Here is a 70,786-nt window from a genome sequence, read left to right on the forward strand (position 1 = left end):
TCATAACCCAACTTAGATCTGACAAGATATTTTCCACTTTGTATCTTAACAAGGCCCGTAGGGTTTTGTTTTTGGGGTATCCATACACCCTAAAATGCGTCTTACCAATTAAGGCGAATCACCCATTATAAACCCAGCATATCTCTCGTGCTTTGCCGATATGTGATTCGCCTAAGGTGTTACAAACATTCCCTTAAGAACTTAGCGTCCTTGCTGAGGTTTACCATACCATCGCTCAAGAAGACATGCAGAGCCGCTCTGATACCATTTGTCATGACCCAACCTAGACTTGGCAAGATATTGTCTGCTTTGGGCCTAACAAAGCTCGCGTGGTTTTGTTTATAGGGTACCCATACACCCTAAATGTATCTTACCAATTAAGATGGATCACCCCTTATAAACCCAACATCTCTCTCATGGTTTATCAATATGGGATTCACTTAGGATGTTACACAATCAACCTCCTGGCTATATGAAATTAGGCAATGAACATAAAGTGTATAAATTGAAAAAGGTTCTATATGAACTAAAACAAGTACCCCGAGCTTGGTATAGTCATATAGATGTTTATTTCTTGAAGAAAGGTTTTTGAAAATGCCCATATAAGTTACACAAAACAGATAATAGAGGAAAAATGCTTATGGTATACTTATATGTAGATGATTTAATTTATACGGGAAATGATAGAGCCATGTTTGAAAAATTTAATAAATCCATGATGTTTGAATTTGACATGTTTGATCTTGGTATGTTGCACTATTTTCTGGGTATAGAAGTTAAATAATCTACTGCTGGAATCTTTGTTTCACAAAAGAAATATGTACAAGAGATTCTAGGTAGGTTTCGAATGAAGAATTGCAATGTTATTACTACACTAATTGAGTTTGGTTTAAAGCCTTATAAGGATCTTGAAGGAAGAAAGAGGACAATACCTTTTACAAGCAAATTGTGGGAAGCTTAATGTACTTGACTACAACAAGACCTAATATAATGTATGTTGTAAGTCTAACGAGTAGGTATATAGAGAATCAAATAGAGATACATCTTTTAGTTACCAAGCGAATCTTTCGTTACTTGGAAAGTACTGCTGATTTTGGGCTCTTCTACAAAAGGAATGAAAAATCAAATTTGTATGGCTTCACTGATAGTGATTATACTGGAGTTTTGGATGATAGAAGAAGCACATCTAGATATTTGTTTAGGATGGCTTCAGCAATTGTTTCATGATCATCAAAGAAGCAACCAATTGTCATGTTACCAACCATTAAAGCTAAACTTGTTGCTGCAATAGCCTGTGCTTGTCAAGCTATTTGGCTAAAAAAAATTCTTGAAGAGCTACATTTTAAGCAAGAGGAAGCCATTGTAATTTATTGTGACAACAATTCAGCAATAAAGCTCTCCAAAAACACGCATATAGATGTTGAGCATCATTTCTTAAGGGATCTTACAAATAATCAAGAAATTGATTTTTTTTTCTACTATAAGAGTGAAGACCAGGTTGCCGATGTCTCTAATAAGCCCCTCAAGTTGGCTAGTTTTTTAAAGTTAAGAAAGTTACTTGGAGTTTGCAAAATGGAGGATTCAACTTGAAGGAGGGTGCTGCATTTTATTTTTAAACTAAATGTTTATAACATCAGTTTAAAGGGGGGGATTGTTGGAAATTTCATATTTATGTCAATAAAGTACTTATGTTGACTTAGTCTTTAAAGAGTTTGTTAGCAATGTTATTGTTTATCTGGTCTTTAAGATATAGTTACAGTAGTGAAGAGTAGCTGCAATATCTGCAAGATAATGTCTCATCAATTCCTACTATTTTACTTAATTTGTTACTATACTACTTATATAATGGCACTAGTATGAATAAAGTATGTATTATTTTTCAACTAATTGTCTAAGCTTGAGTGTTCATTTTATAACCACTAAAAGTCAACATAAAAAATAGAGCAAGCAAAAAAAAAAAATCAGAGGAAAACAAAAAGAAAGAAAAAAGAAAGAAAGTTCTTGGAATAAAAAAGGATGCTTTTTAACAGAAAAAGAAAGAAGAATCAAAAGGGAGACCTCTTCAAAGAAAGAAATAGAGAGATAGTAAAAGGGTTCAAAGGAAATTTTGTAGATGTTATTGTATCACACGAACCCATATTATTTGGATTATTTATCACAATTTATTTTACTAGTGATTATCTTATAACCCTTATTTTATTTTGTAATTATCTTATGGTATTTTAGTATGTATAAACTTCGATTTTTATAAAGAATTATGATTCTTTTACAATTTATACTAAAAAAGTAATGTTTAGTTTTAATTTAAGACTTTTATACTTAGTATTTTTCTAAATACTAATAAATATTACTTTCTAAAAATATAATTTAATTAATCACAAAAAAATTAATACAATACAATGTAACACCAAATATAGGGTGCGTTTGGGATTGAAGTTGAACAACTGTAGTTTTAAAATACAACACTAAAATGTTTGGTAAACACTAACTGCTATAACTTGAAAGTTATGTTGATTTGATTTTTCAGTTATATAATAAAAAAATTATTATATGATTAATAATTTTGTCAAAATTATTATTAAAAATTTATATTTACTACATATTATTAACTTTTGTTTAATAGTTATAGCTCTTTTTCCACAGCAGCTGTAGCTTAAAAGCTATAGTACCTCAATTCCAAACATGACCATAGTATAACTAAAAATTAGGACAGTACAGTGTAGCACCAAATGTTGTACAATATTATTACAATCTAGTGCTAATGCAATATAGTTTAGTACAATACACCTGCATTAAAATAATACAATATAATATAATATAATATAATATGTCAAACGCACCCTATAAGATGTTTACTACTATTAGATTTTGTAAGAAGTTGATGTGTTTGGAACAATTGCTGTACTAACTGATTTATTTGTTTTCTATGACATTCCAAGTGTTGGATTCTGATTTTTTATTAGGCTAGGAGGAGACAAAGGGAGAAAGAAAAGTACTCAACAAGTATTACTCACCAGATTTCGAACCATTACAATTTAATTCTCACAAAGAAAATGTCATTGGCGAGGTAACTATAATTACTCTACGTAATTAAATTTATTTTATTCAATTATATAGTTTCTGATTTTGTGTATTAACTTTAATGTTTAATAATGTTAAATGATATTGCAAACGTATCTTGGAATTCAAATATCCAGGTTCTATTTTAAATGCACAAAGTGCTCAGCTGAGCTGACAATGAAAACAGATCCTCAAAATTCATATTATGTAGTGGAGTTTGGTGCATCTCGTAATTATAAACCATGGCGTGCAGAGGATGAGGATGTAGACAAGGAGAAAAAGAAGAGAGATGCTGAAGAGATGGGGAATGCTATGAAAGCTTTGGAGAATAGAGCCTTGGATTCCAAAAGGGAGATGGACATCCTTGCAGCACTTGATGACATGAAGTCTATGAAGTCTAGACATGCAACTGTTAGTGTAAATTTTATGCTGAGGCCTTGCAGAGCACAGCTCCTGAAAACGAGAAGACACCAGAAGAAGAGGATGAAGCACTTAATAGATTAATATTCCTGAAATAGAAAGAAGTTATTTGAAGGATTTCTGATGAAGATCTCAATAATGATGGTGATTTGTTTCAATTTGGTAGTGAAAGTAGTGAAGCTCAAGCAACAATTTGAAGAAAAGAAAGCTTTCTGAAGTAAACCAACAAATGCATTGACAAAAGCCAATTTTTTTGATAGCATTAGTCATGGTCATCTATTTTTCTCTTTACCCTTAAAAGCATGAAAGTAATGGTGTGTTTACCAATTAGTAATTGGAATGAGCTGGAATCGGAACGAGTTGGAATCAGATTGAGTTGGAATCGGAATCAAGTATGAGAATTAAAATAAGTTATTTACTTGAGTTGTCGAAATCAGAATTAAAATGAGATTCATTTTCATTGATGTGTTTACTCTATCTTGGAATCGGAATGAACTATCATAATTTACTAAAATGCCCTTTGTTAATTATTGTCAATTGATGATAATAATAATAATAATAATAATAAGAATAAATTATATTTTAATAATATTTTAATAAATAATAATAATAAAAATAACAAAATCAATAAATAATAATAATAATTTCATTATTTATTATTAATGTCATTATTTTTTAATAATAATAATAGTCTCATAGCAGCTGCTCTCCTAGTCAGTTGAGGGTCTCGCTGACATTCTCCTTCATACCATGTAGTCATTTCTTGCCATGTATATGTTTGTTGATGTAAAATGCTGACATGGCCCAATAAGACTTAGAGGACCTGATAAGTTTTAGATCCATCAGGGCTTGGATCTCTGTTCTGTACAGTTCTTCGTCATGGGACATGCCTGGATGTGAGGCTGTCTGGTGAGGCATGGACCATCCTTCTTTATAAGGCAATGACACGAAGTATTATTCTCGAGCCCAAAACTGATTTGGAACTTCTGCACAGCATTCTAAGAGCTCCTTAATTTAGGTGTCAAATTTGTGGACCAGGTTTTTCTTTATTTTTCTCTTTTCACCCTCTCCAAAAATGGAGTGTTTTTCAACCCAAGGTACTTGAAACAAATGGGCCTTACCATTCATAGGATTATGAATGGTGTATGAAAACCCTTCAGGAAAAAAGGCAAAAGGGGCAACAAGACTAAGGAAATCTGTATCCAATAAGATATCTTCGCCAGTATGATCAAAAGCAAAGAATCCATGCCTTATTCCGAATGGTTTGACTTCGATCGGCCTGGTGTACTTTCGGCTATAGAAGTCTTCTCCGCTTATAGAGCCAAAAGATACTCGTGTGGGGACATAACAGTCTCTGGCTACACACGCTTCTCGTATTATTGAACAAACTGCTCCAGTATCAATTAAAGCAGTGAGTGCTACTTGGCTTTCTTATGTTGGACTGAGGACGATTTTGACGTAGGGTCTGAAGGAAGGTGTAGGTTCTCTAGCAAGATCAACCGGTAATGGTTGCTTCACCATCAGAACCTATTATTCTTCTTCTTCAAAGCTGCTACTAGTTGTTTCTTTAGTACTGCTATCTGTCTCTCCACAGTCGAATATTGCTCGGATTGGATTGGCTGTCCAATAATAGTCATCATCATCAAATTGTGCTTGTTGGATCATTTGGAGAAGCTTAGTTGGGAGTTTCTCTTTTGACTTGCACTACTTTGCATAGTGTCCTTTCTTTCCACAAATAAAACATCTCCCTGAACTCCTTTTCTTTGTTCGCCTTTTGACAAAGCGATAGCCTTTGTAAGGCTTCCAGGGCCTTTTCTCTTTCTTCCGCTTTCCTGGTGTTGAGTGTTAGAAAATGCATATTTATAAAGGAGAAAACCATCATTTTACATTTCAAGTCTTACTAACAACCCTTACTTTTATGTTTTTAACATTCTTGTGATTTAATTACGTGTGTTTTATTTTAATTAAGTAATTTATGTATTTTAGGAGCATTATAGTCATTTCACAATAAAGGAGAGATCAGACGGCAAAACGGACATCACTTTTGAACTCAGGACGGTCGAAAACCTTAGGAAGAGCATAAAAGGAAAAATGGCACTATTCACATGTACGGTACTATTCACGTATACGGTACTGTATACGTTACTGTTCACAGCGCTGTTCACATAGACGGACCGATGACGTGGCATTGACCGATGATGTGGCATTGACTGATGAGGTGTCACGATCCTGTTGGACTAAAATTCTTATGTACTGTTGATGGTGACGTGGCAGCATATCAGTGGACGAAAAATCTCGCGTACGGTGCATGCATCACACAGGATTATTTTCAACCAAACTGTGTTACTGTTCATCCGGGTCAAACCGTGTTACTGTTCATCCGCGTGGTCAAACCGTGGACTGTTGACTGATGATGTGGCGCAATCCTGAGCGTCCAAACTGTTTTTAATCCGATGGCCATGATTTACTCCATATCTATAAAAAGGGGGCCTCTCCCCCCTAATTTGATATCTCTGAATCCATTTTTGGGATCCATTTTCTGTAATTCCCTCTCCATCTTGTATTTTCTACATATTTTAATAAATTTCCATTTTGCCCCTAGTTCAATTATGAGTGGCTAATTTTCTTTCAAGCTTGGGTTGAAGGTGAAGTCTCAATATGTGTCATGGGCTTAATTTGGTAAATTTATTTTCTCTTCCCCTCTAGTTTTTGTGGAAGTTTTGACTTCTCGTCGACAAATAATAATAATCTTGTTTAGATACCGCCTTGGTTACACCGGCTCTCTAGTATAAGGTTACTATTATTTGGCACGATAAGCCCTTAGCACCATATTGATTAGAGTGTGGTTCATGAGGTGTGGATTCCCCCCTCATGGTTTAATTGGCATTAATACGGATTATTTAGCCCATGATGCATGTTGATACGGATCCAGATATCCAAGTACGTCAATTTAATAGATTTTCTCTTCAATTTATTCTCTCAATTGCAATTGCAATTTTAGAATTTATTCTTGCCATTTTAATTTAATTATTAGCATATTCCAAATCATTTCCACCATAAATCCAACTACCCATTTACAAAATTAATTCTATATATAATTAAAATCCACCTCCTCGTGGGATCGATACTCGTCACCATTAGTCTATACTACAATAGATTCGTGCGCTTGCAAGTACATTAAAATTTGCACAACAAGTTTTTTGCGCCGTTGCCGGGGAGGTAAGTAATTTTAATTCATAGAATTAATTTTTGTGAATAATTTCTTTTAATTGTTTTCTTGTAATTTTTTTTATTAAAAAAAAGAAAAAAGAAAAAAGAGTGAATTTACATTTTGAGCTAAGAATTTTATTTTCTCTCTTCTTTAAAATTCTGTAATTTAATTTTGAATTTATTTTTCTTTGGAATTTTTTTATCTTATTAATTTATTTTTATTTAATTTATTTCACGTATTTGTTTTTGCGTATTTTTATAGTAAGGTTGTAATAGCGCAATAAGGTTAGTATCGTAATTTCTCCCTCTTCTTTATTTTTATTTGTTTTGTTCCCATCTTTATTTTTTTTATTTGTTTTGCATGCATGGTCGTAGGTCATTATTACCTAATCTTGAACCTATAGACCTTGAACTAAAAAAAACACTTCGCACGCACAAGAACGTTAAAAATAAAATGGATTTACAAGCACCACAGGAGAGGCCATTTAAGGACTATTTTAGTCCCTTAGCTAATTTGAGCACATCATGCATAAGATACCCAAATGTAGCTGTTAGGAGTTTTGAATTAAAACCCAGTGTGCTAAATTGTCTCCCAACATTTTATGGCCTAGAAAATGAGGACCCATATAATCATCTGAATGATTTTCATGCAATTTGTCAAACTTTTAAATATGAAAATTTTTCAGACGATGATGTTAAACTCAGATTATTCCCATTTTCTTTAAAGGATAGAGCTCGTTCATGGTTAAATACTTTACCTGCTAATAGCATTTCATCATAGGAACAAATGGTAACAAAATTTTTGAATAAATATTTCCCAGTGCATAAAACCAACGCTATTCGCAGGGAAATCTCGGAGTTTACCCAGAGAGAGGACGAGCAGTTTTTTGAAACATAGGAGCGATTCAATGGGCTACTCTTGAAGTGTCCACATCATGGGTACGAAAAATGGCACCAATGCCAATACTTTTTGGAGGGATTATTGCCGAATGTGCAAGAATGGCTAATGGCAACAAGTGGAGGAGAGCTAATGTCAAAAAGTGCATCAGAGATTTGGGAATTCTTCCAGCGACAAACGGATAATTCCCAACAACGGAGTCGATCACTCAGGAATACGAGAAGAATTAAGGGAGTAAATGAGGTTCACATTGGCGAGTCAAGTTCAGAAATTAAAGAAGTCAAAGCGATAATTGAAAGTCTCTCTCGACAAATAGCATCGTTATCGACTGCTAAATCAACAGAGCCACATGACCATGACTCATACTCAGATCAAGCCAATGCCATAGGTATAATGAGAAAGCCATCAAACTACAACCCATACTCCAACACATATAGCCCTGGATGGAGAGACCACCCCAATTTTTCATGGTCTCAAGGATTCCAACAGAATGGACCAACAGCTCCAGCTCCACCAATGCAACAAATTCCTCAAGCCTCTCAGCCCCCATTTAGACCATTCAATCAGAATCAGAACTACTCTCAACCCAGACCATGGGAGGATGCATTCCAAAATTTCAAGAATGTTACTCACTCCACGATTGAGCAACAGAACCGCACCATTGATGGACTACGAAATGAATTGAGAGCGGGCTTCAACTCACAAGCCCAACAGAAAACGTTAGTTCTATACTCCAACATAAAATTCCTTTAAAATGCAAAGACCCAGGCTCCCCCACTATTTCATGTAGCATAGGGAACCACACAATTGAGAATGCTTTGTTGGATTTAGGAGCTAGTGTAAATTTGTTGCCTTATTCTGTATTTGTGAAACTTGGACTTGGAGAATTACACCCAACTCCAGTGGTGTTACAGCTTGCAGATCGGTCCACGAAAATACCTCGTGGTATTGTGGAGGACGTGCTTATCCAGGTAGACAAGTTTTATTTTCCTGTTGATTTCATTGTAATTGACACTCAACCAATACATGATTCAAGGAAGCACATCCCCATTATTCTAGGCCGACCTTTCTTGGCAACTGCGGATGCTCACATTCAATGCAGGACTGGAAATATGCAGTTGTCCTTTGGCAACATGACTATGGAGCTGAACATCTTCAACATTGCCAAACAACCTCACAATGCAGATGATGGAATTGTTGATGTGGATTTAATTGAAACAATAGTTGATAACACTTTTCTTTCAAACCTTAGTGATGATCCTTTACAAACATGTTTAACTCACTTTGGTTTTGATTTTGATATTGACAGATCGGTCGATGAGGTCAATGCCCTACTTGACTCAGCACCATCCATGGACACTAATAAATGGAAGTCAAGAGTTGAACAACTAGCACCATCAGAGAAGAAACTCATCCCAGCATCAGAATCACCACCGAAACTCGAGCTCAAACCATTGCCCAACACTTTGGAATATGCATTTTTGGGAAAAGAACTCTGCCGGTAATCATCTCATCATCCCTCAATGATGAAAAAAAAGGTAAGTTGTTGGATGTTTTAAAAGAGCACAAAGGGGCATTAGGATGGATCATAGCAGACATTAAAGGTATAAACCCAGTAGATTGCATGCATTACATTCACCTTGATGAAAATGCTAAAACTACTAGGGAGGTGCAACGTCGGTTAAATCCTAACATGAAAGAAGTTGTTAGAACTGAAGTCCTTAAGCTATTAGATGCAGGTATCATTTACCCAATTTCTGATAGTTCATGGGTCAGTCCTGTGCAAGTTGTCCCCAAAAAGTCAGGAGTCACAGTAGTTACGAATGCTGATAATGAATTGATACCCACTAGACTGACTACAGGATGGCGTGTATGCATTGATTATAGGAAGTTGAATTCTGTCACACGTAAAGACCATTTTCCTTTATCATTTATTGATCAAATGCTTGATAGATTAGCAGGCTATGAATTTTATTGCTTTCTAGATGGCTACTTAGGATATAATCAGATTCCCATAGCACCAAAAGATCAAGAGAAAACTACTTTCAGTTGCCCTTTTGGCACATTTGCATATAGGAGAATGCCATTTGGATTATGTAATGCACCTGCTACATTTCAACGATGCATGTTGAGCATTTTTTCTGATATGGTGGAACGATTCCTTAAAGTCTTTATGGATGATTTTTCTGTCTTTGGTGACTCGTTTGATCAATGTTTACATCATCTAACACTAGTTCTGCAGAGATGTATCGAAAAGAACTTGGTCTTAAATTGGGAGAAATGTCATTTTATGGTAAAACAATGTATTGTTCTCGGTCACATCATTTCGAGTAAAGGTATTGAGGTTGACAAAGCCAAGGTGGATCTCATTTCTAATCTTCCTCCACCCAAAACAGTCAGAGAAGTAAGATCTTGTTGCGTTTGAAAAATTAAAGCATTTGTTGACATCATCACCCATCATTCAGCCCCCGAACTGGAGCTTACCATTTGAGCTCATGTGTGATGCATCTGATTATGCAGTAGGAGCAGTATTAGGACAAAGGGTTGATCAAATTCCTCATGTTATTTATTATGCTAGTATGACATTGAATGATGCACAGTTGAACTATTCAACTACTGAAAAAGAAATGCTAGCAGTAGTGTTTGCATTAGAAAAATTTCGATCTTATCTCATTGGTTGTAAAATAATTATATTCACAGATCATGCTGCTCTTAAATATATTCTCACAAAGAAAGATACAAAAGCTAGACTAATTCGTTGGGTGTTACTTTTGCAAGAATTTGACTTGGAATTCAAAGATAAAAAAGGGACAGAAAATGTTGTGGCGGACCACCTCTCTCGTCTCCATCTTGACACAATTACAGAGCCATTAATATTGAATGAGTCATTTCCAGATGAACAATTAATGAGTGTGGAAGTATTACCTTGGTATGCTGATATAGTTAATTATCTTGTTACAGGTAAACTTCCTGAGCATTGGACCAAGCAAGACAAGGCAAAATTCTTTGCAGAGATAAAGAATTTCTTTTGGGATGACCCGTATTTGTTCAAGTATTGTGCGGATCAAATTGTTAGACGATGTGTCCCAGAAAGTGAAATTCAGAATATCCTTTCATTCTGCCATGAACAAGCTTGTGGAGGCCATTTCAGTGCTAAGAAAACAACGACTAAAGTTTTACAATGTGGTTTCTATTGGCCATCTATATTTCGAGATGCTTACACTTTCTGTTCTTCATGTGATAGGTGTCAACGAATGGGAAGCATTACACGAAGGAACATGATGCCACTAAATTCAATTTTAGTGGTTGAGATTTTTGACGTATAGGGTATCGACTTCATGGGACCCTTTCCCTCTTCTTTTGGCCATCAATACATATTGGTTGCTGTTGACTACGTATCCAAATGTGTAGAAGCAATTCCATGCAGAGCTAATGATCACAAGGTAGTGATAGGATTTTTGAAAAGCAACATTGTCTCGCGCTTTGGATTCCCTCGAGCAATAATCAGTGATGGTGGTGCCCACTTTTGTAACAAAGCATTCAAGACTCTTTTGACAGAGTATTCAATCACACACAAAGTGGCGACCCCGTATCATCCGCAAACCAGTGGCCAAGTTGAGATTTCCAATCGAGAAATAAAGCACATATTAGAAAAGACGGTGAGGCCGGACAGAAAAGATTGGTCATTAAGACTTGATGATGCCTTATGGGCATATAGAACGGCTTTCAAGACCCCTATTGGGATGTCACCCTACAGGCTAGTGTATGGAAAAGCTTGCCACCTACCTGTGGAACTCGAGCATCGTGCGTATTGGGCCATCAAGAAATTCAATTTTGACATGCAGCAAGCCAGCTCAGAAAAGAAGATTACAGCTGGCAGAACTTGAAGAAATTCGCAATGATGCATACGAAAATGCCAAGATTTACAAGTAACGAATGAAAGTCTTCCATGATAAGCAAATTATGAGAAAATCGTTCACTCCAGGTCAGAAAGTGCTTTTATTCAATTCTCGCTTGCACCTATTCCCAGGTAAGTTACGCTCTCGTTGGTCTGGCCCATTTATTGTTCATACTATTTTTCCACATGGGGCAATTGAAATTAAGAACCCAAAGAATGGTGTCACGTTTAAAGTTAATGGTCAAAGATTAAAGCCATATCTAGAATACCAACCACATGAAGAAGACACCGAAATAAATTTGAGTGACCCACCAAATTTGAATTGATTTTTTTTTCTTTTAGTTGATTTGATTTTTCTTTATTTCTTTTTATTATTATTCTTTTGCTAATTGAAATTGTTTTTGCATAAGTATGTTTATTTTACCATTAAGTTTTCTCTTATCATTTTTAATCATGAGTCTCATACTTAGACCGTTCCTTCTGAACATTCTTAAACCACTTCAACGTGTCAAAACTCATCTCAAAAAGCAGATTCAATTTTGTAAAACACAACGCATTTGGGCTCTACAACCACCAGAGTTAGTAGCCTATGTTGAGGGTTTAGAACGCCAACTCAGAGACATTGAGAGAAGTGTTTACGACATCCAATTGGAGCTTGAGGTAAATTCAATAAGAGGACGATTTTAATTTTCTTTGTGTGTTTTAATTTGTTTTTCTATTTGTGTGCTTTAGTTTGTTACCCCGGTGAAGTGGCGGATAACGGTACTCCGTGACAATCAAGTCGGTTACTTCAGTTTCCCATAATAACTGATATTCTGAGGCGAAAGTATGGACAGAAACGAGATTCTAGCGAAGCTTCACAAGCGATTCCCTTCACTTCCTCAGAATGCCCTCCTTACGATCTATAAAGCTCGGTCCGAACGCATGCGATTACTCATGAGAAATAACATACCTGCTGACATCCGTTGGTTAATCGAGGCTAAAGTACGATCGGCAGGTGAGTTACCTCCAAAATTTATTGCATACATGCCTGGTTGTGGTAAAGGAAATTATGCAAGAAAACGACGAGCTCGAAGAATTTCTGTTGCTTGTCATAAGTGTGCCAGAATGAGTTGCAATAAAAACCCATGTTCTTTAGGAATGGTGTCTGATAACAGGGAAGATAAGATTCAATTCATTAGGGATGGCTTGAATAAGGAGTCATTGGATGATATCCTTTTGTCTCTTAAAACGCATCCCAGTGGATATGTGCAAGGAGCGATTCTCCAGTTATGGCCATTATTCCAGAAAGAGCATGCACGATATAGTCTCGGGAATCTGACTATAAACGACCCTATTTGCCAGTTTATAAGAAAACTGGATAGGAAGCCTATCCTCGACCCATAGAGGGCGTTCAAGCCGTTTCTGGACGTAAAACCAGAGGAAGATGTGAGCCACAGTCACAACTACCTGTAAATATCCTTTCACTTTACTGTTATTTTATTTTACTATTGTTTTATTGTCCTTAATAATTTTATTACTGTTTACTTTTTCCTTTTTACTGTTTCCTTTTTGACTCGCGAGCCACGTGCTTTACGCGTTATTTGACACTGACATGTTACCTCATACACAACTGTGACCCACTGTCACCAAGACTCTTAAATGTGATTTTTTTTTGTCAAGCACTCACAAATTGTTTTTTTTTTAGAAGTATTCCAATGGCAGCTACTCCAAATAGACAATTCAAGAACATTTGTGTGCTTTCTGGATTTACATATGGCAAACATAAAGAGTTCGTTGAGACAACCATAGATCTTGGTCGCAGCATAGCAGCGAGAAAATTACACTTGGTGTATGGAGGAGGTAATCTAGGGTTATCAAAAATGGTCTCAGAAGCAGCTTTTATCAGAGGCAGCCAAGTGTTAGGCATCATCCCAAGAGCCCTAAAACCTTTGGGCAGTTCGTCTGACTCATCAACTGGAGAAGAGTTAGTCGTCTCAGGTATGCAAGAAAGAATAACTGAAATGCTTAATCATGCTGATGCTTTTATTTTCCTTCCAGGAGATTTTGCAACACTAGAGGCACTTATCACACTAGCATCTTGGGCCCATATGCACATCCACCAGAAACCCATCGGTTTGTTAAATGTCAATAACTTTTATGATGGTTTTATCGCATTTCTTAACCATGCAATAAAAAATTATTTCATTCCCTCTAATGCGAAAAAACTCTTTATTTGTGCTCACACTGCTAATGAGCTACTTGATATGTTACAAGCTTATAGACCAGAACCAGACCCCTGGACCTTTGTGTTGGAGCATCCAAATAATGATGGTAACAGTAGCCGCAGTAAGAAGTACAAATTAGATTTAACTCTCTGCTTGTAAATATTATTTTCTGTGTTGCACCACCCAGGTGATGTCTTCTAAACTCTACTTCTTTCCTTTCAAACATTGAGGACAATGTTTCGTTCTGGTTGGGGGGAGGGAATAGTCGACAATTATGGAATTTTGGTTAAGTTTTTACTAATTTTTTTGTTGTAGAAACTAACTGTTGCTAACTTTTTGTGTTGAAGATGGCTGAATATGGAGTGTAGTGACTCTAGAAACGCATCTTCATCGTTTAAAAAAAATTAAAAAACTAAAAAAAAATTTCAGACATTTTCTTTTTCTTTATTCTGTTTTTATGTTTATTTTTCTTCTTCTTTTTATTTTCTCCTCTATAAATATACATTTTCCAACTTTTGAGTCGAAGATGGCTGAATATGGAGTGTAGTGCCTCTAGAAACGCATCTTTTTTTTAAAAAAAAATCATTTTCTTTTTCTATCATTTTAAGTGTAACTTTTCTAATTAATTTTTCTACATCATTTTCACATTTCTGCATGCATATTTTTCTTTTATGTTTAGAATAGGTTGGGGGGTAGAATGTTGTTTAAAAAAAAAATTGTGTGGTTTGTTTTAACATTGGATGACATGATTAATTTTAAATTTTAGTATTTGTATTATCTTTGGTCTTAAGTGATGTTACATTATGTTTGCTACTCTACATGTTGATGTTGGAGACAAATATGAGTTGCTTGAAGGAATGAACATGTCATAATAAGTACCAAGTGAGTTTTTGAGCCTATCATTTTTCTTGGAGAGTAACCATTTTGCCCATTCTTTATACAGCTTAACAGTTTATTATTGTATACACGATCTCTAGATTTCTTTTGAGTTAACCCTTAAAAAAAATGGTAAAATAAAAAAAAAAGAAAAAAATATATGTGTTGTTACATTGGGAGGCTCATCTAACTAGTAGATATGGATAATTATTTAGAGCCCTAAAAGACGATGGAAAGGCCATCTTTGGTCCGTTTGAGCCTTTCTAGCCATCCCTTTTATTAAATATCCATAGTTAACCCTTTTGAGCCTTTAAAAAAAAAAAAAAACCTTTTCTTTGTCAACTTATCATCTTGACCCACTCCGATTTGGAGTATTACCCGATGTCTTATAAGTTCCATCACCTATTTATATTTGAGAAAAATGTAAATAATTATTTTGTTTAGTGAAGTTATGCCAAAAAAAAACAAAAAAAAAACAAAAACAACAAAAGTTGTTGTTTAAAAAAAAAATAACAATAATAGGTGAAATCTACCTGGCAACTTCCAAAAAAAAAAAAAATTCTCTGTATTTTTCTCAAACATACACTTTGTTTTCCTTATTTCCCTTCTTTGTTAGCTATATCCCTAGCCTACGTTACGTCCTAATAAAAGTCCTTCTTGATTTTAGGGAACTATAGTTTGAAGTAGAAGCTAGTTATATGGGCTAAAAAGATGTAGTGATGCATAATAAATAAAAAAAAGATAAATAAAGTGGGTTGACTAGCATTTTTGTTTGACTTGAGATCGTATTATTTCTAAGCTGAGGGCATATTTATTTCATCTTGGTGAGAGCAAATGATATCACTTCTTTATTATTTTCTCTCTCAATTACCATTCATTGGAGTGACTATTTTTAGTGGGTTTAATTTATTTGTGAGAGTGTCACTACTTCCAGTGAGAATTTGGGGTTTGACATGTCATTCTTGAAAGTAGATATAACAAAGTCTACTGGGCTAATTCATGTGGATGGTTGATGTGAGTGTGATGTTGCTTTAGACTGGAGATAATGCTTATACTTTTATTTGATTGCTATCATTAATCTGATTGAATAAACACGGGTGTTTCTAAATTTAAAAAAAAAACAAATCATTTTGAATTTGAATTTGAATTTTGTTTTCGCTTTATTTGCTAGGGACTAGCAATAAGCTGGTTGGGGGGTGTGTTGAGTGTTAGAAAATGCATATTTATAAAGGAGAAAACCATCATTTTACATTTCAAGTCTTACTAACAACCCTTACTTTTATGTTTTTAACATTCTTGTGATTTAATTACGTGTGTTTTATTTTAATTAAGTAATTTATGTATTTTAGGGGCATTATAGTCATTTCACAATAAAGGAGAGATCAGACGGCAAAACGGACATCACTTTTGAACTCAGGACGGTCGAAAACCTTAGGAAGAGCATAAAAGGAAAAATGGCACTATTCACATGTACGGTACTATTCACGTATACGGTACTGTATACGTTACTGTTCACAGCACTATTCACATAGACGGACTGATGACGTGGCATTGACCGATGATGTGGCATTGACTGATGAGGTGTCACGATCCTGTTGGACTAAAATTCTTATGTACTGTTGATGGTGACGTGGCAGCATATCAGTGGACGAAAAATCTCGCGTACGGTGCATGCATCATACAGGATTATTTTCAACCAAACCGTGTTACTGTTCATCCGGGTCAAACCATGTTACTGTTCATCCGCGTGGTCAAACCGTGGACTGTTGACTGATGACGTGGCGCAATCCTAAGCGTCCAAACTGTTTTTAATCCGATGGCCATGATTTACTCCATGTATCTATAAAAAGGGGGCCTCTCCCCCCTAATTTGATATCTCTGAATCCATTTTTGGGATCCATTTTCTGTAATTCCCTCTCCATCTTGTATTTTCTTCATATTTTAATAAATTCCCATTTTGCCCCTAGTTCAATTATGAGTGGCTAATTTTCTTTCAAGCTTGGGTTGAAGGTGAAGTCTCAACATGTGTCATGGGCTTAATTTGGTAAATTTATTTTCTCTTCCCCTCTAGTTTTTGTGGATGTTTTGACTTCTCGTCGACAAATAATAATAATCTTGTCTAGATACTGCCTTGGTTACACCGGCTCTCTAGTATAAGGTTATTATTATTTGGCACGATAAACCCTTAGCACCATATTGATTAGAGTGTGGTTCATGAGGTGTTGATTCCCCCCTCATGGTTTAATTGGCATTAATACGGATTATTTAGCCCATGATGCATGTTGATACGGATCCAGATACCCAAGTACGTCAATTTAATAGATTTTCTCTTCAATTTATTCTCTCAATTGCAATTCCAATTTTAGAATTTATTCTCGCCATTTTAATTTAATTATTAGCATATTCCAAATCATTTCCACCATAAATCCAACTACCCATTTACAAAATTAATTCTATATATAATTAAAATCCACCTCCTCGTGGGATCGATACTCGTCACCATTAGTCTATACTACAATAGATTCGTGCGCTTGCGAGTACATTAAAATTTGCACAATACGTGGTTTGCAGTAGCATGTTTTGTCTGAATGCTGGCATCTAAACTTGTTTGGCTTGTCATCACAATATTTTTGTAATGACGTCTGCTCAATCTGCTTCATATGCTTCTTCAGCTCCTGTGATCTACAGTGGCCTTGGATGAGCTCAGTTGCTATTTGGTACAGTTGTGCTATGTTGTACATTGCTAGATCTGTAACTGCATCTGCTTTGAATTTTGCTTCCATCATATCTGCTACTGGTCCTGGCATGTTAAGCACGAACGTCCTGTGAATTGTGTCATTGGCTTTGTGGAAGATATAATACAACCTTTCTTGTTCTAGGTAGTATTCTTCCATTTGTCTGACATTACAGCACTTGTTCTGGAGAAATTGCTTTTCTGCAATTATTATTATTATCATTACCAATTAACAATAATTAACAAAGAGCATTTTAGCAAATTATGATAGTTCATTCCGATTCCAAGACAAAGTAAACACATCAATGGAAATGAATCACATTCCAATTTCGATTCCTACAACTCAAGTAAATAACTTATTTTGATTCTCATTCTTGATTCTGATACCAGGTCATTTCGATTCTAGTTCATTCCGATTTGTTTTGTTATTTTTAATTATCAATAGTTCGTCTAAATCATTAAAACCACGACATATTTAGACAAAAAAATGCATTGGACTTTTAAATATATATGTGCATAATCGTTAAATTGACGTATTAATAGGAAGTTAACACTACAAGAAAATAGACAATAGATGATGGAAAATAATTGTCATAAAAGGGGGTGCATGACAGACAGTTTATATGTCATCAATGTCACTGTCATTAATTTATGACAGAATATTTTCCGTCATTAATTCATGATGGCTTTTCACAGTCATATATCTATCACACAATATTTTAATATAAAAAAATAATTAAATAAAATTTAAATTTATTTACGCACCTTTTTTTTAATTTTTGGCGGAAAATTGAATAATCATTTGTAAATTTATTATTCAATTTTGGCAGTAAATTATTTATGACAGAATGTATGATGGCTATTTCCCGTCATAAAGTTTTGATTTTTTTAAATATTACAATTATAATTTGTTGATGAATTCCTATTTAATTTCATAAAACAAAACCAATAAATTTTAATATTAATTAACATCCATTCAATCCAACAAACTAATTTCAAAATAAATATATCTAATATTCAATGAGATCACCATTAATAAATAATAAAATATCCCAAATTAAAAAAAATCATCCCAAAGTATAAAAAAACAGTTAAATTCTAATCATCCTCCAAGAAAAGCAATTAAAATTCAAGCCACCAAGCCAAGTTACTTAACAAAACTTCCAAAGATTAATTCAAGTATTCCAACAACAAGACTTGCAGTAAAACTTCCAGCAGTAAAACTTCCAGCAGTAAAACTTCCAGCGTCAATCCAATCTTCCAAGAGCACTCTAATTCCAGCCACATACCCTGCAACACTCCAACTATTAGTCCAACTCATATGCAGCAACCCGGCATCTTCCAGCTGCACTTTAATTCCAGCCATATACACAGCAACACTCCAACCTATATCCAGTAATCCAATCTATGCAGAATCAATCAAAATACCTAATGTTATCAAATGCATAACATCTACACTACAATCCTTAAGAACAACCATTATAGTTTGACACCACAACTTTAATTTCAACAAATTGTAACAACTAATAACAAGGTGCATCTATAGTTTCATACTCATACCAGCTATTTTGCTGATGCGACAAGGATGTCGAAAAAAAGGTTAGCCCACTCCAAAGCTTGAGGTAAGATAACAAGTAATTGAGGCAATTTAAGATCATTCCAAATCACTATCACTTGACAGTGAAACCTTTAAGTGCCTAGATTCCACCGAAAGAATTAAATTGATGTTTGTAAAAAATAAATTAACTCATTGAATTAAATAAAACAAATGAGGGAGATTGATGGGAAAATATAGACCATCAGAGTATGAGAGGTCGTTATGGAGAATAAATTTTGGAATGCTAATTAAACAACGCAGTGTTGACTAATCATAACAGTAAAGAAGGTCAAAGATGAAAGCAAACCATGGTCCTTCTCAGAACATGTGAATAAAGCAAATGACGATATGAACATTATTAAAGCCTCGTAACAAGACCAATAAATGACAGAATAAACAAACAAAAGTGAAAAAAGTAGCAACCCTACAATGGTGATGAACCAGATGCTATAATAGAAAGATCAGAAGCTAACGTATAAGGTGAGCTTATACATTAATGTCAACATTTCAAACATTGATCTGAAACCAAATACGTCCAATCAATTCATCATGTCTCTGGTGAAAGTACCATAGGAATTACCAAAGGTGAAGAATAAAAGGTTATAAGACGAAAAGATCAACCTTCTATAGATAGGCCAGCAGATTTCCAGTGCTCCAACAATATATTTCCTAGTACAATAAAAGAAACAGAAGAAGAATAAAACACTCTGTTAGTCGCAGAAAAGCCGTAACGACCATTGAACGAATGTCAATATCATGTTTACCAAAATATGAGTTATGATAATAATATTTTAAGTACAAACATTTTAGTATGTAGGCCCGTGAAAAAAGATCAAATATAAATGTTTGTGATTGGAACTACAAATTTAAAAATATTATTGGATCTCGAATATCATTATCAGAAATTCTACATTAAGGTATAAACCCAAAAAAAAACATTAATGCATTCACTCGGAAATATAAATATTAGTTTGGCTATGATAAATAATTGTTCAGAGATATACAATCACCGCAGAAAAGATATTCAAATCCAACAAACTGAGATAAAAGTACCCCAATTTCCAGTGCAGCAAAAGCAAATTACGAATTGTTGGTGATTTCATACGAAACCTCTAGTGGCAAACCAAAAAAAAAAAAAAAGGATCATGCAAGGAAAAATGTTAAAAAGCTCTCATGATACTACAAAATAAAAAGCAAAATCACCAGCCATGTCAAGTCCAAGAGCACTAATCATGTAAGGCTTAGCTCCAAGCTTTGACATGCACTCCGCAACATTCCTTGCTACACCCCCCAACACATAATTCACCTGCATAAAGAAGCACCCCCTAATGTAAGTAAATATCATAAAACAAAATCCATAACATACCACTAATTTCTCAATATACCTAATGGTGAACACATTTCTTAAAGCTACATTTCAAGAACTAACACAATTCTGACAAGAAATTGCAAACACTCATCAAAATCTTTTTTTTAAAAAAAAAGATGGGACTAAAATCTTTTTTAGAAAAAAAAATGGGTATAATTGTACCTTGCCTGGTGTAGTGGTTCTTGGGTTTGCAGGGATCGATGGAGTGGCATGAATGTCCAAAACCATGCCTTCTATGATCACTGGCTCTGCTGCTTCTTGTTTTTACAACTGCCTGCTTGTTAACAAAACCTTTTATACAAAAAAGATGTATTAGAATTAAAAGAAAAAGAATAGAACCTAAAAATGGAAAGAATATTACAGTTTAGATAAGGCTACCTTATGAAGAACGGGATTAGCTTCACATGCCTGCTACAAAAGGTGGCAAAAGACTGCATTCAATCGCTCTTGAACACTGCTGCTGTCCATTTTGCTTCCAACACTTTTGAGTGCAGCACTTGTTTGCGCTAACCAAAGAGTTTCTTGCATTGTTTAGTTTTGGGCTGGGCATGAATGGTTTCTTCTTCATTTGGTTCATCACCATGAAAGTCTCTTGACCATTGACTATTGACATCAACTTCAAGATCACACCAAACTGCCATGACTCCTCCAATGAACAAACCCTCCTCAAATCAAGCGTCCTTTTTTCTTTTTTTTGGGAATTAGTATAAGATTAAAAAAAGGAACAAGATGGATGTTTTTAACAACCCAACAGAGACAAGGATGCTAGAAGGCCAAGTGGGAAGTGAAGAGGAGCAAAGAGGGAGAAAGTCATCATATTCTGGGAGAAAATCAAAGGTGCCATATTCACAAACAAAGATAATAGTATAATTTTATTAAAAAAATTAAAATTTTTATCCTTTTATTTTCTTTTTCAGAATGAAACACAAAATTGAAAACAGAGATGAATATAGCTACACTAATGAAATCAAAATTATTGATTCAAAACTAAAACATAATAAAAAGGAAATAAAAAAGTGAAGAAATGTTACCTAGGCTCAAAACTTTAGCTCCTATTCCAGCCACCACACAATAGCCACTGCCGCCACTGCTTTTAATCTTTTATGTCGATCTCCACCACCATCAAAACCATAAAGACCCGCCCATCAAATCCCAGCCGTAAATACCACCGATTTACTACAAGAATCACCAAACACGACTACCAAACAGCAGCAAAACCTCCACCATTGTTCACTATCTTCCAGCGCGATTCATCCAGCCACTACCAACAACACATTACTCGTCACAAGATGTATCTATCTAGTTACCTCCTTCTTCCAGCCCCTTCCCCTTTCGCTGGAATTGAAGCCAAAAATCAACACTGGCTCTTTCGTAATTTTCGATCAAATGCTCGCGAATCGAAGAGAACCTTTAGCAGGATGTCGACTTGTGGCCTATGGGTGGGATTCGAAGGTCGACTCTTTTACTTGGGTTAATTGGTTGTGAATGTTGGAATTTTGTTTGATCGTGAGTGAGTAGGGTTTGAGCTTCTAGGGTTTCAATTTCTTAGGTTGAGAAAGGGAGTGATGAATGTGTTGAGTGAGGTTTTTTAACTTAGAATATTTTGTAGTATTTTGCTAAAACTCACCGTTTCAATTCCTTCATTTAATTTTTTTACATCATTTAGATTATTAATAAAAGGGAAATTATCAGCCATATACCCTTAAATGACACCCGTATCAAACGTGTGAAAACTTTTCAAGTGTATCACTCGTATACCCTAAGTTGACAAAACACCTCTGCCGTCCACCAATTCGTTAACTTCCATTAGAAAGTTAACAGAATTGTGATAAATTGACTATTTTACCCTAAAAACTCAAAATGAGGTAAAAATATAAATTTACCCCAAAAATTAACGTAAACTTTCAATACACAATTTTTTTTTTAATTTTGTTATTAACAATACATTTTTTTGATTAAAAAAATAAATTATTAATGGTACATATTATTAACAATTATCCATAAAAAATATCCATATTATACCATAAAAAATTATTAACAACATATTATTTACAATTATACATATTATACCATAAAAATTTCTAATTGGAGCTTGGAGGAGTAGATCTCCAAAATTTTAGGTTAAATTTTGGAGGAGTAGATTCGGTTGTAAAGTAGTTTTGTTTTAGCAATTATTAACAATTATCCGATAAATGGGATGACATCTCATTTTTATCAATATATATCATATGACATGTCATTCTTTACTAGGTAAATGGGATGACATGTTTTTTTTTAATCAAAGTTTCATCAATCTTAAAAGACTAGATTACCCTTATGATGTCAGCGCTTGCAAACGGAAGTTAACGGATTGGTGGACGGCAGAAGTGTTTTGTCAACTTAGGGTATACGAGTGATACACTTGAAAAGTGTTCACACACGTTTGATACGGGTGTCATTTAAGGGTATATGGCTGATAATTTCCCTTAATAAAATTATAACACATTGTTTTCTTTTTCTTTTAATAAAATATCACACTAAAATTTTGGTCAAATACGGTCAAATTAATATTTCTATCATAATTTTTTGATAGAAAAAATTTCAATCACAATTCTATCATAAATTCTTGATAGACAATAATTCTATCACAAAACCATCATCAATTCATGACAAACCAAAATTCTATCATGATTCGGTCATCCTATAATGATAGAAGTCAAATCCGTCATAAACTGTCTGTCATCTATTGTCAGTTTTCTTGTAGTGTAATAAAAATTTTCACAGCAAAATTTCTAAAATATTTGTTTCTATATTCTGTACATGATATGTTCTTCATTAAAAACACGACATGTTTAAAAAAATGCCTTCGACTTTTATATAAATTTTAAATATATATATATACTGACATTAATAATAATAATGAAATTATTATTATTATTATTGATTTTGTTATTTATTATTATTATTTATTAAAATCTTTTTAGAGTTATAATTTATAATTTATTATTATTATTAATTTCATTATTTTAATTTTTAATTATTATTTAAATTAAGGATAAAATGAGTATTAGGAAGTTTAGTTGGGGGTAAAAAAATCATTTTCGGGAATGGAGTTTTGATTCCCAAGCCCCCCTAGAATCAAAACTCTAATTATGATTCTCAAATTTGTGGGCCCAATACTATTTCGATTCCGATTTCAAGCCTTAATTTTATAGGTAAATGTCTCATTGATTCTGATTATAGAATTCTCATTCCCATTGCTGCAAAATAAACACTCCATAAATGGGGACAAAACAGTAGGTCGGTAACTCTCGTGACCGTGTGGTTTTGTATGAATTATTTCATGTCGTTTGTTTTGTTGTCAAAGAAAATCCAATTGTTTCAGAAACTGAACGTGATGCCAAGGTGCCTCGAAAGTCTTCATCAATAAGGATTCAAGTAATCAAGAAGCCAGTTGCAAGTCTCTAGCACCAAAGTTATTACAAAATCAGAGAACAAATCAGAGGAAAGCACTGGACTACAATCACTCTGCCAAAACTATGACACCGATGACGAGTAGTTTGTCTCTTTTTTACTTGATTCATGAAATTTATACCCTCTTTTCAGTTTCCATCAATATAAATGGTTGAAGTTTGATGAAATGTGAAGAAACTATGAATTTAATGTATTAAAGAATATTCTAAAAAGTTACAGCCATATGTGCAGTTTCCAAGCCAGCACCTCAAGAGTTGTCTCCTTCTCCAAGTTAATGTTGTTGTTGTTATTAGAGCTTTGGACCACTTGACTCGTGGTGTGGGCTAACATCAATCAAACAGAAGCTATATACTGTATCTGGAGGGTGTAAAGTTGGCAAATGATGCTTGTTCCAATTTGGCTGAAGCTCCCATGTCAAAGTGGAGTGGAATGGTTTGTTTCCAAAATCAGAAGCTTGCTAGCTAAATCAAACCATCAATTTGTGATCATCTATGTTCCAGGAGAGTGCAGCTACATAGCACATACAACAACTGGCCAAATTGGCTCCCTACTGGAGTGACTAATGTGTTGTAATTTTTCTTCTCTTAATTAATAAAAGGGAAATTATCAATCGTATACCCTAAGATTACATCGTTATCAAAATTACTACAAAACTTTGAGAGTGTATCGGTCGTCCACCCTCAGATGACAAAATATATCTCCCAACCACCATTCCGTCAACTGCCGTTTACAACTTAACTGAATTGAAACAAAATGATGATATTGCCCTTAAGCATGAAATTAATGTTAAAAAGGCAAGACTGCCCCAAAGATGAAACAATGCCAAATGTAGCTGTTGGACTCAACAACAGTAACAATTTTGGCTATATAATGAGCCAAAAACACCAGCACAAACGTCATTGAAAGCAAGTAAAAATTAGCAACTCCTCAACAACAACAAATCAGCACACACCTCATTGAAAGAACCCAAATTAGATACTCCTCAACAACAACAACAACACACACCTCATTGAAAGAAAGCAAAAATTAGCTACTCCTCAACAACAACAAATCAGCACACACACCTCATTGAAAGAAACAAAAAAATTGCTACTCCTTAACAATACTAAATCAGTAGCACATTTCCTTGAAAATGGCCTCCAGTGAAGCATCAAGTTCTGGTGTCAGCGGATTTAAAAGATATAAATAAGTGAAATGTCAGCCAAAATATTGCAAGTGTGGCATGCAAGCAGTGGCCATGGTGTCAACTACATTGCAAAATCCTAATGCACTATTTTGGTCATGCAGGTGGAAGCATTGTGGAGTGAAGCACTGTGATTTTTGGGAATGGATTACTACGGAATCTCTCATATGTCCGACTACTAATGATGAGATGGCATACGAGCAAAACCTGAAGCTAAATGATGATGTGGTGAAAATAAAAAAGAGGCTGAAACTCATTGAAGGAAGGCTTAAATATATCTTAATTCTGCTGGTGTGTGTATTTGTAACTGTCTTTATGAGAAAGTAATATGGCTTGTAATAAAGTTTCAATAGTAATGGTTTAGCTCATGTAATGTTCCTAACAAAATATATCGAAACAGTGGTAGTGTAATTAATTAACATCCAAACCGTGCAAATAACATATCTTCTTTAAATTATTGTTCAATAAAAATCCAAAACATGGTTTAGCTCATGCAAGAGCATAGTTAAGTTTAGGAAACTGAAATTGACAAAATGAAATAACATAACCAATATAAGTGTTTAAGAAACTGAAATTGATGACATGTTTCCCAACAAATTGAGTATCAAACTCATTTTAAAGCACCTGTTATAGTTGACGACTGTGATGGATTCTGGAATTGGTTAGCTTGGGATGTGTTAACATCTGTTTTCCTTTTCCTTCCTAAATTACAAAAGAAAAAATTAATCAAACTCTTATGTATGCATTATGAACTGTGAATTATATATTAAAACAAATTAATGAAACTCAACCTCTTTTTCTGGTTGTTCCAGCAACTGCAGTAGTACTTTTATTTTTTCTTTTCTTTGATCCAATATTGGAGCCCTCGCCTGGACCACTTGCTTGTACTGTCTGCTGAGATGGCTGGCCTGAAAGACTTGCTGGCTGGCCTGAAAGACTTGCTAGCTGGCCTGAAAGAGTTGCTGGTTGGCTTGAAAAACTTGCTGGCTGGGCTGAAAGAGTTATTGGTTGGCTTGAAAAACTTGCTAGCTGGGCTGAAGCATTTCCAGCTGAGAACTGTAAACAATATAAACAATCAAGTTAAGTATTTGCATACTGCTGATCAGTATGCTTAGTTAGCGTGACCTTTAGAAAAATGCAATGACTATTATGTTAAATAACAATGAAAACAATATAAACAACATACTTGAGAATTAGTACTCCTTGCTCGAGCTGCCCGTGCAACAGAAGGCCTTAATGGACAAGATCTTACATTGTGGTTGGAGCCACCACAAACTGAACAATTGACAAAGAATCTCCTGCTGCGTTTTTGAGGTTCAGTTGCTGCTCTCTTCCTACATTTCTTTGGCCTCCCAATCTTTTTTTGCACAATTGGGGGATCAATTAGTGGCCTTTCACCACGGTCCCATGTACGCTCATCAGGAATTGGACTAAACATAACCGAGTACATATTAATGTAAGCTTGCTTGGTGAAGCAAAATGGTATGTACTCCTCAATTTCGTGTCTCACATAACCTATGCAAGCGATGGCGTGAGAGCAAGGTAAACCGGCAATTTCCCAATACCCACAGTCACACGTTCTGTCCTCTAATTTCACAATAAATTTCCTAGCTGGATAATAAGATTTATCCATGACTTGAAAATTCAAGTCTCCCGAAGGGTGCACGGTCATTTTCTCTCATTTGTTGTAAAATTTATCCAGCTCTTTATAAATCCTCGGAGCAACAGATTTTGCCCAAGCATTTGCTTCATTTTTTCTCTTTGTGAATCTTTTTATAAGTCTACACCTAATCTTCTCAAGCATCGATAGCACAGGCCTATCTCTATAAGGCAAAATCCAGTTGTTGAAACACTCAGATGCATTATTGTCAGTTCTCTCAACTTTACAATTTCTGTCATATGCATGCATAGACCAAGTGTACCCTTGCAGTTCTCTTTCCAGCCAATTATAAGCCGCTATCTTTTCTTCCTTAATCAATGCCATTGCCTTATTAAAGTCGTGCCTGTTACTGCTCTTGGCTGCCCTCCAAAAAAGATTCCGCAACTTGGCACCAGCATGGTCTTTAGTAAAGTTAGCATACACATGCCTACAACATGCCCTATGATAGGCAGAAGGCCATGTGTTTGGAATCTCATTCAACAGTCCCTTTTGTCCGTCACTAATGAATGTGACCTGCCTTCCATCATCTAAATAGTTATGCAAATGTTCAAGAAACCAGGTCCATGTTTCAGTATTTTTAATTTTGCACACACATATAGCCAATGGGACAATCCCTTTGTTAGCATTTGTAGCAATAGCAGCCAATAACACTCCTCTATATTTCCCCTTCAGGTGGCAGCCATCAATTCCAATGAAGGGTCGGCAACCATTGAGGAAAGCATTCTTTTGTGCAAGAAATGCGACAAAGAATCTTTTAAATAAACATTTCCCGGGATAACTCATTGCATCGCATAACACCTTGCAAATAGCTCCTGGATAAGCCTGATGAATGGCTGCAGCATACTGAAATAGCTTCTCATAGCCCTTAGAATGATCACCGTACACCAAAACCCTTGCTTTTTCTCTAGCCCTATAAATTGTTAGCTTCTCAATCTTCAATCTAAATTTTTCCTGCATATAAGTCCTAAGAAGAGATATCTTGACATTAGCATCAATAGCAACATGTCCTTTTATCATTTCAGCAATCCATGTAGAAGTCATCTTCATAGATTTCTTAGTAAGCATGCACTCATGCTTTTTGTGGTATCCACGCAACCAAAATCCATTTCGGTCATTCAATCTCACACCATTAACAAACCATGGACAACCAGGCTCTTTACAAGTTGCATAATATCTCCTCGGTTCACTGTATTTGATGTTAATATTGAACCCTTTCCTAACCATCACCTCATGCAGCACTTCTCTGAAATGACCCACATCCCTGAACACATCACCCACCCTGAGCCTATGTACTCCATCAGCATCTAACTTATACTTATGCTTTTCTAATTAATTTCTAAACTGCACACTGCCTAAATTCATGTCCTCATCTGAAGAATTAACAACCATTTGGAACTCCCTAGTATCATCATCCAAAAAAATATCTGCATCGCTATCACTGTCATGTTGGTTTCCCTCACTGCCATCACTGTCATCACTGTCCTCTACAGGCGCGGTATCATCAACAGACACAGTAGGTGGTGGTTGCTCACCATCACCCTCTTCGTCATCATCATCATTACTGCCAACCCCTTTGTTTGAACATTCTGATAGCAAATCATCTTCAACAGTCACAGTAGGTTCCTCACCATCACCCTCATCATCATCACCACTGTCTAATCTATTGCCTGACCAATTTGATAACAAGTCATCTTCATCTTTTGTTGGATGCCTAACTTTGGAAGTACTCTGATGCTCTGCTCTATTAAACTGATCATTCAATGTACTTATAGCTTCTGAAGGTAGATGTATCCCTAAGTTAAACATCAACGATTGCAGTAATGGAGAATCTGGATATTGAGGGTATAACACTGGCACCACTTCAACTTCAAATGTGTTTAAATCCATTGAGTTATGTATCCCGAATAATCTGTTTAACCCAAAATCGGAATCCACCACAACCTTCACTTTGTTATCTGGATTCATAACAGTTAACAAGATTTGTCCAACTTCGTTTAACCCATGTATTCCTGTTATCTTTAATGCTTCAACCTTATTTTATCAACAGAACAACTTTCAGGGTAAATCAAACCTACACAATATTTTTCTCCTTTGAAATGAATCACTAACTCCATTGGAGACATATGCTGTCATATCAAATGCAACAAAGAATAACCTAATTAAATCCAAACTCAAGCTTTTGCAAAAACAAAAATAGGAAATTAATGAGATTCTACAGCAAAAAGGACTTCAATTAACATACAAAACTTTCCTCACCATTTTGTTAGTTTCTACAGTCTAGGGTTTCTAACATTAGTTAAAAAATGATAAATTCAAATAATTTCTTACAAGTTCTTACATCTATTGATTAAATAATAGATGCATTGCAAGAAACAAGTATGATATATGAACATACCTAACAACCCGATCTTTCACTTGTTGTCTTCAAGCGTTATCAGCTTACGCTTTGATTCAAACTCCAATTCAACCTCCACAGATGTCAGCTACACTTGTTTGATGGTTAAATATTGAACGTATTTGGTGAAAAGGGAGCAAAAATAAGTAGGAATGGTTGGTATGCGTGCAAGCTATCTCTCGATGAAGGAACAAATTGGGTGCGTGGCTGCAATGAAGCTTTTTGATGCGCCAATGCAAAATGACGTCGTTTTGCATGGATGAAACGACGTGTCATCCCGTGAAATGACGTGTCATCCAATAAAACATTCAGTCGTCTGGTAAATGGCTAACATGTCATATTTTCCCATAGCCGCTTCTATCTTAAAAGACCATATTACCCTTGTGACGTCAGCACTTGTAAACGGCAGTTGACGGAATGGTGGTTGGAAGATATATTTTGTCATCTAAGGGTGGACGGTTGATACACTCTCAAAGTTTTGTAGTAATTTTGATAACGATATAATCTTAGGGTATACGATTGATAATTTCCCTTAATAAAATTCCCTAATTATTATTTTAAAAATAAACCTTATTATCATCATAAGAATGAAAACTGAAATAATCTTGAATGTAGCCTTAGAAGATTCCCATGATGTTGTTAAAATGTAGCAAACGCTTGCCTTGGTTGATCTTGAAGGTAGCCTTAGAAGATTGCCATGAAGCTGATTGAAGTGTAGCAAACGCTTGCGTTGGTTGATTTTATGAACGGAAAACAAAATATTTGCCTAAGCACGGCAGCAAGACAATGCCCTGGACCTCCTGGATCCTACGCCATAAACAAAATACTGCATATTGGAGTCACCTACTGTTAAAATCCCAACAGCACGTGAAATAGTAAGCCTCAATGATGATGATAAGGTAATGTTTCTTCGTATATATTTCTTCATTCTTTATCAGGTGTCGATTATTTATGACAATGAACTACCGCGCTCACTTTATATAATCTGTATATGATAACAATAAAAGTAATTTTACCTTTTTAAGGTTCTTTTTTTAAATTATATTTTTAACAATAAATAACCTAAAAAACTATTTTTATAAACTCAAATATAATTTTGTTGATTCAACTTTTAAGTTGTTGGGCACTATAATTAAGTTAATGTATGAGACATTATGTATCATAATAATTTCTTAAATGATATTATATCAGTCAATTAACTAAATTGATATTCGGTAAGGCGGGTATTCGGACCGTTAAAATGATCCGGACCCGAATGACTAATTCGTTCGGTTTAATGTTGGAATCCGAATTCTAATTTAAAAATGTAAAACCGATCGGGAGTTTTGCCCTTTGGGAAAGCGACAAAAAAAATATATATATATATACAGAAGAGGAAAAACAGGAAGCATCATTTCGCTAAGCAGCTGCAGCTCCTTCAGTTTCAGAGACACTCATCTATCAATCAAAGGCACCAACAAGATACTTTTGAACTGGTACAACCGACCGTGTGATGAAATACAGGTAGCTAGTGAAGGAGAAACCCGACACACCATCAAAAAAAAAGGGAAATTTACAAAAATAGCCAAAAAAATTAGTCATTTTTCAACTTTAACCCTTCAAACTTTTTTCTATCATAACTAGCCAAACACCCTATTTTTGGACTACATTACCCTCATCATTTTCATCAAATTTACAAAGGCATGCCACTTTCCCTTATTAATTCCAGCACTTCCACCATTTTTCCCTTTTCAACTTAACAAATTTCATCACTCAACAAACTCCATTACTCTCAATAAATTAGCAAATTTCATCAAACAAGTATTACATAATTGAAGATATAATTATCAATTGGAAAGCTTCTTAAGGTTAGTTTATACTCTTACCATAACCTAAACTTTTAATCTATTGATTTTATCATTTGAGTTCGAAATTGATGTGAGTTTTTATTGCAAATGTTGTTATTTTTCATTAACAAAACAATGTGACTTGTTAAAGTAGTTAGTTTGAGTTGAGAAATGAAAATCAATCATTGAAACCCCTGAAAAATCGAGTGAAACAGAAGCCCAGAACAAGTGAGACAGGCACCTGTCTCACTTGCCTGTCTCACCAAAATATGTGCGACAGGCAAGTGGGATAGGCGTGTGAGACAGGCGCCTGTCTCACTTGTTACCACTGGTTTTATGTGAGACAGGCAAGTGAGACAGGCGCCTGTCTCACTTGTTACCACTGGTTTTATGTGAGACAGGCAAGTGGGACAGGCGCCTGTCTCACTTGTTACCACTGGTTTTATGTGAGACAGGCAAGTGGGACAGGCGCCTGTCTCACATAAATTTGCTGGTTTTATGTAAGACAGGCACCTGTCCCACTGCCTGTCTCACTAAATTTAAGTTATTTTCCGAAAGTAATAACTTCGGCTACATGTGTCCGTTTTAGGCGTATAATATATCATTTCGAAGCTTACGATGAGACGAAGTAAATCAAAAATTGTATACTTCATATCATCCACATAAATGTACTGCATATTCATTTTTACTAGGTTTTGTAGCGTGAAATCTTATCTCTTTTGTTTTTTTTTTTTTTAGGTTTAATGGATTCCGTTGTACTTCAATTATGTTATGACAGTTGGTGGGAGACATTAGCAGATGGCCGTACGGAGTATGTGAATGCGAAGAATACAGCATTTTTAGTTCGGAAAGATTGTACGTTTGAGCAATTTATGGCAAGGGTGTATGAAGTTTTACAGATAAATCCTATTGAATATAGTTTGTCGATGAAGACAACTTTGAGATCTAGTAACACAATGTATCGTGCATGTTCACTACCTATGGATATATTTAATGATGAAATGGTTAATGTTGTGCTGCACATGGCCTCTGATGTGGTCAATTATGGATGCATCCCTATATTTGTCACCACACATCCTCGAGTTCCGGCCGAAAATCCTGAGCCACTTGTGGAAAGTGAAAGTTCGTTTAGAGCAAACGAGTCTGTCCCTGATATTGAGGAAGAGGTGTTACCACAACAAATGTCGTTCCAACAACATTACTCACCAGTCAACGAAAACAATGACACTATTGATGATAATGGCATTACGATAGCGGATGTTGAAGATAATGTGTTACCATTAGGGACATTGTTAGGGCAACATTACTCTCCATTTCAAAATAATGAGTTCCGCAGTTATGATGATCCTGGTTATAACACCAACAACACAGAAGCTGATAATGTGCAAGGCATGAACTCCAATACTGAAGTTGATGATAGGGACACTGGTCATTCCGATATTCCTATCAATAATGAGGATGAGCATCAGTATGATATTCCTGTTAACAATAGAGAGAATCGACCTATTCCTCCGATGGCCCGTTCGAGGAGGAGGACAACAGTTGATCCTCTGGTGAGTCTTGCTCCAGTTTTGCCTTCAAACTTGGTTGCTCCAGACTTAGTTAGAAGCTGTAATTCTGCCGACATTGGTGTGGGAAAGTTGTTCATTGAGAAGAATGAGTTAATACTGGAATTGCGCAAAGTGGCCTTGCGGGAAAAATTTGATTTCAAGATTGCACGGTCCACAACGACACGCTTTGAGGCTCATTGTTCTTCGGAATCATGTAATTGGCGTCTTCGCGCAACAAGAGGTTCGGATGAGCATAATGTTCCTTGGGTAGTGAGAAGAGTTGACAATGTTCATACGTGCTCTAATGAGGTTTTGCCTAGTGGCCTCCGCCAAGTTAGGAGTCGGGTTGTTGGCCATCTTATTGCGGATAAATTTATTCAGGATAAACGGATATACACGCCGAATGACATTAGAACAGACATGCAGCAAGAATACGGGGTCCAGTTAACATATCAGCAAGCATATCGGGCTAAAGAAGTCGGTCTTGAAATAGTACGAGGGAATCCTGCAGAGTCATACAACTTACTTCCCAAATACTCTCACGTTTTGACCAAAGCGAATGAGGGCACAGTGACACACCTCCAGCGGGATGGAGATGATAATTTCTTATACTACTTTGTTGCGCTTGGATCTTCCATTAAGGGCTTCACACAGTACATAAGGCCTGTGATTGCTGTAGATGGCACTCATTTGAAGGGGCTATATCGTGGAAGCATGTTTGTAGCAACATGTTTGGATGGTAATAATCAACTGTATCCGTTAGCTATTGGGGTCATGGATTCAGAAAACAATGATGCTTGGGAATGGTTTATGACGAAGTTACACGGAGTGATTGGCGATAGGCCAGAGTTAGTATTTATCTCTGATCGATGCACTGCCATCAAGCGAGCCGTTTTAAAAGCATTTCACACTGCTAGTCATGGAGTTTGTTTTTACCATGTCAAAGGCAACATTAAGTCTAAATTCAGGATGTCCAAAGCTATTTGGGATCAATTCGAGCCAGCTTTTATTAATGCAGCAAAGGCATATGGACACGAAGAATTTAAAAGACAACTTGAAGGGTTGTGGATGCTCCACTCGGCCGCGGCTGATTACTTAGAGAATAATGTGGCCACGTGTAATTGGGCAAGGTCCGAATTTGAAGGTAGGAGATACAGCATACTTACCACCAACATTGCAGAAAGCGTGAATTCTTTAATGAGGGAACCGCGAAAATTTCCTATTACTCATCTTGTTGATCACTTTAGAAAAACATTACAGCAATGGTTTTATGATAGGAAAATTGTCGCTGAATCGATGAGCACTCGTCTAACGACGTGGGCAGATGAGATAGTCGGCGAAAGGAGAATTTTGGCCGAAAGAATGACCGTTCGGCCAGTGTCTCAGCATCGATTTCATGTTTTGGGTGGTGGTATGAAGGAAGGGATAGTTGACATTCATGAAAGAACTTGCTCCTGTAGAGTATTCCAACTCGATCAGCTTGTTTGTGCGCATGCAATTGCTGCTTGTCTGATCGTCCGTGTGGATTACATAAGTCTTTGCTCTGATTATTACTCTAAAGATTCATTGGTCATGGCATATGCAGAACCAGTAGAACCGGTTGGGGACATGACAGATTGGGACATTCCAGAAGAAATCCAGGAAATCAGAGTTAACCCACCGATCGAAGCACCACCACCTGGTCGTCGTCCAGAGTTAAGAATTCCTTCTATTGGTGAGGATGTTAACCGAAGAACTGTGAGATGTGGTCGATGCAACCAACCAGGTCATAACCGCAAGAGATGTAAAAATCCCATTGTGTCAAATCCAAACTGACTGTGTCGTTGTAACTAATTATGAATTATGAACTCTTATTATAATTTATATTACAATTATATGTAATGAGGTATATTATGTTATGTTCATTTGCATAATGAGTACTAAAGTTGATCAATAATTACTTATAGCTAAATATATGAATATATCAAAAGTTTATATCTATTAGAAAAACAATCTACATCCATACATCAAGTCTTAATACAATACAACGACTTACAAGGCAATATCGCCCGTGAATATATCTACAGCAATTTTCTTCCTGAAGTAATGCCCGTGGCTACTATCAAAATCAAGTTTTAGCCCGAACATCAAATACATTGTAAACATCAACATAAATACACCGCAATCACCACTTCCAGGTGATTGTTGGGGCACATCCTTAACGATTCTTACTTTCCAAGGGTTGGCACTCTGCAGCTCAGATCGAAGGTTGTAGAATCCAACATCTTGAAGCCATTGAGGGAAGACGACCTGAAGAGGTTTGAATTTACGCAAATATGTTTTGTCCTCGCGAAAGGTAACCAACGAGTCGTAAATCCGCATCCTCCTCGCGCGAAGGTCCGCTCGAGCTAGTACCCAATGATCGCCGCCCAAATTCACAGGGATGAATATCTACATAAATAAATTGGTAAATTAGTATATTTTATACACAATTACCATAAGATTGAGTGACAATTCTTACCATATCGACATCCGTAAACGGTTTGGACATGAGATCTTCCCGCCCATCCATATAGCTGCTCAAGTTGTTGCCATATTGTAATGAATTGACATCACAACTACCATTGTTCCATAATTGCTTTAGGAACACCTATTACACGATGAGTAGAAAATTAATAACATTTCGAGATATTTAAAACATCGAAATTATAATTAATGATTATAAAATTTAAAAACATGCCCAAAAGTATGTATCTGTATGCGTGACGCGTTGTGGTAGTGCATTTGGAAACCGCCGTTGCTTCTCGCTGATCAAGCGGTAATACGTGTGAATATGCTGTGAAGGGATTATACCAAGTTAATTTATATCAATATCCATGCGAGCAGAAATATTATTGTGTATTGTAATGTACTGACCATTAAACACGCTTACCTCGTCACCAAGCCACCCCATCGAAGCATTGCCCATGAGTATTTCAAAGAAATTTCGAGACTGTTGGACAGGCCGATCCACGGAAATGTTGCCGGCAAACCACTGATCAAACTCCTCACATAGTCTTGAGTCTTCTAGTCCCCTAAGCGGATTCATATCCACACTCGATCTTTCATCAATTTCATAGTCCGTAATGTTGAGTGCGGGTAGAGCCCTGACATTCCTAACTCTCTTGAAAGGAGGAATGAAGTAAGGACTGCCAAATATATACGACGGTCGGTACGGACGCCCAAACTTACTAACGCCGGGAGGTGCCTCTGTGAATATCTGAACACTGTCATCACATATGTCCCCATGTAGACTGTACAAGGACATAGGGGTGTGCTCGTCGTCATTACCAGCATCAGTATGCGTACCATAGCCAGCATCAACGTTCGGACCATAGCAATCTGGGGCCTGTTGTTTCGAGGAGATGAACATATTAACATAAGTTCGGGTTTGAAATCATAATAACATAACGAAAACATACGAAACTTGCTCACCGAGGGTGCGGGGCCAAACGAAGAATCACTGTACGCGCCCTTTGAAGCACCCGCGCCAAACGAAGCCATAAACTCCATGACCGCTGCTCTATATTGTTGTGCTTCTCTGCGTTCCGCCATAAGTTCTGACCTCAGTTCGTTAATGGAACTGTGTCCAGTTTGAAGTTCCGACCTCAACTCGTGAATGGAAGACTCTATTTTATCCAGTCGTCCAACGAAATAATCATTGCGGAACTTAGTCCTTGCCTACAATTTACGCAAATAAGAAAGTAATGACAAAATGTCGGATAGGTATATGTGCATTGTAAATGTTCAGGACGACAGAAGTTACCTCTGGCTCATTTCTGTCATCTGAATCATGTGCGGATTCATAATGGTCGTCGGCAGCACCGGCATCCTCAACAGGACTCTGCTCCAGTCCTATTGGGCTCGTGGGGTCAGGATCCACCTCGTTTGGCCTTGTACTGGATGGCGCATTGATTGAAGGCTGGTGCTGCACCAAGTAAAACAGAAAACAATAAATACCTAAAAAACAAACATATAAATGACTTTGCACCCGGTTTTCAATGATACTATAGATGATACCCACATTACGGACCCAACTTGGCAAATATGGCACGTAATCCTCGACACTCTTCCAATAATTTGTGGCTCTCTCCTTTGCATCCGGTTTCAGGGTTTGGAAAATGGTGTCATCCTGTCGTAAAGATTACCAAATTTCCAATTAGTATAACCATATATTATGTAATACTTATATACAGACATACATATAAATGACTTACAAGACGCTCGTTTAGGTATGAATACACTTCGCCGAAGTTAATATTTGAAGAAGCCACAGGCTTCCATCGCACGATCCGAGCACCCTTCCTCTTAATTTTCTCTACCCACTCTAATGGTAGTCCTTCGATCGCTTCAAAAATCCATGCCTTCAACAAGGAAAGATATGAAGTAAAAAAACGTGTCATTAAATATTTATTATAACAAAACTAAGTTATAAAAAAAACTTCTTCACTCACATGCACTGCCGACGTAAAGCCGTAAAAGTTGTATTTCTCAATTCTATGCAATGGATTTTCTGCGCTTGCCTTCTTAAATTTTTTGGCTTTGCCGTTCAATACATTATCAATGCTTTTATAAATTGTTTCCCATGACAAACGACCCCACGGAATACTTCGAAAATGATTTATGTCATCTACCTCATTAAGTAAATTGAAATTGATTTGACAATGATCCTTTCTTCCGTGTAGCACTCTATCAGCAAAGTAAAACATGGCAATTTTTAGCGCATCGGTGTCATTCATAGTCTTGATGCGTAAGTTCATAAATATTTCCTCGAACTGGCCAAGATTTATATCGCGAATCCTGCCTCCAAAGTACTTATTAAGTAACCTATGATTTGTTTTATGCTTCGTCAGGAATACTTTTTCGCCATAGCAAAGTCCCGTTACTAGGCACCACTCTCCAATCGATAGCCGTATCAAATGGTCGCCAACTTGAAACCATAACTCATCTTTGTCATTTCCATCGCCATGTGACACTTGCCGAAGCAATATATTGTGCACAATCACGCCACTGAACGGATAGCTCCGGCACTGTAGGAAATGCCCAAATATATCGTCTTTGAATAGCTTCAACTGTTGCCTTGTTAATTTTTCCCGGATGGCATTAACAACGACATCTAATTTGCACATACTCGTGATACGCCCAGGGAAGTGATCAACATAAGGTATCTTCATCATTCCCGGTTCTTTAATCGGTCCGGGTGGGTTATGCAATGCTAATTTTGATTTGCCCATTTATCTGGTACAAGTTAAAAGTATCACACATTAAAAAATTATGAACAAAAGAAAAAAAAATTAAGGCAGCACTGCGCACTGCCTCTTGGTGCGACGGGCACCACCTGTCGCACCAAGAGGTGCTGCCTCTTGGTGCGACAGACTCGCGCGAGGGAAGCCAAGCGCGCGAGCTGCTTGCCTGCACGCAACTCGCGCGCGCTTGGCTTACATCGCGCGAGCCTAGTGCAACTCGCTCGCGCGCGAGGTGCGCACGCCGCGCGCATCTCGCGTGCGACGCAGCGCCTGTCGCACGCGAGATGCGCACGTTGCGCCCATCTCGCGCGTGAGGGCGCGGCCGCGCGCGAGCGCGTTGCGCAAGGCTCGCGCGAGGGCAGCCAAGCGCGCGCGAGTTGCGTGCAGGCAAGCAGCTCGCGCGCTTGGCTTCCCTCGCGCGAGCCTGTCGCACCAAGAGGCAGCACCTCTTGGTGCGACAGGTGGTGCCCGTCGCACCAAGAGGTGCTGCCTCTTGGTGCGACAGGCTCGCGCGAGGGAAGCCAAGCGCGCGAGCTGCTTGCCTGCACGCAACTCGCGCGCGCTTGGCTTCCCTCGCGCGAGCCTAGCGCAACTCGCTCGCGCGAGGCTGCGCCCTCGCGCGCGAGATGGGCGCAACGTGCGCATCTCGCGTGCGACGCAGCGCCTGTCGCACATGAGATGCGCGCGGCGTGCGCACCTCGCGCGTGCGAGATGGGCGTGCCGCGCGCATCTCGCGTGCGACATTCCCCTCTCGCGCGCGCGAGGTGCGCGTGTCGCGCCCATCTTGCGTGCGACAGGCGTATGTCTTGCGCGCGAGGTGCGAACGCCGCGCGCGAGATGCGCATGTCGCACGCGAGATGCGCGCGGCATGCACACCTCGCGCGCGCGAGGTGCGCGTGTCGCGCCCATCTTGCGTGCGACATGCATCTCACCCACCACCGCCATTAAAACACCACCAACAACAACAACATCCCAAACAACAACAACAACCCAAACAACAACAACATCCCAAACAACAACAGCAACAACAACAACAAGAAAAATGGCAATAACAACTCACCTAGGGTTTTCAATTTTTTTCTTTGATTTTGGAGATCTCCGAAGATTTTCAACGTGATTTAGCTTCTTTCAAGTGCCAACAACTTTCTCCGCTGCCGATGTACGCTGCCGCCGACAATCTATAGAACTTCCGGTGATGAGATTTTGGTGAGAGGGGAAGGAATTTGCTTGAGGGAAACGTGAGAATGAGGAGGGTAATTTCGTCCAAAATGTGGTGATTTGGCTAATGTTGAAAGAAAAAAATTTGAGGGGTTAAAGTTGAAAAATGCCTTCTTTTTTTGGCTTATTTTGTAAATTTCCCAAAAAAAAAATGCGGTGACCCTTTTATTGTTGAACACAATTTTCATATTCAATTAATTCTCCTTCCCTTCTTCTTTACAACGACAAAGTCACACACACACCTGTCCCTCATCTTATCTAAACAATCAAACGCCTATGTCGTCAGCAGGACAAGATAATTCCAAATTACATATAGTGATTCCTAATGGTGCATGAATGGGCCGGTTTTATTATAATTTCAAATTTGTGTAACGGCTATTTGTAACTCAATCGGGTACGGCCAAAAAGATTTGCTTTGGTTTGTTTTGGTTTCGGGTTACAATTAACCCGATGTAAACCCGTATTTGCGACCGCCTTCCTCTAAACCCGACCTCTCCATATCCGTTTCGGATAAGAAAATTTTATTAATTTATTCACATAATATTTATATAAATATAAATATAAATATGTTAGTCCTCCATCTCTGCTTTCGTCGTCTCGCTCTCGCTCTGGCTCTCTTTCTCTGTTCTCCTTGCCGATTCAAATCGAATCTTGTTCTAGTTCTTCCGCATGAGCGTATCCATATTCTCGATTGCAATGATGAAATCTCTGTAACTGTAGAGGTTTGCTTTTACCTCTTTCTTTTATATATATATATATATATTTATTTATCTTTTTTGCGGCAATTACCCTTTTCTTGTGAATTAAGCTTGTCTTAGCTTTGTTTCCTTTTGAAATTCAGTTATTTAGATGAAGTTATAGTAACCTCTTGTTGCAATTACTGAAGTAATTTTTTTTATTTTTCGTGCTAGCAATTTTTTAATTCTTTACAATGAATTTGTTGTCAGTATGAGCTTCGCATTTTTAGGGTTTATAATTTATAGCTCTTATAATTTATTGGTACTTTCCCTTAAAATTACTGAAAAGGAGAAAAAAGTGTCGAACTTGGAATTTCTGTTATGGGTCTTCTGAGTATTTGTTACCTGTTTCTGATTCAACTTTGATTGTTACTTCAGAGCTGTAACTAAAAAGATGGGTGGCTACGATTCGGGTAGTGCTTCTAAGGATGGCAGAGATGAAGGTCAGTTGGTTGCTTCATAGTCTAATAAGTTGTTGATTTAATTTATATTTACTATCATTTCAGTTATAAAAAAAAAGTGTATTACGTTGTGCTGTACTTGAATAGTCTTCTAACAATTATTAATATACACATGAATTTATAGTTGCTTGATGAAAATAGATGCTGAAAGACTAGGTTTGAGAGTATAAATTAAATTTGTAATGCAAAATGTATGAACCATCTAAATGTTGTATTGATTACTCCTTTAATATGCAAAATGTTGTCATTTGAAATGTCTAAATGGCTCCTAAGTGAAATTATCTCTTTAGTACTGCGTTTTAGAACTTTCATTTTATGAATTCATTTCCGTCTGTGCTAGGAGTGAGTGCTCAGAGTCTTTGTTCCTTTTTTTTTTAAAAAAAAAGAAAATTTATGGCAAGAAGTGCTCAGAGTCTGTCGGCGGACATGTTTAGGATGCTTCAACAAAAAGTAACTCACTTGTTTTTGGTTTCACTTAACCAATTTATTGTTGATTCGTTACAAATAGTCTCTAGTACAAAAGACAACATAACGGTTGGTCTGCAGTCTAATGAATGCTTGAATTGTTATGTAACATGTGACGGACTGCTTCTTTTGGAAATAGTTTTACTCAGAACCTTTTGGTTGAGCATTTGCTTGTTGTCTATATGTACTGCATTTTTTTTTTCTTTTGGCGCCTTAAAATGTGTTTGTACACAGCATGAAAATTATTATTCTCAAATCTTGTTTGGTTGATTGATTTTCCAGATGATGAGGAAGAATATGAGGATGTTAGTGGAGGTAACAGGCTTTTGGGGTTTATGTTTGGGAATGTTGACTATGCTGGTGATCTCGATGTTGATTACCTTGATGAGGTGATAATCTGAACATGTTTCATGTATAAATTCACATATAAATTAACTAATAATGATAACACCTAGCCGCATGCAGACAAGTCTACGCATGACAGTCTTCACTTGGATGTTTTTAGCTTTTCCTTGTGAATTGTGCATGTTATAAGGTTTATCCATGTTACAAATCTTTTGATTTTTTTGTGGCATTTACTTTGGGGATCATGGTTGAATTCTACTCTTTTGATGCATCCACTTATTGGAAATAAGAAGGCTAGACCTGACAATTTTGATGCTTATTGGTGTCAGTTCTGCTATTATGTATTGATCTGTGGTACATATGCTGAAGAAAATAGTGACGTGTCATTATATCATGTTTTTGTATACATTTGGTCTCTACAGAACTACATTTAGTTTTGCTTTCGTATGGCCAAAAGGGGTTTACAATTTCTGTTTTTCTAGATTTGGAATTTTCTTTCATTTTTTCCCCTCAGAGTTCATCTCTAGAACTGTTGATCACATTAATGGTAGTGATGCAATTAATTTTCAGGACGCAAAGGAGCACCTTGCTGCAGTTGCCGACAAGTTGGGTCCGTCTCTCACGGATATAGACGTATGGAATTCTCAATCATGTTTTCAACTTTTTTGTTCTTACTGTTTGGTCAGCAGAATTTTTAGTGTCTCTTAAATGGTATGATACTAATGAGGGGTTTCACCTTCCAGTTGTCAGTAAATTCACCACAACCGCCGGTAGATGCTGTTGAACAAGGTGATGTTTGTTTGTCGGGAAAATCTCTCTCATGCAGTTTTTGGTGTTCTGTTAGTCTCTTTGTTTCATCAACTTGTTTTTTTTTATAATTATTTCCCTTGTTTAAAGACATTGTGGAAGCATTTAGCATTAATAGTAATGGAGTAGGGGGCCTTCTTTTGCTATTATTTTGGGATTTGGATATGTGTGAAGTGGTTTCAGTCAGTGGAATGACCCTCCAGTCAAATAAAGCTAGGCCTTTTATACCCTTAATTCTGCAATTAGTATGACGTATCGTAATCAGTTGTGATATTATCTTTGTATGTAGTTCTCTTCTTGGTGACTTGTCAGAAAGAAATGGCCATATTTTTTTAGGGGAAAAAGATGAAGATATTAATGGTTATTGGACAGGATTTGATTCTTTTCTACTATTTGGGTGTCAACTTTCAATGATTTTCAAGATTACTCCTTTTTCATTCAGCTTGATTGGGATCCAGTTTTGGGTTAATTTTGTTAGTTTGGATTCTTATTCTTGTGTCTTGGGTTTCAAGGATTCCTTTTTGAAAATTTTGTATGGCTTTTGGTGTTCTACACTGTGGGGAAGATTTTAGTTTATGGACCTCTGGTTCACTTTTGTAATACTCATTACCTTCTAATATTCTATAAAGTTTCTCTGTTTCCTATAAAAAGAAAATTACCTTTGTATGTAGGACCACTGATAAAATGTCTCAAAGGTGATATAATGAGATGTTGAACTAATATGATCTGACAATAGTTTTTGAGGTTTTCATTGAACAAGATCGTATTTTTTGAGCTTTATGGTCTGTGTTTTATGTCATTGATTAATTAAGAAGCTTTACCCTCTTTATTGATTCGTTCTTTATGCAGTTTCTGACTATAAATTTTTCTTTGGTGCTTTTTACCACGGTGGTTATAATTTCTTTACCCTCTAGCAGATAGATGATTATTTTTTTCACCACAATCTAGTTAATGATTTTTGTACTACATTACAGCTTCAAATGTTTGATTTATTGTTAGGTGGATAGATGGGATTGTTCGTCTTTTAGATTTACTGAATTATGGAGGGAACTTCAGTCCAATTCACAGTTTTAAATAGTTGTTCTTTCTGGGCAAGTTTTGTGATTAAATTTTTTTGGTTTTGTACTACTAGATTATGACAAGAAGGCTGAAGATGCGGTTGATTATGAAGATATTGATGAGCAGTATGAGGGACCAGAAATTCAAATTGCTAGCGAGGAGGACTACTTGTTACCAAAGAAGGAATACTTTGCTGCTGAAGTTTCTCTTGCTGCTTTGAAACCTACAGCTTCTCCATTTGATGATGAAAATTATGATGAGGATGAGGAGCTGGAAAAGGAACATGAAGAGGTGGATAAAGAAACTGAAGATACAACAACAATCTTATCAGGTTTACTTTAACTAATCTTAGATTTAAAACTACTAACCTTATATGTATTTTCAATACATATATACATATATCTCAATGCGCGCGCGCGCGTGTGTACTTGTATTATTATGATCATTGTAATTGTTTATTTCATGTGGACATTTGGTTTGGCTTGTCATCATGTATCCATAAAAATACGATTCATCTCCGCCCAGCTCTAATATCTGTTTGGTTGAAGTGTTTTCCGCATCAGATTGTCTAAACAGAAATTTTCATATCTATGCTCAGTTTTAATGGACTGTTTGTATGAGTATGGGTTTTTTATTGTTTTGTAACTTCTTCGCATGTAAGAATAAACTTGCTTTGATTTGTTATGTTGTTGGATGGTGAGCACGTAGTTTGAATGCAACTTAGCCTTTACCATGTTTACTGACCCCGGCCTTTTTGTCTCTTGCAAGTTATGGTGAACTTACTTGAATATTTATAGGTTATCTAATGAATCAATCTTACCTACTGATAGGAGAATTTTATCTGTGGAGACCAGAATGGTTTTATGCTTTCCATTTTGTGGAGACTGAGTTTCCTGCTTTCCTGAATGTATAGTAATTGATTCTTGACCATTTGATAACTTTTGACAGTTAACTTTCTTTTCATAGTTTTATTTGGTGTTTGACTGTTTTTAGTCTTATTTCCAGGTGAGCAGGTGGAGTGTGCTACAGCAGTTCCAGATGGGGAAAAATCCCCTGAGGGTGATCCACAAGTTGGCTCTTTGGGTGCTGAAGAAGAAATGACAGCTGGGGTAAAAGATTATGATGAGGTCAGTTGGTGGCTAGTAATTTTCTTATGATTTCTAGATATTGTCATTCCATTGCCCTTAAGATTTTTTTTTCTTTTAATTTTAAAAATTTTTTTATGGTGTATATGTCTTCTTGTATTAGAATGTCTAAAAAGTGTTTTGATGAGTAACCCTTAGTTTCCCTTTTCACTCTAAAGAATATGAAAGAAAGTGGTGGAATTGCTGCAAATGAAGTGCAATTACTCTGAATCAGTGGATTCAAGATTATATGCTTTTGCTTTTCGGAATTGTTTGATTCACGTCTTAGATGAATATCCTGCATTTATGATATGGCATGATGTGGTATTGAGCTTGTAGGATATCCTAGGGGCAAATTAATTACGTGACATATTTGCAATGAAAAGTCTGAGGAAATATGCACTATTTGGTTAGAACCAACAAATGGTTATTGTTAACACTGTGTAATTGTGGCAGTAATTAAGTCCTGAGCTGCTTTACGGAAACTACTTTCGTTGTATGTGTGTATATTTGCTTCTTGGTCATTGTGCATGAAACTAGTTACCGACCATATGGGCAGCTGGTACAACCTGTAGTTTGTGGGTATTTTTTATACTCTTATTATCAAGGCATCGAAACTTGTGGGTTGTTAATCAAATAAATATACGAGTTCTTTGCCTACTCATATCTTTTGTCTCCTGCTGATCTACGAGTTGGGAAATCGTGTTGTCAAAACTTGCTCTTATCATATTCCTGTTGTCATATGTATAGAGATGGACATTTAATGAAATTAAATGAAGGTCTATTTGTTTTTTGTGAATAATGCAATTCCAATAATGAATTTTACAAACTTCATGATTGGGCCCACTACATGATTTCCATTATATCACTCCATCTCACTGGATTGCATTTGGATACAAAGCCAAATAATGAGAGTGTTATTTTTCCTGGGAATGAATTACTCATATCAGTTGCTGCATGTTGCAAAGGGTGCTAGATATTATGGCCCTGTTCTGTACTGTTGTGCGGTGGCAGCCAAGCTGCTGGGCTGCCACAGTGCAGCAGTCCCAAATGGGGCCTATATCTTATCAATTTATTTGAAATTATAAGCAATCAAAACCTGACCCTTCCCCCCCCCCCTCCCCCCCCAAACCCCCAAAAAAAAGAACTTGGCTGAAAGTTCATTTGATCCTTATACTTCCCACCAGCAGAGTTCCATCTACACAAATATTGGATAAGTGATGGACAGAAACCTCACCTCACCGTTTATATTGATGTCAATTATAAATATTGAATAGTGTACTTCATTTGTACTCTTATTTGCATGTTTCATTATCTTGTGTGTCATATGAAATAATTAGTCTCTTAGCCAAAAAAAAAAAGATTAGTCTTTTTGAAAAAAACTGAAAAAGGTTGACTGATTTCATCATTCATTTTTAAGCAAGAGGTGGTGTGATTCTGCACTTTTAATAGTTGATGCCAAAGTGGGTAAAGATATTTTGTTGTCCTGTGTGGATCCGTTTGTGTCAAGCTAACTATTTCTTGAACATGCAGCATCTGTCATTCTTTTATTCCATTTAAGTTTATCGATATAATTATGTCTCTCATTTCATGAATGCAAAACTCAATCTTGCTGACATGTTAGTTTAGTACCATGAAAAACCAATGTTATTAGTCTATTAACATAAAAACCAACAGGAGCTTGCTGATATTCTGAAAGGGCCATTAGATGGACAAGTTTCGACTCCACTTCCAGTTTTATGTGTGGAAGACGGAAAGGTGATCTTAAGGTTCTCCGAAATTTTTGGTATTCATGAGCCCTTGAAGAAGGGGAAGAAAAGAGATCAAAGGTATTCCACTCCTAAAGGTAGGTGGTTTTTGTTTTAAGTGCTTCCAATTTTCTTGAATTCTGGGAGCTATTCTTTGTAAACTTACGTTCGTGGTTTTTACTTTGTTCTTGTTTTAATTATCTGGATCCTCCCTTCTACCCATTACTCCAGATAAGTACAACACTATGGATGTTTCAAGTCTTGTTGAAGAGGATGAAGAGGTGTATCTAAAGGGCTCTGGTCAAGGTTTTCCATTATTTAAAGAGGCCAATATTTTTCAGCATGGTATCTTCTCACTTAATGATGATGACTCGGAATTAGTAAAATTTGGTGTTGAGCAAGATGCTGCCACTATATCTGAACATGATGAGCAAAGAAAGGACTCTTGTATTTGTTCAGAGCCAATGAAAGAGGAGTCAAATGTAAATCCTTCTGTAGGATGGAAGTCAATGCCGATTCCAAACTTTTTCCCTCTTGATCAGCATGATTGGGAAGAAAACATCGTCTGGGACAATTCTCCTGCACCAAGCGACAATTCTATAGAGAGTCATGAAATTGCTGGAGCTGACGTAGAATCTGCTTTAATGAGGGGAATTGAACTTGATACTGGACAAAATAATTTTCATGAGAGATCTACGAGCCCAAATGAGAAGGATTGTATTGTTAACATGCAAAATTCTCCTGTTTTGTCGGAGACCTTTGGTTCTAAAAGTTCTTCAGATAATACAAGTCATGTATTCACAGAAAGCAGATACCATCCTCAGCTTTTGAGGTTAGAATCTCAGCTGGATCTGGATAATCATAGTCATGCAAATGGTATAAAAGAGAATGTTTCAATCAAGCTCTGCCAAAGTGATGCTGTAAAACGCTTTAGCAAACATTCATTGCAAAACAGAGATATGATGGAAGGATCTTGGTTAGACAATATTATATGGGAGCCAGTGGATGCTGTAGGAAAGCCTAAGCTGATTCTTGATCTTCAAGATGAGCAGATGCTTTTTGAAATTCTGGATAACAAGGATGATGAACATCCCCTGCTTCATGCAGGGGCTATGATCATAACTCGATCTGCAAAGCCAAGCGGTGGGGATATTACCGAGCCGCCGGGTCAAAAATATCCGTCTGACTGGAAATTCAATATTGCTAATGACAAGTTCTATATGAATGGGAAAATATCCCAGCAGCTGCAATCAAATTCTAACAAACGCACTGCTCATGGTATCAGAGTTCATCATTCTGCACCTGCACTTAAGCTTCAGACAATGAAACTGAAGTTAAGCAAGTAAGGATCCATTCCATGTTGTCTGCACTGCTAATTGTATGTTTTTCAGATTCTGCTGGTAATTCTGTTTGCACCATGGTACACCATTTTATCCTATAGATGTCACGTTTCTTAAGAATGTCTAAGGGTGCATTTGGTATTGTTTTCCAATTGATGTTTTTTATATTTGTTTAGAGAAATGGTAACTTATTTTAAAAAGAGTATATGAAAATGAAAATATGTTTGGTTGTCCGTCTGAAAAAGTTGGAACAGTGAATGGCCTTTTATTACTTAAGTAGATAAATATGAAAGTGTCTATATAGTATCGTAATGTAATAGAATAAATATAAAAATATATTGTAATGTCATTAAAAAATTTATTTAGTTAGAAAATTATATTTTTGGTGTATTACTTTTTAATTTATTACAAATATTCCCAAAAATAGTTAATTTTGTATTTTTTTAAAATAGTAATGTATTTTTTATTGTGTTATATTTATAACATAATAATATTTAAGATAATATGAATCAATTTATAATTATATTTACATTGGCTTATATTTTTATATATTATAATAATGGAAATAAGACATCTTTATTTTAGGACCCATGAAATTTATTGCAATGATTATACAAAGTCAAATTTGTGAGACCCTTGGCAGAGAACAAAAATTTGAGAATGCCAATATGGCTTTTCTAGTTTCCTTCACAAACTTCAAGAACAGAAATGATTCATTTCTTGTCACTGTAGCATTTTCCTAAAAAAACGAGCCCACCAAACAAGTTTTATCCATTTTTCTTTTCACAAAATGAAAAACAGGAAACTAAAAACGTTGCCAAACGCACCCTTAATATCTAAACTATGTTGAATTGTTCTCATTTCATATTTATATAACTCAAGCAATAATTTTACCAATATATATTTTTTTATTTTTTTATTTTAATTCATTAGAGAGTATTGTTAAACCACTCTGAAAGAATGAAAAGAAGCTTCAAATTTTGTTTCCTGTCATTTGCTTTCTCTCCCCGCAAATGTCCCTAATAGGGAAGCAAGATCCCAGTGCAAATATATCACCTTAAACTAAGAATTGGGCTTCTGCTCGACTTCAGTCTGTATACTATAAGGATTTCTTCAATTTATTGAGAATACAAAATTCAAGAGTTAATGGCTAATGGTTGATGCAAAATTAACCACGTTTCCTAAACCTGTAGACAGGGTCCTACTGTTAGTAATATATAATTTTTTTTTTCTTTTATATCTGTTCTGTATGATTTCCCAAGTTCCCAAGCTTTTCATGCAACTGAATTGCTTCGTTACCGCATTCCATCTTATGCAATTGTTTTTTACCTGCTGCTTTCAGTAAAGATATTGCTAATTTTCACCGGCCCAAAGCTCTATGGTATCCACATGACAGTGAGATGGCTGTCAAAGAACAAGGAAAGCTGCCAACACAAGGACCCATGAAAGTTATAGTAAAGAGCTTAGGGGGCAAAGGAAGTAAACTGCATGTGGACGCTGAGGAAACAGTCTACTCCATCAAAGCAAAGGCTTCGAAGAAGCTAGGTTGTCATTTTTCTTTGATACACATTTATCACTCTATATGTGTAGTTCTTATCAAATAAATGTTTGGTGTCATTGATGATTTTAAGGTTTAAGACTTAAGAATTTGTGAAGAAGGATAACATCTTAATTTGTACTTTTGTTCTTGTAGATTTCAAGCCTGCAGAATCTGTTAAACTATTTTACTTGGGGAAGGAGCTTGAAGACCATAAATCTCTTGCTGACCAAAATGTCCGCCCAAATTCCTTGATTCATCTTATACGCACAAAAATACATTTGTTGCCAAGGGCGCAAAAGCTTCCTGGGGAGAATAAATCTTTACGCCCTCCCGGTGCATTTAAGAAGAAATCAGATCTTTCTGTGAAAGATGGTCATGTATTTCTAATGGAGTAAGTACTTTTCTCTTTTCTCTGTTTATATCCCATTTTATTGTCTTCCATTATATTCACTTGGACTTTTATTGTGTCATGTATAGCAGATCACTGCACAGATGGATTGATATTATTGGATGGTCATACTAACAGAATTTATGTGGAGTTAAATATGTTCTGAAATTGAAATCTATTCTAATCATATCAACAAGAATAAAACGATACATGGCCCTGAATGATTTTTGTTTAGTAGTCAGTATAACTTAGGAGCAAAGTTCATTAATGAGGAGAGCATTGCAGTCAAGCCTTGGTGGATAGGTTGATGCTGTAATATTTGCTATGAGAGGCACATGAAGTGAGTCCGTTACCATCAGAGATGTCTTTATAAATAAACATAGTTCATTAAGCATGTATGATAATAATCGGCACTACTTAACAGCTGATATTTCTAAATTTGGATGACTTGTTAATTAGAAAATATAAATGTCTTTAACTGAGTTTTTGAACAAGAAATGTCATTAACTGAGTTTTGGAATAATTAATGACCCATTTTGCTTTTACTATCTTTTGTCTAGAATCTTCTGTTTCTTTTGAGGTTGTTAAGCTTACAATGTCTTATATTCTTATTACTTGTTAGTTGTAGGTATCTGAAGACTTAACAGCACAGTTCCTTAAGCTTACTTTTCTTTTCTTTTTACTATTATTATTTATTTATGTCAAATGCTTAACGCTGTGCTACATCAATTAAAATGCAAATTAAATAGATTATTATTTTATTTTATGTGCTTTTAGTGTACTGCTGGTTCACTATGAATACCTGCTAGTATTTATATTTTTCATCATAATGTATAAATAAATTTTAAAAAAGAAGTAAGTTGGGAAGTAAGTACTTGAAGAATTGCTAGGATTGATGATGTAATCCCACCAACAAACCAACAAGCTTTGCTTTTGCCTTGGGTTCTGAATGGTAATAAATTTCATTTGTATATAAATAAAGAAAGTTTGAGATTACCATTACTCTTTATTTTGGCAGGTATTGTGAGGAGAGACCTCTGCTGTTGAGCAATGCTGGAATGGGTGCAAACCTATGCACTTATTATCAAAAGTCTTACCCAGGCGATCAAGCCGGCGCTCTGCTGTGCAGTGGAAACAACTGCCTAGGGAATGTCTTGACACTAGAGCCTGGCGATAAGTCCCCTTTCCTCGGAGACATAAAAGCTGGTTGCAGTCAGTCCTCTCTTGAAACAAACATGTATAGGGCTCCTGTCTTTACCCATAAGGTGGCAACAACTGATTTTTTGTTGGTCCGATCTGCAAAGGGAAAGATTTCCATTAGACGGATTGACAAGGTTGCTGTTGTTGGGCAACAGGTTTGTTATTGTTCTGGTCCATCCCTGTATTGCCATGCCCCACGAAATTTTATTATGATAGCTATGATTTTTTTCTCACTGCTAGAGTGCTAGTAATTTAGTTTGCAGGATGAGACATTTAAATAAGGGGAACATGCATCTATTTCTGAGTTAACTTGAGCACATCAAGTAAAAAATTAACTACAAAGTTGAAGATATTTTGAATACTGTAAACAAATGGATATAGCATAAAAGTAGGCAGTAAATATTAAAGTGGGATTAGACAGAACTGAGATTGGTTTATGTTTCTGCAGCTGCATCATTTTGGACATTTTGGATATTAACTAATTTGGGTAAACTTGCCAATTAGAGTCCTTAAGATTTACTTTTGATCCATTTATTTCCTTCCTTCTGTTCCTCTAATTCATTTCTTTCATTGGGAAAGCATCAATTTGTGTAACTATACTGTCAAGTCATCCAGTTATAATGGCTCCTAGTAATGTTTTCTTAATGTTTGGTTAAGTAGTGGGATAGCATGAAATTTGATGAAATTTGGACATTTATAGCATGAAAGATTTCCTTCTTTTGAAACTGGCTTGGGGGGGAATGTGGAATTTATGGCAGGTATTGAATATTGTTGTAATTTCAGTATAGACCTGTTTGTTGACACTTGAAACTATTTAGCTCTAATCAAGTGTTCCTAAAACTAATAATATTTTCCTCATTTTGTGTTTAAACTAGAAAGATTTCTGAATCTTTGGAGATGGTGTGTCGGTGGAGATTTATGCTTCTGATTCAGTAATGGTAGGCTATAATTGGTTGGAGGAAGAAATCAAGTGAAAAATAAAGAAATAGAAGAGGAGAACTACTAAGAGAGAGAAATGGAGAAAACATTCAGAAATTAGGGAGAGGAGAACAAAAATTAGGAAAGGATAGAGAGGAAACTGTGAGGGAAGGGGGGGGGGGGATTTGGCTTTTTATTCTCAAATAATCATTAGCTCTTTTATCGAATATATAACAAGGCCTACCTATAGCAGCTAAAAGGAAAACTATTCTACTTTAACTCAACTTAAAATCCTACCCGATTGAGCATTACTGCCAATATGATATGCAAATCTTCCAAATTCAGTACATCAACAGAGCTTTTATAATCTTGAAGGAGATTAATAAATTATATTTTGTTGATTATATTTGCAGGAGCCCCTCATGGAGGTAATGTCTCCTGGATCAAAAAACCTTCAGACGTATAGCATAAATAGGATGCTGGTAAATGTATATCGTGAATTTTCTGCTGCTGCAAAACGTGGTTTGCTGCCCTGCATTGGTGTAGATGAGTTGTCTGTGCAGTTTCCTAACCTTTCAGAAGCAATTATACGGAAGAAGTTGAAGGAATGTGCTTTTTTGCGGGTAAGCTGTTCTTTTGGATATGTTCATCTCGTATCACCTTGGTAATTTACTGCTGCTTGAATACATGCTTGAAGCTTTATTCTACCTTTCTGTCCTGTTTTAATAGTTGTTATTTTATTATACTCACCTGTTTTTTTAACATGCAAATGCAACCTACAGCGGGATGGAAACGGAAAGCAGGTTTGGTCTATGAAGCGTACCTTCCACATTCCGTCTGAGGGTGATTTGAGAAAATTAGCGTATCCAGAGCATGTAAGTTAATACATATTTCAGATGCCTTTTGCTTTCCATAACCAAAACCTGTTTTTTTTTTTAATTATTATTATTTTTTTATTACAACCACATCAGGTATCCAACGAGCTTAGTAAGTTTTACCTGTTTCTAAGAATTTTATTTTCTTCAAAATGAGTTATTGGGTTAGCATGATTTGTTTCCTTGCCCTTGGATTCATAAATGGGACTTTTGTTCATTTTTAAAATTCAGTGCTAACTTATAACAACTACCTTAGTATGTTACATGGTGTCTAATTATTATCATCAGTGCTCGTTTGTTAGACCAGAATGTAGGTGTTATATTCTAATTGCTTTGTGCTGCTACAGTTAATGATTTCCACATTCTTGTTTCTGGTTTATCCTGCCATTTATATGCTTTGCTTACTACTTTCCTTCTGCTCCCTTTTTTATCATTATGGCTTAGGTCTGCTCCTATGAAAGTATGCAAGCTGGTCTCTACCGGCTCAAACATTTGGGAATTACACAATTAACTCTTCCTGCTAGCATTTCCTCAGCCATGAGTCAACTCCCTGATGAAGCAATTGCTCTAGCTGCTGCATCTCATATTGAGAGGGAGCTTCAGATAACTCCATGGAACCTGAGTAGCAACTTTGTTGCCTGCACAAACCAGGTGAATCAATCAATCTGACAGATGAAAGTTTGCACCTTTTTTGCGTGTGTGCGTATGCAATGTTCTGAACCCTGGGCTAAAACGTATTATAGTGCTTCCCTTTCTCCTTCATTGTAAACCGTGGTTCTAGTGGTGGAATATTTCTACTTTGTGCTGGACCTATTTGCCAATCTTTAATTATGCAATTCTCGTTGTGGTATCCCATTCTGTTTCACTTTTTTTTTTTGGGGTGGGGGCGGGGGGGGTGTTCATCCATAGTATGGAAGGTTTTTGGGGCGTTACGCTCAACATACACTACTTCCTGTTTTTCCTTTTCTCTTCTGCATTATATTTTTGTATTGTTTATTCTATGTTCTGCATCTGTTTAACTTCAGGACAGGGAAAACATTGAGCGTTTGGAAATAACTGGTGTTGGTGATCCATCCGGTCGGGGCCTAGGATTTAGTTATGTCCGTGCTGCTCCCAAAGCTTCAGTGTCAAGTGCAATGGTGAAGAAAAAAGCAGCTGCTAATCGAGGAGGTTCTACTGTTACTGGAACAGATGCTGATCTTCGTAGGCTGAGCATGGAGGCTGCAAGAGAGGTAAGAAATTGGGATTTTAATAGTTCCATTAATCTATCTTTTTGTGAGATTAAGATGCTTAACATGAAGCACATCTTTTAACTTAGAAAAAATTATCAGCATTTAACTTGACAGTCGATTAGTTTCTTGAACTTTTCTTGTCCAAATACTTGGCCAAGCTTATAGCAGGAAAATTATATGATGTTTGGAGGCATAGGGTGTATACCAGCAAAAATTATATGATATTTGGGGTCATCTGCTTGTCTCTTGGCCTGGCCTCTAGAAACAAGAGGCTGCATACCTTAGACTTCACTTGGTTGGAGTTAATGGAGTTGATTAGGTTTTGTAGATAATCTATAGGATATCTGAGGACTTAATCAATGACCTGTCTTAAGTTATATTGAAGATTGTTTTCGGGCTTGGGTGGGTGGGTGTTTTTTTTTGTGGGGGGGGTGGGTGGGGGTGGCCAGCAGGCATATGTACTCTTATCCTTAAGCATTTTTGGAGCTGCATCAATCAGATGGAGTGTCAGAAGTTGGGAGTGCATAGGATTGGTAAAATCATGTCAACGTAACCTCTTTACTTTGTTTCTTTTGAGGAACTATTAATCCCAAAGCCTAAGTTGATAGGTACGGGAACAATAATGGTAGTTCTGTCTCTAATAAATCCCGTAATCGTGTAGGAAAGTGACAGGTATTTTTCATATGTCAGAGCTCAAACTAAAACTAATGTAATTGGGAACTTCTGAAGCTTCAAACAAAGATCTCTTGATCCTTTAGGGGTTGCATGTTTATCTGAAGTCTGAATTCAACTTATTGCAGTCATTTAGGTTTTTATTTTTATCTCTTTTTTATTTTTTTCCACAGCTTATGATGTGAGTTTGAATGAAAAAAAAGTAAAATTTTCTACTTTTATTTGAATGGGAGGTCACAAAGTTCTGTCCACTCCCCCCCCCCCCCCCTCCCCCCCCAACTCCAAAAAAAAAACGTTTTCATTTCTTTCCTACTGTAGGAAACTTAATCTCGTGTTTTGTAATAAATAACCTAAAATTTATCACTCTATATATTTAGAACAATGTAATAACATTATCCTTTTGATCACCAGGTTCTTCTCAAGTTCAATGTGCCTGAGGAAATGATTGCAAAGCAGACAAGATGGCATCGTATTGCTATGATTCGCAAGCTTTCAAGTGAGCAAGCAGCATCAGGTGTCCAGGTTGATCCAACAACTATTAGCAAGTATGCACGTGGCCAGCGAATGTCATTTCTTCAGCTGCAACAACAGACCCGAGGAAAGTGTCAGGAGATTTGGGATAGACAAGTTCAGTCTCTTTCAGCTGCTGATGACGATGAAATTGGAAGTGACTCTGAGCATAGTGATCTGGATTCATTTGCTGGGGATCTAGAAAATTTGCTTGATGCTGAGGAATTTGAAGAAGAAGAGAGCAATTATGATACAAAGCATGACAAAGTGGAAGGTGTTAAGGGTCTTAAAATGAGAAGGCGTCCTATCCAAGTACAGGCAGAAGAGGAAATTGAAGATGAAGCAGCTGAAGCGGCTGAATTATGCAGGCTACTCATGGATGGTATGGACTATTTGTTTTCTAACTGCTTATTTTAATTTTCTCTGCAGTATTAACTGTCAGCGTTTGTGGGTTATACTGGAGACTCATTACAGATTGGGGATGCCCTTTTGTTTTTAATATTATTTTTTGAATTATGTATATGGATAGACCTTAAATAGGTTGATGTCAGTAATCTTTCTGTTGTGTAAGTCCAAAACCTTTTTTATATGTTGGTACTGTTGGAGAAAGCTTAGTAGTCAGAAAATATCAACACATTATGCTTACAGATAATTCTTCCTTGTCTATTAATTCATGATAAATAATCTGTATTGCTTTTAAAACGTAAAAAGATTACTAGTTTATACCTGATTTTATTTGATACATACTCTCCATCCATAAAGTGAAATAAGATTGCAGTTTTTGAGCATTAGCTGTATTTATACATCTGCTAACCAATAACATATGACAAATGCAGTCCTCTTATGAAATGGATTTTTTTAGTTTTTGATGGCCCACAGTTAAAACAGATGATGGCCCACAATTTATGGATTCTTTCCAAGCATGTTTGTCTAGTGTCACAAAAAATTTGGACTGTCTGTTTAACTATGCTAAGCAAAGCTCCTTGAATGGAACTGAAACTGTTGCTTTATTAGACAATTTATGTGATTACTGTATATCTCTGTTTTGTTTGCTGTATTCCAGAAAGATATATTAACACCTAATGATGTGGTCAACCATACCATGTTTTGCAGATGATGAGGCTGAGCTGAAGAAAAAGAAAAAGAAAACAAAAGCTCAAGTGGAAGGAGGATTATCTCTTGCCAAATCAATTTCTGGTCTTGAGATCGTTGAACGGCTTAAGAAGCCAAATAAACCAGCTAAGCATATTGCAATTACAGTCCAACCAAATGGATCCCACACTGCAAATGAGCAGATTAAAGATCCAAAGGAGGTAAGTGGTTTTGAGTTGTTAGTTTCTCCTTTAACTTGAGGATGCTATTGACTCTCTTATATGTGGTGACAGGAGGAGAGTCTAATTGCTAAAAGAAACCTGTCTGGAAAGGTGCAAGCAATGAAAAAGAATAGTATCTCACCAGTGGGCAAAAAAGTCAAGATAGTGGTAGATAATGGCAAGGCAAGTTTAATATATATCATTTTCTCTTACTGCATTTAGTAGATTATCCTTTGTATTTAGAATTGTGAAATCCCCAATAGTTGCACTGAATAAGTGTTTGAAAAAGTGACTGTTGAGAGGATCTGGCTGGTGATACAAGAAATATACATGCAAGCTCAAAGATGTCTGGATAATTAGTTCGGAAGTGTGATTGTTGGGAGGATCCTTGTTAGCAATAACAGAAGAGTACAGAAGCAAGTTTTAATTTTTGCGTCACATCATTATTCTAGTCAGTTCCTCCCTGTTGTTCACAACCATAGAGCTTATAGATATATTTCTGGACTTCCATATTGTCGTTATCATGCTTTAGTACATCCAGTGTAAATCCTTTATGGACAGCCACTATATATGATAGTATTCAGAATCGATGGTTAATCATATGACTTGAAATCTAGGATCACATCCCATGATCTACTGGTTATCGAAGAGTGTCAGATGAAATATTTTTTTCTGGGCCAGTGAATAAGAAGTAATGGGGTGGTATTGGGATTCTTCAAATCATACTATCACCATAGAACATTTTCCCCTTGATTCTAGGATCTGTGGATATTTGAAAAATTGACTGTAAAAGGAACATGTCAATATTAGAATTCCAATACTGTTTAGATAAGACTTGCAAACAAACACGCATACATTATAACTTCACATGGCAGATTGTAGTAGATAGTGTAAGAACTCCATCGTTAAGAGATTTTTAGGAGTTTTTTCTTTTCTTTTTCCTCAATCATATTGGTACTGTCCAATCATGCCTTGATATGATGGAGAAGAATGAGCGGACCCTACTATTTTTGTTTCTTAAATTTTAATATATAATATGCTCCCTATCTAAAGGAAATATCATGAATGCATCCTCTGATTAATTGATTTGAAGGTCATATCTTTACATTTGCTACTAACACTAAGTTCAGTTGAATTTTGTGCATCGTAATATTATCTATGAATTTTTTGGTTATCATGTCCTGGATATTTTGTATAAATGTATAAGCTACTTTTTACTTTAATATTCACCTTGTTTTCTTTGGCTACTAATAATTTCAGAGGCAGTGTCCCATGGATCTGTAGTGTTGCTTTCACCACATAGCTTGTGCATTGGGTTGATATATATATAGACACGCACGCACGCACACACATACATGCTTCCTGTGAAGATTATCATAACATGTGATTTTGTTTTAAACCAGATGTTCAAGGAGAAAAAATCATCAAGGGAGACTTTTGTTTGTGGAGCTTGTGGTCAGGTGCAGAATATTCAAAGTTAACGTAGCTTCTGTGTGTTATTTAAGAATATATTTTAACAGTGATTTTTTTTTTTTCCTCATGATTGACCAGCATGGACACATGAGGACCAACAAAAACTGCCCCAGATATAGAGCAGATCCAGAAACGCAGCTTGAAACTGCAGACATGGATAAATCCTTGGGAAAATCTAACTCTCTGGACCCTTCAAGTCAGTCCCAGCCGAAAAGCCTGAAGAAAAAGAAGCTCATATCTAAAAGTGCAACAAAAATTGCTTTGATCGAAGCTCCTGAAGATGAAAAATCCAGTTTGAAGACGAAAGTGGTTCCAGTAAAATTTAAATGCAGCTCAGCTGATAAGCTTCCTGATAAATTTCCTGTTGCATCTACACAAAGTTCCGACCAACCAAGTACTTCTGATGTCGTTGAAACTGCGAATAAGTCTGTTGGTAAGGTTAATAGAATAGTAATTTCTAACAAGCCAAGACCTGAAGAAACACAGGTAGAGTCTCATAAACCCTCTATTGTAATACGGCCTCCAGTAGATACAGTAGATAAAAGCCAAGCTGAATCTCATAAGCCCTCTATTATTATAAGACCCCCAGCAAATACAGATAGAGAACAAGTTGAATCTCATAAGCCCTCCATTCTTATTAGGCCCGTAACAACTACAGATAGAGAACTAGTTGAATATCATAAACCCTCTATTGTCATACGTCCACCTGCTGATAAAGATAGAGAGCCGCCTCAAAAGAAAATCATAATCAAACGGCCAAAAGAGATTATTGATCTGGACAGGGTTAGTCAGGATGGGTCCCCACAGGAGTATAGAAAAACTAAGAAAATAGTTGAATTGTCAAATTTCGAGAAGCGTGAAAAGCAGATCCCTTTATTGACTAATGATTCAGCAAAAAGGAAAGTGAGAGATGAGAGGAATTGGTGGGAAGAGGAAGAGAAGAGAAGAAATGCTGAGAGGATCAAAGAAGAAAGGGCAAGGAGGATCTATGAGGAAGAAAGGAGGTTTGTGGAAGAGCGGGAAAGGTTTGCTGAACTTAGGAGATATGAAGAATCCATCAGAAAAGAGAGAGAGGAAGAACTCCTCCAAAAGGCAAAGAAGAAGAAAAAGAAGAAAAAACCTGAAATAGGAGATGATTATTTACAGGACTACAGGGCTAAAAGAAATGATAGAAGGATGCCAGAAAGAGATCGAGGTGCAAAGAGGAAACCTGGCGCAGAGTTGGGAAAGCACAGTGCAGATTATGGACCTCCAACAAAGCGACGCAGAGGGGGAGAGGTATGCACTATCTTATCTCTATCCTTGATTTCATCATATGTGCTTTCATATTGAGCACATTATACCTCGTTATTTTTCAACCATTGATAATATTTCTATATCTACTTAATAAAGTAAATTGGACTAAGATTGAAAACTTACTATTAGGTTTTGTATGGGGTGGTTGTGGTTCAAAAGGACAAGCATACAGGTAGTTAAAAAATCAAATTAAAGGCTCCTGGGTAGTTCCTTTTATGTTGAAAAGGGGAATAAGTTTGAAGGGCTTTATTGATTGTTATGTCTAATTGTTGAGTTGGGTTTGTTGCATTTCTCCTTTAAGTGTTATATCAATTAAGGACTGGGACTTGTTTTGTTTGAATTTCCTAATCAATTATCTTACAGGTTGGTCTGTCGAACATATTAGAGCGCATTGTAGAGACCCTCCGAGAAAATACTGAGTTGTCATATCTCTTCCTTAAACCAGTGGCCAAGAAAGAAGCTCCTGATTACCTGGATATCATAGAGCGCCCCATGGATTTGTCCACAATCAGGGGTAAGGTGAGGCGGATGGAGTACAAGGACCGAGAGGATTTTAGACACGATGTATGGCAAATTGCCTTTAATGCCCATAAGTACAACGATGGACGCCATCCTGCTATTCCCCCCCTTGCAGATCAGCTTCTGGAACTTTGTGACTACTTAATAGATGAGTATCATGAGAGCTTATCAGAGGCTGAAGCTGGTATTCAATCTCGGAATACCTAGGTAAACACTTTTGTCAGATTACCGTTGTTTATTAGCCTGAGAATGCCAGAATACTAGATTATTTTTTTTTCTTTAAAGGAAAAAGAAAAGCGTATGTTGGAGTTTCCAGGTTCTGTAAATTCAGTGGGGATATGTCCTTGGTAAAAAAATTGGAAAGATTTGTTGGTTGTGTAATCCCCTTTTTGTATCCATAATTGTGATTCCTGGTAGCTTTACAGAAGCAATGGTAGGAAGCCGTTATTGTTGTATATTTTATATTAATAGATTACAAAAAATATTCGGTTGGAATATGAATCTTGGTTTTAAACTTTTAATCTCGGTTGAACATTTTAAAACGGCATGGATTTTTCAATTTGTTCATTTCAGTATAAAACTTTTCTACGGAGTAAATGAGCTGTTCAGTCTTAAAAATACTAAAGATTTCAATTAAAAAAATTAAAAACTTTATTTGCAATTATGATTATTATTTTTGTATTGATGAGTTTCTTATTGTTTCTGACTAATCATGAATTTATTATTTATGTTTGGGTAAATATGGCACCTTAATTTATCTTTTAAAAATATGAAAATTTTATATTACCTCAAATGTCATTATTTCTTCATTAATTTTAGAGAAATTATCACTGCACCACTTATATTTTGGCTTATGTTCATCCAACTACTAAAGAATTTTAACATATTTTATGCATCACTTTTTTTTTTCAATTTGTATTAACTAGTCACTTTTTAACTAATATTGTTAAATAATTTAAATTAAATGAAAAAAATTTTGAAAAATAAGAAAATTATAATTATAAAAATACCCCTAAATTTAATAAACAATAAATCACAAACAAATGTGCTCAGCTGATTTTTGTTTAATTTAGATTTTACAAAATTTTAATAAATATGTTTATTAAAAAATTATAATTTTGTAAAATTTTAATAAAAATGACTGAATTTATTTATTAAAAATTATAATTTTACAAAATTTTATTAAAATAACTGAATTTATTTATTTAAATCTCAAAATTTTGTAACTATTTTTATAATTATAATTTTTATTTAGATTTTTATTAAAGGTTTTCCACCTCAGATATTCCAAGTTCATCTATTCGTTCTGTTGACTATACCACAAATGTTCATTATCCAATTTATGCTAGTAGTCAACATGAACAAAAACAAGAAGAGAATGAACTTTCTCCTCCAACTTCTCCTACTTTTTCTGCTATCACAGAAAATGTCATAAATGTTATTGAAAAGAATTTTGAGCTTGATAAAAATATTTTTCATAATGATTTTTACTCTGACTTTAATAAAGAAAAAAGACTTTGATTTTTTAAGAATTTTTTAAATCAAAGGAAAGAAATCCAACAAATCTATTATGAATTTGTTAATCTTCATCAAGTTCATATATTGTTTTTTAATTGGTTCGAAATATATTCTTCTGAGAACAACATTGAATATTCTTTTAAAGAGTCAAACCCTATTACTATTCGGAAGAAAATTCCCGAATGGAAACTTCTTGATAGCAATAGAATCATAGAGTCTGAACACCCACCTCTTCGGAGTGTAACCATTGATCATGGAGAACCTCCTGTCCAAATCAGAGCTTCACCTTACAAAATTCCAAAGCCAAATGATTCTGAAGCCAATTTAAGTAGTATTATCCAACAAAATAATTTCTGTAATACCAACTTAAATACAATCGGAAAGCAGTTGACTAGGATAGAAAACCAATTCCAAAAGTCAACCATTACTGTTTCTTCGATTCCACCAAAATCGGATTCTGACAAAAAGGTTAAGGAACCTATTTTCAAACCTTTTCAGGTTTCGAAAACTAGCCAAAAGCTTGTTCAAGAGTCAAAATCAGATTTTGCTAAAGCCATTAGAGAACAACTAGATAGGATAGAAGCTGCTTCTTCCTCATCTAGCAAAGTTCAGATAGCCCCTGATACTTCTCAATCTAGCAAGATTGGAGTATTAGAACAAGACCAAATGTCTATAGCCTCTTTTGATATAGAAGCCTTCAAAGAAGAACCTTCTACTCCTAAAGCCAACAAAATTCATTGGGAATTAGCCATTCCCACTGTCAAGACTCCACCGGATCTAGCAATAGATAATAGACCAAGTGCATTAAATCAATCCCGATACAATGCATCTTCAGTCTATGAGTGGAATATTGACAGTATGTCCGAATACAATATCCTATGATTGTTGCAACAAATGACAATGGCAGCCAATGCCTATAAAACCCAATCAGGAACTTCTGATCGTGCCATATCAGAAATCCTCATTGCCGGTTTTACTGGTCAACTAAAAGGTTGATGGGATCATCTTCTCACTAATCAGCAACAATTAGACATTTTAAATTCCATTCAAGTCGATGAAAATGGAGTCCCTATTCTTGATGAGTTCAACAATCCAATCTAGGATGCTATTGCTACTCTAATTTTAACTATTTCCCTTCATTTCATTGGTGACCCTTCACACCTTGGAGATAAAAACGTTGAGTTACTACATAATTTAAGATGTAGGAAACTTAGTGAATTTCAAAGTTACAAAACCTCATTTTTTAGCAGACTATTTCTAAGAGATGATACAAATCATATAACTTGGAAAGAAAAATTCCTTGCTGGATTACCTACCCTTTTAGGTGAAAAGGTAAGAAATTCCATCAAAACCCTTTATGATAACCGTATTCCTTATGATGAGCTCACTTACGGTGAACTTGTCAGTTTTTTCAATAAAGAAGGTTTAAAGATTTGTCAAGATTTGAAATTACAGAAACGACTTAAGTGGGAGCTTAAGAAGTCTAAACAAGAATTAGGCGGTTTCTGTAAACAATTCAATTATGACCCCTTTAAAACTTCTATCTCCAAAGATTGTAATGGTGAGTGTTCTACTAAATCTCGCAGGAAACATTACAAATCTAAAAATTTTAGGAAACCCTTTCGTAATTTTAGAGAACTTCCTTATAAGAAACCTTCGAAGCCTTATAAGAAACCCAAATTCTCTAAAAAAGAGTTTAAAGCCAAACCTAACACTCCTTTCAATTACAGAGAAGCTATATGTCACAAGTGTGGCATAAAAGGTCATACTGCAAAATATTGCAGAATGAACAAAAAACTTCATGAGCTTGACCTTGATGATGAGATCCTTTCTAAATTAGCCCCTCTTCTTATCGAGTCTTCTGATTCCGAGTCTTCTATGTCAGGAGACAGTGATCCATATCAAGTTGACGAGCTATTTGACTCAGATGACTCTGCATCTAGTAGTAATGAATCTAAATCTGATTCATTTTTAAAGAAAATCAATGTTTTGACTAAAGACCAAGAAACTTTTCTTGAACTTGTAAAGCATATTTCTGATCCGAATCTTCAAAAAGAATATCTTGATAAACTTTTAAAAACTTTGGATTTTAATAAAGCCGAAACTTCTAAAGTCCCAATTATTAAAAAAAAATCTTATGATCTTACTCATATTTTGGATAAAAAGAAAACAAAGAAGTCAACACCCACAATTCAAGATATTCAAAAAGAAATCAAAGAGATTACAAGATATTTAATAAAACAAGTTGGATCGCAGTTGGTTCTTTTTAAATAGCTTTACCGAGTTTGGTTATTAGATTCTTTGAAAATAAATGGATAGATCTGCTTTGGAACGCGGTTGATCAAACTTTAGACTTGATATGGTACGTAGCGTTGTTATCTGAGGAATGGCTCCGGCTTAACTATTTTAAAGCTGATTTTTAATAGCGCTTTGGACCAGTAGTCCGCATCCTCGAGTGTCCAGCTGATATACCAAATCAATTTTGCTTTACCAAATATAGATTAGGTTCTTTAATCGCGGTTGGTCTGCTTTTATAAAATTTACCAAATCTTTATTAAATTCTTTAGCAAGCCTAGCAACAAACATTCATCTAAAAGGCTTGGGTGCATACACAGTACCAGATTCGGTTTCCAGAAATGGTGCTCTGAGGGAATGGAGGGAGAAAAGAAAATTTACAACTGAGGATCGAGATCTGGTCTCTTTGCCTCAGAGGAATGTACAAATTTTATGGCAGATCTGATACGGATCAGTCTGCAATGCATGCATAAAATTAAAATTGCTTTAAAATAAATTACGAAAATTTAAATGTACATAAAATTAAATTGCAGAAATTTAAAGTGCGGAAATTTAAATGTACATAAAATTAAATTGCAGAAATTTAAAGTGCGGAAATTTAAACTTGCTTTAAAAATATTTACATTTATTTCTTTTGATCCGACAGCTTTAAGAGATTACAAGAGAGATTCCAGAAAAATTCTGAAAACAAGAAACTTAACCGATGATAGGAAAATTCCTTGAATACAGAAAACTTCTTTTTTCTCAAGAGAGAAAGAAGAGAGAGAGAGAGAGTAGTAAGGGAAGAAGAAGAGAGAAGAAGTTTTTTAGAGAGAAGGGAGTGAAGAAGAGAAATGAAAAACCTGAGGAGTCTAAGTCTTCCTCTTGGTTTTTATAGAAACATTTTAAACTGTTCACTGTAGCGGAGTTTTAAGTGCACAGTAAACTTTGGAAATTGGCACTGTAGCGGTGCTGTTGCTTTGTACAAAATACAAAATACACCCCGAGTGAAGAGACATGTGCGCTCTCTCTTGTGTCCAGGGGACCACCCGAATATCATTTTTTTAAGTAAATAATCAAATAATTATTTACAATGCTTTACTGGAGAGAAAATTCCAAAACAGTCATCTTCATTATTGTCTCCAAGAGAAATGAATGGTTCTTCATCAAATGGCTCTTCATCTTCTTCTTCTTCTTCAGAGGTGTCAGCTACTGAAGACTTTGATCTGGAGGTGAGGAGTTGTTCCATGACTTTGAAGTATTCATCTTCAGTTTTGGCACTAGCCAGGAGAGATTGGCCTTTGGATTTTTGGGTTAGGAAGGTTTGTTGGACTTTGGAGTCTTTAATGGTTTGTGGTAGAAAGCCTTTTGAACAAAGCCAATTTTTGATGAGGGATTCAGTCAATTTGGTTTGTTCATCGAATTTTGACCACCACTTGACTTTGAAAGTTCTTTGTATGATGAGTTGTTTTTCATGAGTATGAAATCTGAAATTCCACATCCATACCCATGGGAGGAAGAAATTGGTACAAAAACAGAGGAAGGGAGAAAACCGTTTCTCTGAATCCGAAGGGGAATAATGGGTTTTGAAAAGGTTTAAACAATGAGTGGCATTTGGAGTTAGGATTTGTGGTGTTGGACCAAAAAAATTCCACCATTGTTGGAACCAATTTGGAAGACTTTGGACGGTTATTTTTGAATTGAAGAAAAATAACCATGAATGGGACTTTTTTGGGTTTTGTAAGAAAAATGTGTTGAACCAAGCTTGCTGGTAGTCCCAATAGGAATAGGCCAGGCAATGTGGTAAACGCATTTGAAAACTTGGAGGGAAAGTTTTGAATTTGTGGAGTTGGTCACCCCACTGGTTTGGGCTTAAAACTTTTAAAATAGTGGCCGTGGAGTAGGCCGGCTCTGAATGGGTTTCACTGAGAAAGAAATGTTTAAATTTTACAGACTCAATGGCTTCTAAAATGCTTTGATAATAAGGCTGGGGTTTTGTTAAATCCCATGGTTTGAAAAATCAGCCTTTAGGAAAAAACTTTGAGATTGCTTGGAAAGGATCAGTGTGGTAAAATCCATCTTCCATAGTTAAAACATTTTGAAAATGGGTTTTATCATACCAATCAGAAGTTTTATTTGAAGGTGTTGGCTGGGAAAGAACAATCTGAGAAGATGAACTTTCACCAGAAAGAACAACAGTTTGGCTTTGGGAAGAAGACTTTGTAATTTCTTTAGAAATTGGTTTTTCTTCCTCAGGGATCTGAGAAAGGGCTTTAGATTTTGAGATGCCTTGTAAGGAAAGCATAAGCTCAGGGGACTTTGTAATAGATTCCATCCACTCTTTGACTTGTTGTTCAGAGGAGATGGATTTGTACTGGGTTCCTTGATTTTCTCCAACCAATTCAATCCAGGATTTAATAGGTATGGCTGAAGAAAGTAATTTTTCTTTAGAGGGAGTAGATTGAGGTTCTTTGGAGGTTTTTGTAGGTTCGGTATCTTTGAGAACAGCTTTATCTTTGTCTTTTTTCTTCGGCGGTATTATCTGCTTTGCAAAAATTCTCTAGTTAGAAAATCAGGAATAAAATTTGTATCTCCTTTAATGAACTCAATATCAAAATAAAAAACACTTAAAATGGCTTGCCATCGTGCAAAAATTTATTTTGATGTAATGTTTTGAACATCTTTTTCTAAAACGTGTTTTGCAGCTTTGCAATCGATTCTAAGTAGAAATTTTTTACTTAATAAATCATGTTGGAATTTTAAAATGCATAAAACAATTGAAAGAATTTCTTTTTTGATGGTTGAATAATTCTTTTGGCATTCATTCAAATGTGCAGAAACATACTGAACTATCTGTTCCTTATCATTATCTTTTTGCTTTAATATTCCTCCATAATCTAAATCAGATGCATCAGTTTCAATAATTTTAGGTAATGCGGGATTTGCAAGAAATAAACATGGGATGCTTTTTACAGAATTCTTTATAAGTCTAACTACTTTAGTATGCTCATCGGTCCAGGCAACAGGATTCTTTTTTAACCTATCATGCAAAGGTTTGGACATCCTATTGATATTTGGACAGAAATCAAGAACATAATTTAGACTTCCTAGAAATCTTTGTAATTGAGTTTTATCAAGGATTTTATCAGGAAACTTGTCTGTAAAAGCAAGAGAACGCTCAATAGGGGTAATGGTTCCTTTGGAAATATGGTGACCTAGGAACCTGATCTTTGTATGAAACAAAGAGACTTTAGACTTAGAGATTGCTAAACCAGCTTTTCTGGTAGCAAGGTAAAAGGTCTTTAGATGTTTAAAATGTTGGTCGATGGTTTGAGAAAAAATCAAAACATCATCGATATAAACAATGCAAAAATCAGAATAAGGGTTATAAATGTCATTCATAATTCTTTGAAATTCTGAAGGCACATTTTTCAACCCAAATGGCATAACAGTCCACTCATACTGTCTAAAAGGAACAATAAAAGCGGTTTTATAACGATCTTTTGGATGAATTTGAATTTGCCAAAAACCCGATTTCATGTCAAATTTGAAAAATATGAAAGCAAAATGCAGTTTTTGAAGCAAATCTTTTTTGTTAGGTATTAGGTACCTAATCCATTTTAATGCTTTATTAAGGGGTTTATAATTTATGACTAATCTTGGTATTCCTCTTTCAATTTCAGAATTTTTGTTTACATAAAAAGCGGCACAAGACCATGGGTATTTAGATTTTACAATGAGTCCTTTAGACTCCAAGGCTTTTATTTCAGTTCTACAATGTTGTTCCAAATCCATATTCATTTGGATTGGACGAGCTTTAGTAGGTATCTGTTTTTCATCAAAAGAATTCTCGTAAGGCAAATCTACCAAATGTTGTTTCCTATTCCAAAAGGCTGAAGGTAGATCGGCACAAATTTCTTTTTCAATTAGATCTTTACAATCAGAGATTTTCTTTTGGATGAAATCATTTTGTAATTGGCTTTCTATTCTTTTTAAACTTAAATCCTTTGGTAAAAACATTAAATCACTTTGTCTGGATCGGAGAAGATTGTTGATTTGATTCTGATAGACAGAACATGCTTTAACAATATTCAAATATCTTGTTTTTGGCTTTTCAATAAACGGGAAAACAAACCTTTTGTCTTTTGCTTTAAAAGATATACTATCATAATTGACAGTATAAGGAGTGATAAGATTTATAAAAGGGGTTCCTAAAATGACAGCATGATGTATGTCATTTGTAAGAACAAAAGAAGTTTTAAATTCAAAACCATTGTTATGAATTGAAGCTTCGACTTTAGAATTTACATTAAGCTTTGAATTGTTGGCGGCAGAAAGTCTTTCTTTTATTTTCTCATGAAATCTTTTGGGGACAATGTCCTCTCTTATGCAATTTAAATCGGCACCAGTGTCAAAAAGGGCAATGGCGTCAATTGCAAAATCATCGGAAAAAATCAAAGTAATTTTAATCAAATACTTTCTCATGGTGATCTGTTTTAAAGCAAATAGAAAATTATTTGGTACAAACTCAATGTTTTCTAAATTCTGGTCAATATTATCACCATCATTAGGATTTGACTCATTATCTGAGCTATCCTGTAAATGCTTTTGTAAAAGGAGTTGGATAGTTTCAGAATCACTTTTTTGTTTTTCTTTTAAATCTTTTATTTCAAGTTTAATGTCTTTGATTTCTTTTTGAATATCTTGAATTGTGGGTGTTGACTTCTTTGTTTTCTTTTTATCCAAAATATGAGTAAGATCATAAGAATTTTTTTTAACAATTGGGACTTTAGAAGTTTCGGCTTTATTAAAATCCAAAGTTTTTAAAAGTTTATCAAGATATTCTTTTTGAAGATTCGGATCAGAAATATGCTTTACAAGTTCAAGAAAAGTTTCTTGGTCTTTAGTCAAAACATTGATTTTCTTTAAAAATGAATCAGATTCAGATTCACTATTGCTAGATGCAGAGTCATCTGAGTCAAATAGCTCGTCAACTTGATATGGATCACTGTCTCCTGACATAGAAGACTCGGAATCAGAAGACTCGATAAAAAGAGGGGCTAATTTAGAAAGGATCTCATCATCAAGGTCAAGCTCATGAAGTTTTTAGTTCATTCTGCAATATTTTGCAGTATGACCTTTTATGCCACACTTGTGACATATAGCTTCTCTGTAATTGAAAGGAGTGTTAGGTTTGGCTTTAAACTCTTTTTTAGAGAATTTGGGTTTCTTATAAGGCCTCGAAGGTTTCTTATAAGGAAGTTCTCTAAAATTACGAAAGGGTTTCCTAAAATTTTTAGATTTGTAATGTTTCCTACGAGGTTTAGTAGAGCACTCACCATTACAATCTTTGGAGATAGAAGTTTTAAAAGGGTCATAATTGAATTGTTTACAGAAACCGCCTAATTCTTGTTTAGACTTCTTAAGCTCCCACTTAAGTCGTTTCTGTAATTTCAAATCTTGACAAATCTTTAAACCTTCTTTATTGACAAAACTGACAAGTTCACCGTAGGTGAGCTCATCATAAGGAATACGGTTATCATAAAGGGTTTTGATGGAATTTCTTACCTTTTCACCTAAAAGGGTAGGTAATCCAGCAAGAAATTTTTCTTTCCAAGTTATATGATTTGCATCATCTCTTAGAAATAGTCTGCTAAAAAATGAGGTTTTGTAACTTTGAAATTCACTAAGTTTCCTACATCTTAAATTATGTAGTAACTCAGCGTTTTTATCTCGAAGGTGTGAAGGGTCACCAATGAAATGGAGGGAAATAGTTAAAATTAGAGTAGCAACAGCATCTTGGATTGGATTGTTGAACTCATCAAGAATAGGGGCTCCATTTTCATCGACTTGAATGGAATTTAAAATGTCTAATTGTTGCTGATTAGTGAGAAGATGATCCCACCAACCTTTTAGTTGACCAGTAAAACCGGCAATGAGGATTTCTGATATGGCACGATCAGAAGTTCCTGCTTGGGTTTTATAGGCATTGGCTGCCATTGTCATTTGTTGCAACAATCCTAGGATATTGTATTCGGACATACCGTCAATATTCCACTCATAGACTGAAGATGCATTGTATCGGGATTGATTTAATGCACTTGGTCTATTATCTATTGCTAGATCTGGTGGAGTCTTGACAGTGGGAAGGGCTAATTCCCAATGAATTTTGTTGGCTTTAGGAGTAGAAGGTTCTTCTTTGAAGGCTTCTATATCAAAAGAGGCTATAGACATTTGGTCTTGTTCTAATACTCCAATCTTGCTAGATTGAGGAGTATCAGGGGCTATCTGAACTTTGCTAGATGAGGAAGAAGCAACTTCTATCCTATCTAGTTGTTCTCTAATGGCTTTAGCAAAATCTGATTTTGACTATTGAACAAGCTTTTGGCTAGTTTTCGAAACCTGAAAAGGTTTGAAAATAGGTTCCTTAAGCTTTTTGTCAGAATCCGATTTTGGTGGAATCAAAGAAACAGTAATGGTTGACTTTTGGAATTGGTTTTCTATCCTAGTCAACTGCTTTCCGATTGTATTTAATTTGGTATTACAGAAATTATTCTGTTGGATAATACTACTTAAATTGGCTTCAGAATCATTTGGCTTTGGAATTTTGTAAGGTGAAGCTCTGATTTGGACAGGAGGTTCTCCATGATCAATGGTTACACTTCGAAGAGGTGGGTGTTCAGACTTTATGATTCTATTGCTATCAAGAAGTTTCCATTCGGGAATTTTCTTCCTAATAGTAATAGGGTTTGACTCTTTAAAAAGATATTCAATGTTGTTCTCAGAAGAATATATTTCGAACCAATCAAAAAACAATATATGAACTTGATGAAGATTAACAAATTCATAATAGATTTGTTGGATTTCTTTCCTTTGATTTAAAAAATTCTTAAAAAACCAAAGTCTTTTTTCTTTATTAAAGTCAGAGTAAAAATCATTATGAAGAAGATTTTTATCAAGCTCAAAATTCTTTTCAATAACATTTATGACATTTTCTGTGATAGCAGAAAAAGTAGGGGAAGTTGGAGGAGAAAGTTCCTTCTCTTCTTGTTTTTGTTCATGTTGACTACTAGTATAAATTGGATGAGGAACATTTGTGGTATAGTCAACAGAACGAATAGATGAACTTGGAATATCTGAGGTGGAAAACCTCGGTTGACTCCTTACGAGCTGATAAGGAAGATTTATAACTGAAGGTATTTTTGTAAATTTCCTTTCTAAGGAAGGAATACTTGAGCACGACTCTTTATCAGAAAATCTGTTTGAGTTAAAACATTTTGAAAATGGGTTTTATCATACCAATCGGAAGTTTTATTTGAAGGTGTTGGCTGGGAAGAACAATCTGAGAAGATGAACTTTCACCAGAAAGAACAACAGTTAAAAATTCTAATTTTGGGATTTATTTTTTTATTAAATTTAGAGGTATTTTTATAATCATAATTTTCCTATTTCAAACTTTTTGTAAAATAAAATGGTCTTTTAATTTATTTAGGGGTAAAATTATCATTTCATTTAAATTATTTAATGGTGTTAGTTAAAAAGTGGCTAGCTGATACAAATTTAAAAAAGAAAAAGGTGGTACAGAGAACATGTTACAATTTTTTAGTGGTTGGATGAACATAAGACAAAAAAGAGGTGATGCAGTGATAATTTTCCTTAATTTTAATAGCCGAAAGTGTAAAACGTATCTGTATATTTTCTTAAAGATCAATTAACTAATTAAAAGTCAAGATTTTAGGTTAATTTCCACCACACTTAATATTTTTCAATAATGACCTAACTTTTTTTTTCCTTTTTAGTTACGATGAATACGAATAGAATTTTGATGGTGTTAGGCCATTTTCAATGCGACAGCAAAATTAATACCAAATTAATTTTTACACCATTTTTGGTGTAAAATACTTTTCTAATGTAATATCAAAACAAACATTAAAATGGTGTTATGAATAGTATTGCACCAAATATGGTGCAACACTATTCATTTAGTGATAGGAATAAAAAATCTCAAATATCTTTATTTTTTTTTATTTACATATATGTCTTATTTTATATAATATTTTAAGTTATTATTATTATTTTTGTTATTATTTTTATTTTATTTTTTAATTTTAGAATATTATACTAATATGTTAAATAAAAAAAATTCAACACGAA

The 70,786-nt window shown here is 35.6% G+C and overlaps 5 protein-coding genes, 2 long non-coding RNA genes, 1 other non-coding gene and 1 pseudogene across 9 annotated transcripts; 3 read left to right on the forward strand and 6 right to left on the reverse strand.

The window, feature by feature from the left end:
- The window catches only part of LOC102625425 (uncharacterized), a 5,319-nt pseudogene extending 1,533 nt beyond the window's left edge, over window positions 1-3,786 (forward strand).
- Window positions 3,787-7,528: 3,742 nt separating this feature from the next.
- LOC127899551 (small nucleolar RNA R71) lies at window positions 7,529-7,632 on the reverse strand. The gene has a single exon (XR_008051429.1). It is a non-coding gene; the product is annotated as a small nucleolar RNA R71 (small nucleolar RNA).
- An 11,639-nt stretch (window positions 7,633-19,271) lies between these two features.
- LOC102623541 (uncharacterized) lies at window positions 19,272-21,469 on the reverse strand. Its single transcript, XR_008051173.1, has 5 exons — window positions 21,301-21,469; window positions 20,648-21,089; window positions 20,432-20,560; window positions 20,104-20,206; window positions 19,272-19,569 (listed from the first exon to the last, which is right to left on the reverse strand). It is a non-coding gene; the product is annotated as an uncharacterized LOC102623541 (long non-coding RNA).
- Window positions 21,470-26,583: 5,114 nt separating this feature from the next.
- LOC127899352 (uncharacterized) lies at window positions 26,584-27,789 on the reverse strand. Its single transcript, XM_052432708.1, has one exon. The coding sequence runs from the start codon at window positions 27,787-27,789 to the stop codon at window positions 26,584-26,586; it is 1,206 nt and encodes a 401-aa protein (XP_052288668.1).
- A 2,898-nt stretch (window positions 27,790-30,687) lies between these two features.
- LOC107175087 (uncharacterized) lies at window positions 30,688-34,216 on the forward strand. The gene is made up of 2 exons (XM_052432509.1): window positions 30,688-30,807; window positions 31,525-34,216. Exon 2 carries the CDS (start codon window positions 31,530-31,532, stop codon window positions 34,149-34,151), a length of 2,622 nt encoding a protein of 873 aa, XP_052288469.1. The 5' UTR covers window positions 30,688-30,807; window positions 31,525-31,529; the 3' UTR covers window positions 34,152-34,216.
- Window positions 34,217-34,325: 109 nt separating this feature from the next.
- On the reverse strand, window positions 34,326-35,727 carry LOC127899353 (uncharacterized). The gene is made up of 4 exons (XM_052432709.1): window positions 35,248-35,727; window positions 35,056-35,151; window positions 34,837-34,965; window positions 34,326-34,766 (listed from the first exon to the last, which is right to left on the reverse strand). Exons 1-4 carry the CDS (start codon window positions 35,725-35,727, stop codon window positions 34,368-34,370), a joined length of 1,104 nt encoding a protein of 367 aa, XP_052288669.1. The 3' UTR covers window positions 34,326-34,367.
- A 79-nt stretch (window positions 35,728-35,806) lies between these two features.
- On the reverse strand, window positions 35,807-36,545 carry LOC127899200 (uncharacterized). Its single transcript, XR_008051161.1, has 3 exons — window positions 36,379-36,545; window positions 36,121-36,282; window positions 35,807-36,035 (listed from the first exon to the last, which is right to left on the reverse strand). It is a non-coding gene; the product is annotated as an uncharacterized LOC127899200 (long non-coding RNA).
- Window positions 36,546-36,778: 233 nt separating this feature from the next.
- LOC127899354 (uncharacterized) lies at window positions 36,779-37,588 on the reverse strand. The gene has a single exon (XM_052432710.1). The coding sequence runs from the start codon at window positions 37,586-37,588 to the stop codon at window positions 36,779-36,781; it is 810 nt and encodes a 269-aa protein (XP_052288670.1).
- A 1,786-nt stretch (window positions 37,589-39,374) lies between these two features.
- LOC102622749 (transcription initiation factor TFIID subunit 1) lies at window positions 39,375-59,335 on the forward strand. 2 transcript variants are annotated; one of them, XM_052431895.1, is made up of 22 exons: window positions 39,375-39,540; window positions 39,934-39,998; window positions 40,764-40,870; window positions 41,397-41,459; window positions 41,570-41,615; window positions 42,766-43,023; window positions 43,698-43,819; window positions 45,494-45,662; window positions 45,796-46,906; window positions 48,247-48,449; window positions 48,598-48,835; window positions 49,851-50,187; window positions 51,364-51,573; window positions 51,733-51,825; window positions 52,270-52,476; window positions 52,851-53,057; window positions 54,141-54,621; window positions 55,353-55,552; window positions 55,625-55,735; window positions 56,956-57,012; window positions 57,104-58,303; window positions 58,685-59,335. In XM_052431895.1, the coding sequence occupies exons 2-22, from the start codon at window positions 39,950-39,952 to the stop codon at window positions 59,045-59,047; spliced, it is 5,832 nt and encodes a 1,943-aa protein (XP_052287855.1). In that variant the 5' UTR covers window positions 39,375-39,540; window positions 39,934-39,949; the 3' UTR covers window positions 59,048-59,335. The 2 variants fall into 2 exon arrangements, with proteins under 2 accessions (XP_052287855.1, XP_052287856.1); XM_052431896.1 differs by lacking the exons at window positions 39,375-39,540; window positions 39,934-39,998; window positions 40,764-40,870; ... (1 more) ...; window positions 41,570-41,615; window positions 42,766-43,023 and adding an exon at window positions 43,569-43,599.
- The last annotated feature ends 11,451 nt before the right edge of the window (window positions 59,336-70,786 follow it).

This window comes from Citrus sinensis, chromosome 8 (genome assembly GCF_022201045.2).
Source record: "Citrus sinensis cultivar Valencia sweet orange chromosome 8, DVS_A1.0, whole genome shotgun sequence".
Taxonomy (NCBI): Eukaryota; Viridiplantae; Streptophyta; class Magnoliopsida; order Sapindales; family Rutaceae; genus Citrus; species Citrus sinensis.

Bases quoted from the DNA above. Each gene is read 5' to 3' on its own strand.
- LOC127899352 (XM_052432708.1), bottom strand. From the start codon at position 27,789: ATGGTTAGGAAAGGGTTCAATATTAACATCAAATACAGTGAACCGAGG.
- LOC107175087 (XM_052432509.1), top strand. From the start codon at position 31,530: ATGGATTCCGTTGTACTTCAATTATGTTATGACAGTTGGTGGGAGACA.
- LOC127899353 (XM_052432709.1), bottom strand. From the start codon at position 35,727: ATGTTCATCTCCTCGAAACAACAGGCCCCAGATTGCTATGGTCCGAAC. The intron at 35,152-35,247 runs GTAAGCGTGTTT...ATCCCTTCACAG, and splicing joins TGGGGTGGCTTGGTGACGAG to CATATTCACACGTATTACCG. The intron at 34,966-35,055 runs GCATGTTTTTAA...ATCGTGTAATAG, and splicing joins ATACAGATACATACTTTTGG to GTGTTCCTAAAGCAATTATG.
- LOC127899354 (XM_052432710.1), bottom strand. From the start codon at position 37,588: ATGGGCAAATCAAAATTAGCATTGCATAACCCACCCGGACCGATTAAA.
- LOC102622749 (XM_052431895.1), top strand. From the start codon at position 39,950: ATGGGTGGCTACGATTCGGGTAGTGCTTCTAAGGATGGCAGAGATGAA. The intron at 50,188-51,363 runs GTTTGTTATTGT...TTATATTTGCAG, and splicing joins TTGCTGTTGTTGGGCAACAG to GAGCCCCTCATGGAGGTAAT. The intron at 57,013-57,103 runs GTGCAGAATATT...ATGATTGACCAG, and splicing joins TTTGTGGAGCTTGTGGTCAG to CATGGACACATGAGGACCAA.